The following is a 72089-nucleotide window of genomic DNA, read 5'->3' on the forward strand; positions in this document are numbered from 1 at the left end:
AGTAGGTGTCTAATGGAGGCCTTGGCTGGCGATGAAACTGACACTCTCAAAACCACTGGCACTTAAACATAATACTATTTAATATTATCATTCACAGAGTGGAAGTGTAGAATTACACGAAGAGTGCATTAAGAGCCATTTTGCTTTTCCAGTTCCATGTACAAAATTTTTATCTACCCACTCTATCACAATACATTACCAAGCATGGAACTTAGAAGAAATTATGATAAAGACTGTCAGGGGTGGCAATGTGCCAGAGGAGGTATATAAAATGCACTATATAGACCTATATAATTGTTGCAAAATTCAACCCTTTAAAGTATCCAACAATATATCCAGAAAAATGTAACAATCAGACACCACTGTCTCTAATCTTTCCTGAATATAAGGTGTACTTTAGGCTTTAGCAAAGACACAGAATGCCTGGCAAAGTCTTAGAACAAAAATTACAAAGTATTGGTTACATATTTACTGTATTCATTGATCTGTTTTCATTTCTTTTGAGTGGAACTAAAAAAATTAAAAAATTAAACACTTCTCCTTGATTTACTTCACACACTGCAAGACCTGTCTTACAAAGAACCTTTCATTTAGCATCCATCTACTCGGCACAACCTTTGGAAAGTCCCTAAAGGAAACAATAGATTGCCGCTTTATAGTCCAATTTCATTTTGTCTGATGCCCACTTGGTCTCATTCAACATGGTCTATTCCTGCTTTGTCTACAAGCATTTTATCAGACAACCATTTGGTCCAATTGCCACTTGGCCTACATACCAGTTAGGTGTGATGCCTATTACTTCTTCTTTTATCCAATTCTATCCAATTATCCAAGAATAATGTAGAAGAAATGTTCTTTCAGATAATATGAAAAACTCAAAGATTGCCTAGGGTGACCCATTTCACCTATTTTGAGTCCTCACACATAAAATCAGGGCATGCGACTTTTTGTTGGTTTTGCAATGTATGGTCATACAAATATAAGAATCTCATCAAAAAGACTTTTAATCATAATCCCCCCCCCCCCCCCAAACGGGCATTATCCTCAACATTTTCTGGCTGGTTTTGTGGAAAGTGAATTTCCTATTCATGAGTTTGCAGGGCTCATACTCAAGTCATATTGAAAACAATTATATTTTTAAGTGATGGAAATTTTGTAACAAAAATATTTAAAAGTCTTCCATTTCCTGCTTGGTTTAAGATAAAGTTACAAAACTTGTACACACTTGACAAGCAACAACATACACTAAATCTCTAATTCTGGTTGCATCATTCTTTTTAACCAAAAATGATATTCTTAGAAGAATTTAACCCTACTAAGCAATATGTTTTCTCTCATAGGTTGCAGTGTGCATGGTAAAGTACATATAGCTGAGTGTAGACCCTACATGAATGGTGTTCCACATTTGGTCTTTAAATACACGAATGAATATTCGTGTATTTTCATTCGTGTATTTCATACACGAATGAATATTAACTGAGCTTAAAATTAACCACTTCCAGGCAACAACTAAGTTCTCACACCAAGTCACCGAAGTTATTTGACCACAGCGAGAGGTAATGAGAAATTATCAATTCCAAGACAATTTTAAGATAAACAACAAATCTTAGTCATTGGCAACACTGGCTGTTGATGTGGAGTTTTAATCAAGTGGCAGATCCAGGCAGGGGTGCATTGGGTACTGCGCACCCCCCCCCCCCATCCCTTTATCTTTTGTTAAAACAAAAGAAATAAGAAAAATGGGGGTGGGGTGTGTGCACCCCCTTTAATTTTGTGTAGGCACACTCTCTTCAAGGATATATTCCTGGATCTGCCATGGATGTAATCAATCAGTGGGGGCAAACAATGTGATGAACAAACTACGTTTTCTATAGGCCATAGGCGCCGGAAGTGGGGGGGCAGGGGGGGCGGCCGCCCCCCCAATCCAAAAAGTGGGGGGGCAAAACGCATTTTTGCCCCCCCAAAAAGCCCCCCCCCAAAAAAAAAAAAAATAAATGAATAAACAAAGAAAATAAGATAAACATGTATATATATATGAATAAAAGGGAAAAAATATGGCTACAAACGGCAGCTTTTCGACTGTAAAATGTCAAAATTTTCAAGCTCGCTCGCTTCGCTCGCTTGCATCCAGCAGTTGAGCCCGGTGCGCCTACCCCTTAATTTCTAAAGCGAAAAACATAGCTACGACGGCAGTTGTTGGACTCTAGAATGTCAAAATTTTCAAGCTCACTCGCTTCGCTCGCTCGCATTGAATCGTTATGCCATTCTCCTAATGTTGCTGAAAGTAATTTCCAGTAGTTGCGCCCGATGTCCCCACCCCTTAATTTCCAAAGCGAAAGATAAATATAACTACAAACGGGAGTTTTGGGACTGTAAAATGTCAAAATTTTCAAGCTCGCTCGCTTCGCTCGCTCGCATTGAATCGTTATGCCACTCTCCTAATGTTGCTGCCAGTAATTGCCAGCAGTTGGGCCCGATGCCCCCCCCCCCCTTAATTTCCAAAGCGAAAGGTATAGTTACAAACGGGAGTTTTGGGACTGTAAAATGTCAAAATTTTCAAGCTCGCTCGCTTCGCTCGCTCGCATTGAATCGTTATGCCACTCTCCTAACGTTGCTGCCAGTAATTGCCAGCAGTTGCGCCCGATGCCCCCCCCCCCCTTAATTTCCAAAGCGAAAGATATAGCTACAAACGGGAGTTTTTGGACTGTAAAATGTCAAAATCCTCAAGCTCGCTCGCTTTGCTCGCTCGCATTGAATCGTTATGCCATTCTCCTAATGTTGCTGCTAGTAATTGCCAGCAGTTGCGCCCGATGCCCCCCCCCCCTTAATTTCCAAAGCGAAAGATATAGCTACAAACGGGAGTTTTGGGACTGTAAAATGTCAAAATTCTCAAGCTCGCTCGCTTTGCTCGCTCGCATTGAATCATTATGCCATTCTCCTAATGTTGCTGCTAGTAATTGCCAGCAGTTGCGCCCGATGCGCCGCCCCATTAATTTCCAAAGTGAAAGATATAGCTACAAACCCCAGTTTTGGGACTGTAGAATGTCAAAATTTTCAAGCTTGCTCGCTTCGCTCGCTCGCATTGAATCGTTATGCCATTCTCCTAATGTTGCTGCTAATAATTGCCAGCAGTTGCGCCCGATGCGCCCCCATTTATTTCCACAGCGAAATGTATAGCTACAATTAAAACTCCAGTTTTGGAACTGTAGAATATCAAAATTTTCAAGCTCGCTCGCTTCGCTCGCTCGCATTTTATTGTTATGCCATTCACCTTATGTTGCTGACAGTATATAATTTGTCGATCGTTTCACACCGTCATTCCATATTCCATGTAAGGAAAACTTACAATGTTCCTCAATGACTGCGTTTTAGAATGTATCACATTGTATCGTAGTCCGATTATTGCTCAGCACACACGCACAAGCATACAGATCGTCAAAATTACTTTATGGTTCCCCCCATGTTTCGACCCACCGTACGCCACTTTACATATATATATATATATATATATATGATATATTATAGATGTGTGTGTGTGTGTGTGTGTATGTATGTGTATATTGTGTAACATATGCATGGTCTAATCTTGAGCCCCCTCCAATGTTTGCCCCCCCCCCCCCCCCCCCCATCCAAAACTGCTTCCGGTGCGCCTGCTATAGGCTACATATAAGACTGCCCTGAATTTATTAGCTGCTTCCCCTTAATTTTTCTGTTAAGTTTACTACATGAGTACTAAATTATGTACAGTTTAAATAGCGCTGTGCTGCGATGTTATACAAAATATAGAATAACAAAAGCTTTTTATTGTGTTATTGCTATACACTTAATCTCTAATAATGCTGATAATCACTACTGGTACACATCCATCCATGAAAAGCATGCTGTTTGTATTAATCTACAAATTCAAATTCACACACTCACATACACACACACACACACACACACACATGAACAATAATTTACAAAATTTATGACTGATGACTAATATAAAATAAATTAAGTTTTAGATGCAAAGATTTATCATTTTGCATCACTTTCTATTCTTTACATCACTTTGCACAGTAGGCCTATAGGGCCTACTTCAGTCGACCCTTCAATGGTTTGGATATGATATTTCATTCATTCATTCATCCATTCATCCATCCATTCATTCATTCATTCATTCATTCATTCATTCATTCATTCATTCATTCATTCATTCATTCATTCATTCATTCATTCATTTATTTCACTTACCTGATCTTCCCATACCATGGAATAAAATTAGCTCTCGGGCAACCGTGGACATTCTGTTCAAACCATGGACATTCTGTTCACGAACCCCGGTCGGTGATGCGCCAACTGTGTGGATGAATGTACTGTAGATTACGTCTGCTAGAGTTCAGACCCTACTGAGCTGAGGGGTGCTTTATTGTTATTTTTCATCTTCGTCGCCATATATCTGGTGAACAACACTGCTGGTATATGATTCTCGCCCACATCCAGAAGCCGGATGCCACCAATGTAGACACACACCGAAGGAATCAAGATTTTTTAAGAGGAATCCATGCGCGTTCTCATGCAGCGAAACCAAAGAATATGAACCTCCACAGCCCACTCGCGCAGAGCTACCCATCACAAAATCAGTGGGGATATTTACCGCATCAGGCTCATTTTGTCATGCGCTGAGAAACAGTGCCGAGCCGCGGTGTTCAATACGTGTAGCGCGGCGGTAGCAGCGGGGATATTACCCGCAGAATCACCTGGCTGTCTTGTACATCTTGACCAATCAGTTCAACATCTCGTCTGGATACCACCACATCTCCAAGGAGTTAGGATGTAGGTGTTTGTGTTTGCAGTGTGTATCAGTATCTGTGGACGTGTGTCCTACATCGCATGGATGGTATACGAAGGCTATCACGTTACCAGTATGCTCGATTTTCCTCTTCGCACTGTGAAAATGAACTGCTAAGCCACGGGCCAAAAAGATAGCAGGGTGGGGGATGGGGGGGGGGGGGGGGGGGGGGTGGATGGGGGAGGGGTTGAGATATAATATCTTGCTTTTCTCGTGCAGCTCAGATTAGATTGTCTGCTGCACCTGATGACCTGCAATTTCCATCATTATCTTGAGAAGATGCAGTTATGAATAGTTGATTAAAGTCGGGTTAACCATTGCACAAATCATGGACTTAAACAAAAATTGGTCTTAAATGTGAAACTAAAATGGGATTATAAAATATGGCAAGGAGGCTCTCTCAAAACGCAGGGTGACTGTGCCACTAAACAGTAGCCAATGTCATTTTATACCGCAAAGACGTCAAAAGATGGCAGTCTTCTATATCCGCAGATCAGATGACGAGTCGTGCATGGCACAGCCAGAGCCAGGCTCATCTGTATACTAGTACCTTGGACAATAATGAAACTGAGTTCTGGAACACTAGTAAGTCATGCAGTCTCCCTACAGCACAATTAAAAAGAAATTCAAAAAAATAGTAACACAAGAGCAAATTAAATAAGAGCAGTCGAATCTCGCTCGTTCAATATAATGCTCTTGGAAACCACAATTATAGGCCTACGCCAGATGTAGCCTATAAACGTGAAAATTCAAACGTTTATTTCCTTTGACAATATTTCATGGAAAGAGAGAAAACACGTCATAAACATCGAAAACAATATTTTTTTAAGACTCGTCTATCTTAGCCCAGACACACCCATTAGAATCCTATATCAGTAATTCACTGACGGTGTGTGTAGGGAGGGGGGGGGGGGGGGGGAGAAGAAAAAATATCTTACTTATGCCTATGGCATCCATCAATCATGGAAGAATCTTTCAAGACTATAACACACACACACACACGCGCACACACACACACACACACACACATATTTGTGATTTTGATATAAGCTTCGCGCAATCATACACAAAGCGAGCCATAATTTTATGGCAAGATAGATTTTAATTACATGTATGCATAGGCGTACCTAGGATTTTTTAAAGGGGGGTGTTCAGTGGCGTACCGTGGGTCAAAACATTGGGGGGGGGGCACTTCATGGAAGCAACATCAGAATTGCATAACTGTACAATTAAATGCGAGCGAGCGGAGCGAGCGAGCTTGAAAATTTTGACATTTTACAGTCCCCAAACTGCCGTTTGTAGCTATATATAATAATATATGTATATTTATATATATATATATATATATATATTTGCTTTGGAAATTAAGGGGGTTGCACCGGGTGCAACTGCTGGCAGTTGCTGGCAGTAACATCAGGAGAATTGCATAACGATTGAATGCGAGCGAGCGAAGCGAGCGAGCTTGATAATTTTGACATTATACAGTCCCCAAATTGCCGTTTGTAGCTATATTTTTTCGCTTTGGAAATTAAGGGGAGGGGGCACACCGGGCGCAATTGCTGGCAATTATTGACAGCAACATCAGGAGAATTGCATAACGATTAAATGCGAGCGAGCGAAGCGAGCGAGCTTGAAAATTTTGACATTTTACAGTCCCCAAACTGCCGTTTGTAGCTATATTTTTTCGCATTGGAAATTAAGGGGAGGGGGCGCACCGGGCGCAAGTGCTGGATATTACTGACAGCAACATCAGGAGAATTGCATAACGATTAAATGCGAGCGAGCGAAGCGAGCGAGCTTGAAAATTTTGACATTTTACAGTCCCCAAACTGCCGTTTGTAGCTATATTTTTTCGCTTTGGAAATTAAGGGGAGGGGGCGCACCGGGCGCAACTGCTGGCAATTATTGACAGCAACATCAGAAGAATTGCATAACGATTAAATGCGAGCGAACGAAGCGAGCGAGCTTGAAAATTTTGACATTTTACAGTCCCAAAACTGCCGTTTGTAGCTATATTTTTTCGCTTTGGAAATTAAGGGGAGGGGCGCACCGGGCGTAATTACTGCTGGCAATTACTGACAGCAACATCTGGAGAATTGCATAACGATTAAATGCGAGCGAGCGAAGCGAGCGAGCTTGAAAATTTTGACATTTTACAGTCCCCAAACTGCCGTTTGTAGCTATATTTTTTCGCATTGGAAATTAAGGGGAGGGGGCGCACCGGGCGCAAGTGCTGGATATTACTGACAGCAACATCAGGAGAATTGCATAACGATTAAATGCGAGCGAGCGAAGCGAGCGAGCTTGAAAATTTTGACATTTTACAGTCCCCAAACTGCCGTTTGTAGCTATATTTTTTCGCTTTGGAAATTAAGGGGAGGGGGCGCACCGGGCGCAACTGCTGGCAATTATTGACAGCAACATCAGAAGAATTGCATAACGATTAAATGCGAGCGAACGAAGCGAGCGAGCTTGAAAATTTTGACATTTTACAGTCCCAAAACTGCCGTTTGTAGCTATATTTTTTCGCTTTGGAAATTAAGGGGAGGGGCGCACCGGGCGTAATTACTGCTGGCAATTACTGACAGCAACATCTGGAGAATTGCATAACGATTAAATGCGAGCGAGCGAAGCGAGTGAGCTTGAAAATTTTGATATTTTACAGTCCCCAAACTGCCGTTTGTAGCTATATTTTTTCGCTTTGGAAATTCGGGGGGGGGGGGGCGCACCGGGCGCAACTGCTGGCAATTACTGGCAGTAACATCAGGGGAATGGCATATAACGGTTAAATGCGAGCGAGCGAGGCGAGCGAGCTTAAAAATTTTGACATTTTACCGTACAAAAACTGTCGTTTGTAGTTACATGTATATTTTTTCGCATTGGAGGGAGGGGGCGCCCGGTGCGCCCCTTGGATCCGCCACTGGTAGTCAAGGGTGTCGGTTTATGTTCATGATTGGGGGAGGTATGACCAGCGAGGGGGCGTCGAAGTGACCAAGCGGGAGAAGGATGTCCAAGATCTGTACTTTATATAGAGCATCCCCTAATTTGTTTGTGTTTGTGAGTGTGTGTGTTTCATATAGATGGAAAAGTTAGGAAATAGCCAAGGTCAAGTCTTATTATTGGCAATGCAAGGCATTTTAATATAGACTAGTATGTATAGCAACACTGCATAATCAATGATCAAGCGTTGATAGCAAATGTGTACAACCTATCAAACATCACATTGCGCAACATGCAGCGACTCTTTTTGCCATTCCGATATTCTGAGTCACTGCGCACATCCTGCTTGTATTCAAAATGCCAACCAGGAATCACGCTGAATCACAATCTTTTGTCGACTCCGGGCTTTTTGAACAATGTTATACCTCTTTATTATGGTTAAAAGAAATCTTAGAAAAACATCTTTTTTTCTTGATCATTCTTTCATGTCGATTTCAAAAGCAGTTTACTAACCCTTGAATTACCATTTTCGTAGGTTTTTTTTCTTTTTTCCCCTTGTTTTTTCTTTTTTTTTCTCTTTTTTTTTACCAGCGGATTGGGGGAGGGGGGGGGGGGCACGTGCCCCCCCCCCCCCCCATGCCCCCCGTAGTTACGCCACTGTTCCTAGACCTAGATATCTAGTGAATTTTAGGCGCAATAAAGTCATCCAACTACAATTTGTAGACTCACACTCAGTTATCTTTCAGTTTTAACTTTCAGTCATTGAAAAAATTCATATCTACTATTACTAAAAATTACCAAGTCCATGTGCTATTACTAATTACATTGAGCAGCAAGTAACTTGCTACTCCCAGAGCTTCCAGAGCTTGCTGCTTCCAGTAGGCTACTATACTGACTGTACTTGGTAGTCAGTGGCGTATCTAGGGAAAACGGCGCCCGGGGCAAGCGCGAAAATTGCGCCCCTAATTTCTGAAAAAGTGTTCAACCCCAACCCCATCCCGGTAGGGACTTAAATGCTCATGATATGCTTTTTGAAGCACTTAAGAGGGGTCTTTTGAGGGTGATTTAAATGTAATAGGCAACCCTAAATTTTGTTATATTTTGGCGAGCGAGCGCAGCAAGCTAGCCGAAAATTTTTATATTTCAGGTTTATACATAACATGGAATTCTTGTCATTTTTGGTTATTAAATCTTCGAATTACAATTCTAACTATAGTGACGGCCTTATAGATAACGATTTATACCAACAGTGTCCAACCCCATCCAGGTAGGGACTTAACAAAAGTCCACATGATATGCTTTTTCAAGCACTTAGAAGGGGTCTTTTGAGGGTGATTTAAATGTAATAGATATTGAAGAATTTTGGCGAGCGAGTGCAGCGAGCGAGCCGAAAATTTTTGTATTTCAGCTTACAAAACATGGAATTCTTGTCATTTTTGGTTATTAAATCTTCGAATGACAATTCTAATCAAGATATAGTGACGGTCTTATAGATAACGATTTATACCAGCAGTGTTCAACCCCAATCCCATCCCGGTAGGGACTTAAAAAAAGTCCACTTGATATGCTTTTCGAGCACTTAAAAGGGTTTTTTTGAAGGTGATATAAAATCTGATAAATTTTGATAAATTTTGGCGAGCGAGCACAGCGAGCGAGCCGACAATTTTTGTATTTCACCTTGCAAAACATGGAATTCTTGTCATTTTCTGGTTATTAAATCTTACAATTTTAATCAAGATATAGTGACGGCTTCATAGATAACGATTTATGCCAACAAACTAAGGACTTGGAAAAATACTCTAAATTACTACAAGTGAGTGAGCCGAAATTTTTATATTTCCACGTCATCATTACGTTTTGTTCTTATTTTTTTTTTGACAAATTTTGGCGAGCGGGCGCAGCGAGCGAGCCGAAAATGTTTATATTTCAGCGTTTTTTTGTTTTTGTTTTGTTTTTTTTTTATATTTCAGCGAGGGTTTTTTTTTTCTTCTTCTTCTTCTTTTTCTTCGTCGTTTTTTTTTTCTTCTTCTTTTTCTCGTTTTTTTTTTTTTTCACGTGCCCCCCTTGCCCCCCCCCCCTCCCCCCTAGATACGCCACCATGGCCACTGTTGGTAGTTGATACTACTAACTTAGCATGCAATGTGCCTAAATAGGTTGCAGCGCAGCATGCATTGTACACACATAATATTATGCATCATATACAATTTACGGTACCGCGTACGGTACAATACCGGTAAACGCTGAACATTATGCGCAATGTAATGTACGTGTATCTCCGCGATTCGGTCAGAAAGCAAAGCAGGGATCGGGAATGTCTACTGTTTGCGCGTCAGCTTCGCGCGCGGTGCGGTAACGTAGTATTAACACGTACTGTACACGAGTTCTTTAGTGCGTATATTATGTAACTCCATAATGTGTCATCGTCCACACAAACATTAAGGTAAAACAAGGAAGAGAGAGAGAGAGAGAGAGAGAGAAAATTAACGCAAAAGAAAGGAAAGGCGGAATTCAAAACGGAAATAAAAGCGGTAAAGACAGCTTTTGTTTCATTTGTCAACATCTAAACATTGCTGAAGAGGGGTGTTGAACAGCTCAAACACCTCCCTCTTGTCCAAGGGGGGTGTTTGAACACCTCAAACACCCCCCTTTTGGCAAAGGGGGGTGTTTGAACACCCAAAACACCCCCCCTCGGTACGCCCTTGCATGTATGTTTTCATGAGAACGTTTTTCAAATCCTACATGAAGAGAACAATGTTGAAAAAATTAAAGTGACTCTCCCGTCCAGGTTTCTCTCTTTCTTCTTAAGCGTCCGTTTGTTTGTTTGTTTGTTTGTTTGTTTGTTTTATTTCTTTCTTTGTCTAGTGTCTGCCTCTATTAGCTAGTTTTGCAGTTGTTTTGCAGTTGTTTTGCAGTTGAGGGTTGGTGTGTGTCTGTGGGCATGTGTGTGTGTGTGTGTGCTTACTTTTAACGCGTACAATTCTTTTTTTCTTCAACTTTCTTTTACGGCTTATGCAGGAGATTTGTAATCAAATATTCACAACAGGATATGAATATGGAATTTGGATGATCAGATGTATACTTTATTGAAGTGCAGGATCGGGATGTGAGCGGAACCGAATAGAAAACAGCAAAGGGGCAGGGAAGGGTACGAGGGCAGGTTTTGTAAAGGGAGGGTATTTTTTTCCCGTTCTTTTTGGTAGTTTCGTGAAGTCTGTGTATAAATGTATAGCTGTCTGTTTTTCGGATCACGCACCGACTGACTTTTTTTCCCCCTCGTTGATCAAACATTGCTGATTGTACATGTATATTGTGGGTATAACATTCAAGATGAATGTTTTGTCACGTGAAATTATAGAAATCAAATACAGAAAGATTATTGAAATATGTGTTTGTGTTATTGAACGTACAACTCACACCGGGTCCTGTTTTATGAAGAGTTATATTACTCGATATAGTGTATTTCATCAGTAAGTCTTTCAATTTCAATTTCAATTTTATTTCCATTTCCATTGAATAAACAGAAAAAATATATACAATACATTTACAGAACAAATTTATAACAATTTCAAAGAAAACGTACAAATGGTCACGAGTAACAATAGAATTTCGTTTCTAAGGTATATACCTAATACAAAGATTAGAATGGAAATGGAGGGTCCCACTTAAAAAGCAAAGCTTGTAGGGTATGGGACCCTCAAAAAAATACGTACACAAGGTCAAAGAAACCAATGTCAACTGACATGAAATTAACTTAGGAAGGGGAAAAAAAGAAGAAGAAAAAAAAAGAACAAAAAAAGGGGGAAATAAGACTATGGTACAACACGCGCCATCGTGGACACAAGCATACTGTACTTCATGATTAAAATGCAATAACAAAACAATACAACGCTCCCTGGTTTGAAATTGCGATTGATTGGGTGCATATGCCGGTATGAATGCATAGGAACGGATATAAAAAAGAGAAAGAGAATAGACTCACTGTTACTGGTACAATAAAATAAATATCTGAGGTAAACTTATGTTAGACAGATTGTTTTCCTTAAAAGATGATTTCTGTGTGATATCTTAATACTTGTAAAAACAAACAAACAAACAAACAAACGACTTGATTGAGAGAATGAAACCGAAGCTAATTTGGTTGTATATCATAAGATTTCAACAGAAAGAATTTTAATTTATTCTTAAAAGAATTCAAAGTTTGTGCTGTTATTATGTCGTTGGGAAGTGAGTTCCAATACTTAGGCCCCTCGTAGATGAAGGTTTGCTGAGCCAGCAATGTCCTAAAAAATGGTAAATGAAATTCGTTGGATTGCCTTGTAGGATAATTATGAACAGATTGATTTTTTGAAAACATTGATTCAAATATATATGGAAGATTATTTTTATTGTAATTATACATAAATTGTCCTAAATTAAACAAATACAAATCTTTAATTTTAAATATTTTATTTTCAAAAAATAACGGATCAGTATGAGACAAATATGCAGTGTGACATATAATACGCAGTGACTTCTTTTGTAGCAGAAGTAATTTATCCAAAAGGGTTTGATATGTATTTCCCCATACAAGAATACCGTAATTTAAATAAGGCAATATGAGGGATGAATATAATGTAAGCAGGGACGACAAAGGAAGACAAAATTTAATCTTGTTGATTATACCGATGTTTCGAGAAATAATCTTACATATACTATCAATATGAAATTTCCATGAAAGCTTATTATCAACTGTTATTCCCAGAAATTTGATATAAGAAACATTTTCCAGTGGTGTGCCATCAAAAATAATATCAGCAGGTAGTGCCTCAATGGAGTTGCTGAAAAGCATATATTTTGTTTTTTGGAGATTGAGAGATAATTTATTAGCTTTTATCCATTGAGCAACTTTTTCTAATTCAAAATTTAATGTCTTTACTAGAGTAAAAGGATTATTATGCGAAAAAAAAAACAAATTTGAATCATCCGCAAAGAGAATGAAAGAAAGAATATCTGATGATTTACAGAAATCATTCATATAAATAAGAAACAGAAGCGGACCTAATAAACTTCCCTGTGGGACCCCACATTTAACATTTGTGAATTGCAACCATTTAAAGAGACATATTGCTTCCTGTTCGAGAGGTAGCTCCTGAACCACTCCAAGGCCTTCCCACGGACTCCGTAATGTTGTAGTTTATTAAGTAAAATATCATGATTAATGGTGTCAAAGGCCTTGGAGAAGTCCAGGAACAAACCTATGAGATGTGAAGATTTGTCGATAGCATGTGCTACTTTTTCAACAAAACTCAATAATGCATGTGAGGTGCTATGTTTTTCTCTAAAACCAAACTGAGTATTTGAGAGTATATTATTGAATTTCAAAAAAGTAAGAGTTCTTTTGTAAACAATTTTTTCAAGAATGTTGGACAATGTACATAACAAAGAAATTGGTCTATAATTATTAACATCTAATTTGTCACCTTTTTTAAACAAAGGGATGACTTTTGCTATTTTCATACTTTCAGGAACAATACCATAAAAAAGAGATAAATTGAATATATGAGATAAAGGATCCGCAATTGAAGATATTACCCCCTTCAGCAAAAAATTACTGATGTCATCGTGCCCAGCACTTTTTTTGGAACGAAAATCAGAAACAATATTGATTATCTCCTGACTATATGTTGGACTAAAAAATATTGAGTTTAAATTTGGTGGACCTAAAAATTCAGAAAAATGTTTATTTGAAGATGGAATTTTGCTTGCAAGATTTTCCCCAATGGAAGAAAAATGATTATTTAGAATATTACAAATATAATGAGGATCTTCATGAATTTTATCATCAGATCTAATTTTGGTAATATTCGACTTGTTATTTGATATATTCATTGCTTGCTTTAAAACTTTCCATGTATTTTGCATATCATGCTTATAAAATTGTAACTGCTTAGTATAATATTTTTTCTTTTCAATACGTATAATTTTCGTCAAAGTATTTTTATAACTAGTATATTTCAGTTTTGATTGCTCAGTAGGTTTCATTTTAAATTTGTAATATAAATTATTCTTTCTATTTATTGAACGCAAAAGTGACTTAGAAATCCAAGGTAACCTGGGTACCTTTTTATAGTTGGATGACTTTTCTCTTCGTTTTGGAATATGAATGTCCAAGAGTTGAGTAAAAATATGCATAAAATATTCAAATGACAAATTCACATCATTTGAGTCAAAAATAGACGACCAGTCTGTCCTGTCTGTGGCAGCCTGTGTGGTATTTAAAAGAATTTACCATTGATTTTATCTTTTGATAAAACCTGGCCCAGATACACATTGACTTGAACATAAAAAAAGAATTAAAGTAAAGAAAACAATGACAGGTTCTATCAAAATTGGACAAGAAATAAGAAAATAAATGAATTGTAAAAGTTCTAGATATTTCACGGTAATATTTCACTACAATTAGACTCAATTAATGTCAATTATTAAAAGTTGAAATAATCTAATCTATATTAATTTAACAAAGCAACACAATTTGCATTGGATTTGCACACAATATCACAAATTTTAGCTCTTTTTTTGCTGACATGCATAATTACAGTATGCAATATATTACGAAACTTCAGAATGGTGTACCCGGATTTCGCGAATTTGGTCTTTCAACGAATACTATACTAGTACTGTATGCGAGAGATTTCAAAGGAAAAAAAGTCTGAAAATGTAGCGGCAAAATCTTTGCGCGTTGCGGAATCATCGCGCGAAAAGAAATGACGTGAAATAATTTGGAATGATGATAGAATAAAAATGAACGTGAGGGCAGCGCGTTGATGAAAATCACTTGAACATGAACGCCTTCTCGTTAATCTGATGAAAATGGGTGGGAAATAATGTTATTCATGTATTTTCCTTGTTCAATATTTTCACGAACAAGTTGAAGAAACCAATAAATGAAATGAAATGAAATGAAACGAAATGAAATGAAATGAAATGAAATGAAATGAAATGAAATGAAATGAAATGAAATGAAATGGAATGAAATTCATCAATTTGATGCATTTGAAATTCATCAGTTTATCCAAAGAGCAAGACGGGTCTTGTGACTTTGAAGATGGGACGTGTGGCTATACCGAAAGGGTTAATGGATCCGGCACAGCGGAGAAGCACCCTCCAAGGAAACCGGACATCACGCCGATCACACTTTTGGGAACGCAACAGGTAAGATCCTGTGTGTAAGACTGTATACATTATGAGTTGGAAGGTATAACACTCTATCAATGTGAAAAGAGTAATGTTTCAAAAGAAGATGGAAACCTGCTTTATCTTTTGTCATTAGGCAAGGAAATTGATTATATTCGTATATTTTAAGAAATGCCAAATTCAAATCCCTTGTTTTCGAAATGAGAAACGCATTTAGTGCATGTTTCACAATATCAGACAGTTACTAGTATTTTAGACAAATTATGTACGCCGGGCTTATACACTGCGCCACCAGTCAGTGGCAGAATGTAAACCCAAATATATTTATGTTAAAGGTATTAGCCCACATTTGTAAACCTGCAGCAATTGGTCTCATAGTTAGCATGGACTCATTTTGGGTATGATTGCAGTAACACCTGTGCAAAATTTCGTTCCAATTAGTCCATTACTTTCATAAAAATAAATGAAAATGCACCGTATGCATGCGTATAACGCTCGCTAGCTAGCTCCGGTCCACGTACGTACTACATGCATGCGATACATGTGTACGTTACATGTACGTAGCTAGCCCGCGCTCGTAATTCGATTTTGGGTCGGGTTGACCCGGTTTGAAAATTTATTTTAAAACGATGATTTTCTCTCTTTTATCGAATGGTATAGACAAAGAGCAACAGGTGAGGTATGTTACTGTTATAACTTGTACTTGAAGTCATATTGGACCTGTTTTATGCAGTTTTGATTTTCGTGGGTTTGCAAATGTGGGCTAATACCTTTAAAGAAGAAATCCACCCCAAAGGCTTCAAAAGAAAGAGAAAAATATTTCCTGCAGAATGATAAAAAATGACTAAAATCGGATAAAAAATAAGGAAGTTATGACATTTTGAAATTTCACATCCATTATTCTGGATCCATCTTCGACGATGCAATTAAAATTCGGTTTGATATATCAGCCTTACACATACAATTCCACATTGGAAATTCACAAAATTACAATAAAGACACTAACAAATTTCAATTAAATGGTCACAACATCATCAGTTGTTGGTGTTCAAACTTTTCAATCCTCCTGGTGCATGAGTGATTCCCTTCGGGACGATTAAGCTGTCCAAGCGAAAATGCATCAATTCCCTGCATCACAACACTCCGCTACACTGAAATTCCCAATTTGAAGTGACGTATAGCCTGCTCCTGATCGCGTGTTCAGCAATAATTTGTGTATGGCATCTAAATACTGAGCCTAGATATTACATACCTAGGCAACTGTTTTCTAGACCATACATACGCATCCATGTAGTAAGCCAGAGGAGGTTACTTCTTCGAAAATTATTGCACAAGTCTTGCCCAATTTTCCTCATCTTTATTGCCTGTCAAAATGTTTTTGACCATTTTGTTTTGCACTGGTCAATCCTCTGCTTGACGTCATTAAAGGTATAACCCACTGTCTAGTATTTGCATTGTGCATCACGAAATCTACTTATTCGGTCTATGCTGATGCAGGCTCAAGCCTTTGAAGTCGCACAAAATTGATACTTTTCTAACAATAAAAAGCGACATATATATATATATATATATATATACATATATAGATATTAACGTGGTAAACATATCTAGAATGAGACAATAAATCACATGATAAGCACAAAATATATCATATCATGTCAACTACATTATGAAAGCAGATAAACATGCACGTATGCGTTTTCTGATTTCTTAACAAAAGATAAACTAGAGAAGCACTCTGAGAGCGCAGACCTCCGCCAAGCATGCAGCTCATTTCCACCACCGATCTCATGTTCTTCCATCTAGAGATACAGCTGTATCAGTGATTTCCACCCATACGATAGCATTGTGTGCTGAAAGTCGCCCGATTTCGCAATATAGAAGCCTTTGTTACGTCATAAACCCTCAGCTGCACGGCGCGCCTCGCCCCAGCATAAACTAGAGCACGCACTATAGTGCGCGCATGCAAACCTCAAATACGTGCAGCCTGAACTCCCAAGTTTATTGACCCCTACCTGCCAAAATATCAAAAATCCTTCATAAATTCCCCCAAAATTGTCGGATCACTACCAAAATGTAATCATCTGTTACTTGTATCATTTTAAACCTTTCCTGCAAGTTTCATCCAAATCCGTTAACTGAGTTATTTTGCACACGGACAAACTAACACACAAACCGACGGTAACGAAAACATAACCTCCTCCCTTGCCTTGGCGGAGGTACAGCATTGTTACTTGTGTCATTCTCAATCTTTCCTGCAAGTTTCATCCCAATCCGTTGACTACTTTTTGAGTTATCTTGCACACGGACAAACTAACTAGCTATAAAACTAACTAACTATAACTAACGAACAAACCAACGGTAACGAAAACATAACCTCCCCCCTTGGCGGAGGTAATAATTATTTGTATAACCGTCATTGGGAGATTTGAGATGTGGTAATATCATCGTCATCTCTGCCAATATACGTTTGTGAACTGAAGTTGTGATTTGTATCCTATAGCTGCGTCGTGAAGGCATGTTTTCATGATTTTGCATGCTTTTACAATAATCATGCAGTCACATACTAGGAGTATAGCGATAAGCAAATAAGATATAATGTCCTTCCCTCCATACCCAGTCTCTTCCTGACCTCTTAAATAAAATTGATTTTGAAGCACTTTCATGGTTTTTTTTTTTCTATTTCAGTTTCATTGTTTTTTCTCGATGGAAAATACACAAAGTATGACAAAATATGATAATACACAATATCCAGCTTGGATGCACACGAAAAAATACAAACATAGAACATAGCGATCGATGTGTTAGTTTCAACCAAATCAAAATAGTGCTATTATACAGAAAAATACGAGGGAACCTAATAAAAGCAAGCGTGTTGAGTATAAGTCCCACTAGAAGTGATAGTGTGAAGAACAGGATGAGGAGCAAATTACCGGTCAAATGGTATCAGTATTGACAGTTAAGTGTGATGATGTGAATGCGACATGACTCTCTCTTTTTTTTTTTTTTTTTTAAATATAGTAGGCCTATAATTACCAGGTATATCTGTGTGTTCTTTCAAGAGGCATCACGAATAAAACTGGTAGTATATATTCAAAATGGCATCGTCTCGTGTTATGTTAATGTCCTTGTGTATGTTTCAGAATATTGTTTGTGCATGTAATGTGATGCGCCGGGTGTGCCGAATTTTTTTTGTTAGTTATAGTTTCTAGAAATATGAGACAAAACACTGCATTATTTTCCCGGGATTAATTTTAATAGGGCTGATTGCCTTCTCATTAACCCCTCAACTTGATAACTTTAAATGGTGGTTTGCAAGGCCGGGGCCACGTTTTCAAAAGACTAGGGGGGGGGGCATATATCACTCACTTCAGACTATTGGAGGCCATTTCCGGGTTTCATCAGCTAACAAGAAAAAAAAAAATGGTGTGGGTGGGGGTCTTTGACATCGCAACTTCTGCAATTCTGTATTGGTGCCTCTTCCGGGTTTCTAAAGAAAGAAAGGGGAAAAAAAGGTCTTCAGCACAAAAACAAAACCTTACCGTGCTCACACTTCAAGGTTTCTATCTCCTCAGTATTTCTTTCTAGCACTTCCGGGGTCAAAAACAGTAAAAAGTGGGGCCAAAGTGGTGACACCTTATCTACAGTAATTCCTCTGATGGTGGAAAAAAAAAAGAAGAAAAAGTGGGGCAGATACCTAGTATTGCAGCATGTCGCGTTCCATTATACAAATGATGCACAGGATTATTTCGTGGCGTTAGTGTAGGCGTAGTGCACTCTCGGGTATTTACAATGTAGTGCAACATGCACTCGGCTTCGCCTCGTGCATGTTTCACAATTGTAAATACCCTCGAGTGCACTACGCCTACACTATTGTCGCGTTCCATTATACAAATGATGCACAGGATTATTTCGTGGCGTTAGTGTAGGCGTAGTGCACTCTCGGGTATTTACAATGTAGTGCAACATGCACTCGGCTTCGCCTCGTGCATGTTTCACAATTGTAAATACCCTCGAGTGCACTACGCCTACACTAACGCCACGAAATAATCCTGTGCATCATTTGTTTTATAAAATGGGTCGAAAATTCGAAAACTAACATATCATTTTTCAGCGTTTTTCACGTACCTTTGTGGGTCAAGACGTCCGAAGATGTTCGTCCCAAACTTTTACGCACGTCGCACTCGCGGAAGTCCCGCACATACAGTATAAGTATAATGGGGGGTTGGGTTTCCGGACACCCGCATGAAAACTTACTTATTTTACATAGAATATGCACCCTTTACCTTAAAGACTTGATATAGACTCCTCATATAGGCCTACTAGACAACATACTCTGAAAACGGCGTGAGAATTAACCTGCTAAATCGTTGGATTTGCTCTTCAAAGTGACTCCATGTACGCGTCCGGTCCCATAACGCTTGGTCTACTGTACTGTACAAAGTGTACGTATAGTACAGTATACGTACGTACGCCACATAATGTTATGCACAAGGGAAGACAGGCCGGCCGGCCGGCAGCCCGAACTAGAAGTTGTTTACAGGATTGACAGCGCGTACGCGTATGCATGCAATTCATCAAAGGAGCCGCCGCGCGCACAAACGATCGGCAATCTACCATAGGATTACAGGCAGTGCAGTTGTACTGAAGTAAAGGAAGGAGGTGTGTCTCATTTCAGCGCTTCCTATTGGCTACATTCTTGAACCCATTTTATAAAATATCATAATCGGCTGTGTTATCGATCGCGCGCATGCCTATATATTTATCACTGAATCGAAGCGCGATCGATCAAATTCGCGAACATCAAACTGATAAAAGTTGTCTGCTGTCTGGCTTGGCTGGCGCTGGTGCTGGAATGATGTCCTATTCAGAGAAATTCATAAGAATGGCTTGTAGTTGTGAAACATTTGACTTGGAAAACTGTTCTACGTTGAAGGTGCGTAGACCCTTCTAATTGCTAATTTAAACACTTACACTTAGGCCTAGATGCCCGCCCTTGCTGGAGATAGAAAACGGTCACACGCACAGTGTCCGAGCTGTGCAGAAGTCGGGTTTGACACCGAGCTCGACGGCGCGGCGCGGCGCGGCGGCTGGTCGGGCTAAAGTATTTCAAAGGCGAACCCTCTAACGTTACGTTGGGGTTGATGGGGTAACGTTGTTAGAGTTATCAACACAGGCTGATTCTATCTAGAATGTTATGTCTAAGTTGTCTTTTTCTAGATTCTCTAACGTTTGTACCATGTCCATGTAGTTCTAACACTAGTATGAGAGTCGATCAAACGAGCCCATTTAGTACAGCGCCATGATTGGTACAGCCTAGTAACGTTAGCATTCTTTGAGTTTGTCATACTGAAGGCAGTCCCAGTGAAGCTAATAAATAATTCTTAGCCTTGTAAAAATTGTATCACTATGTATATCATGTTTGAAAGATGTACCCGTTAAATTACCACTTAAAATAAACAGTAAACAGGGTAGCAAAGACCAGTAAAGCTTCACAAAAAGTTAGCTGGAAATTAGCAGGTGAGCTAAGACGCGGTCCTCATTTTGGACCGCTACTGACTAACATTAACAAGTTACTGTATTATTTACCAGTTGTTGTGCACTGAATCAGTGAATGGTGAAAAGTCATCTTTTGTGCAAGTGAAGTTGGTCATGATGTTCAGTCAACAGCAGCCAGATTACAAATGACTAGTGAGCTCATAGAGATAATTTACATCAGAAACTGTCGGCCTTGTCTCCAGACAGCGCAGCGCTGTGCTGTGCCATGATTCATTATTGGTACAGCTATACCGTATACGTATGATTTTTATGGGTGACAGTATTAATAGACATGATAGAGCCTAGACTCTTTTAGAGTCTACTAATGATTTAGTTTTAAGGCAGAATTTATCCAAAAAAAATCTCAATCATTCTGGTCTTTAATTTTTTCAAACTTGAAAGTTGTAAAACTGTGAGTAGTCTAGTGAGTAGTGACTCGCGTGACAATCCTATACAACGTTAGTAAGAAATCCTTGCGTGGCTCACGTGACATAATTGTTCTGGTGTTTTTCACAATGAAGGGGTTATTACAAATATTGAAATGGAAACCTTATTTTCTGGTATGATTGAGGACTCTAAGATCCTCATTATTTATCAGCTACAATTCATACAGTCTAACGTTACCCGGTACCGTAGTTATGGGTAAACTCGGCCTAGTGGGTAAAGTCGGCCGCCAGCGCGCACAGTACATAAAATTGTACTGTGCATGCTGGCGGCCGACTTTACCCGCTAGGCCGAGTTTACCCATAACTACGGTACTACTTAACTCGTAAAGCAATCTAAAAATAGTATAAAATATAGACGTATTTTTGTGACTCGCGTGACACTTTTCGAGGGTGTTTTCAATCAAAATATTGCCAAGCTCATTTCATTTAATGAAAAAAACAGCTTGATACGGTAAAATGGGTATAAGATGAGACCTTATGTGAAAAAATTATGAATCTAGGCCCTATAACATTTAGACTTCTAGATAGTAGAACATGCCTTAAATAGTGAAATTTAAAAAAAGGTACCGAAGAGGCATAATTTTTGTAGTAAATGTGATCTTTGTTCTGGGAGGCGTAACTCGACTGTTAAAAAGTGAAAAGCAGTGAAAAATTAGATTTACACCCTTTCAACATTATATACCTGGTACCAGGTACCCCCCCAAATATTCTTTCTTAATTGCTTGGACTTGAAATTTTAAGGTCTTGGTGTCTATCTTGAGTTACCGGTACATGGAATGGCCGTTATGGTACAATGTACAAAAGTAGGATGTTTTATAAAATCGCTGACCTACACACATAATGGTACATCAGACGTGATAAGTCAAACATTTTTAAAATCACTGCTGCCAATGGTAAATAGCTGTATGGTACCTTTGAGTTGTGCTGCACACTGCGAATGCCATGCTTTGCATGCTGTGCTCGGCATCTGGTCACTAGTGGTCAGGCTATTAATGATGGTCCTTGAGCAAACAAACCGATAGATCTACTCTGAAAAAAAAAGAAGGCAGTACCAGAGTTTAGAGGCAGTTACGACCTAAAAGCATACGATACACTTTGATCTTTCAAATTACTTTTTTTTAAAAACAGTATTCTGACATGTTTCAGCTCTAAGTGCAGTCATAACAGTTCAATTTGAGCAGTTGAAAATGAATTTACAGCCATAGATATTGCTGGATGCACTCAGAAATACTGTATTACCAAGACTTATTTTTATCACCACTCACCACCAGTTTATAGATCTTTACATTAATTTGCAATTTCATATCTCATATACTGTATCAATCTCATATACTGGCCTAATAGTAATGAATTAATGGTTTATCCAAAATCATGCATTTTCATGTTGGTATGGTCGTAATAGCACTCCTCTCTCTTTGCATTTTCCTGTTGGTATGGTAGTAATAGCACTTCTCTCTCTTTGAACTTGTAGAATTTTCTACCAGAGGGCTACAGCTACAGAGTGTGTGCCTTTGAAGAGTGTGCTGGCCAGGTAGGAAATTTCTCAGCCACCATACGTCTTCCCCTCACCACTGAGAAGGAAACAGCAAAGTGGTTTAAGCTGCTGCAGGCCAAGTCTTCAACAATATGGAGGGTGTCTCATTCTTACACTGGCAGCAAGAAAGACAGTGGCAAGAGCAACATCTACAGGGTATGAGTCAGTGATATTACATTGTTTCAAGATTTATTTTTTCAGTTCGTGTTATGTTATTCACTTTTTTCTTTACATAGATATGACATTAAGAATGGGTTCTGTATGTTTGCAAACCATCTGAGTTCAGGAAAACAATTTCATATTCTGAAGATTCTGTACCGGTAGGCCTATGTATTTATCATTAAGCTCCTTTACACAACCATAATAGTCTGAGACTAGATTCAGGTATCGGCCAGTAGTCTTCTATTCAGTTGTAGTCTTGCTTTGCAATCCCTCTGCATTTCCATTTTTCTCTAGAAGCCATTTTGCTTTACTAGCATACATGTCAGGTTTTTGGCTGTAACTTTGTGGTGACATGAACAGTGAAGTTTTCCTTGAATTTTCTTGTAGTACAGTGGACATTCCAAGCACCTTTTATAACCAATTATAGACAAATGCAATTTTCAGAATATATACAGTATTATTATATATATTTTTTCTTTTTTTTTCACACCAGGATGTACTGAGCTACTTCAGGATTCATATATTGCAGCACCCCCTCCCCCCCCCCCCCCCCCCCCAGAAAAAAGGATATGACGAAAATGAAGCCTAGCAAGAGGTCTACAGCAAAAATGGGCTACCGTTGCCTATACCATATGTCCCCCAAAAAATTACAGTGGGAACCCTCCTCAATGATAACTTTAAAAATAGTAAATCAATCCTTACGAAATATGATTTCAGGGTATGAAACTATAACTCATTGGCCACATCTTACAGAAAACCCATCCCAATGTGCTTCAGTGGTCAAAGAGAAATGAGGAGTATTGTAGAGCATGTCAGGAATCCCCTCCCTCCAAGTTCTGTCCATTGTTTTCATACATTGATATGTGTATACAGTGCCAAGAGCATCCAAGTGCTACACTGGGAAGAATCAGACCCATGACATGCATTACCAACAATCCACATAATTTCTCTGTGACCGCTGAACCAAACTGAATGGGATATTCTGCAAAATGGAGCTGAGATGTTATATCTGAAGACCCTGAAGTAGCATTTAGACACTTTAATTATATTGGGAGTTGTGAATACGAAAATCTGAATGTAATTTTTCTTTTCTTTTTTCCTTTTGTACATACTGTATATCAATATGGCATTTTCCTGCCATCTTGAGGATGTGATTTTTTCCATATTCCTCTTACCTGATGATATGTGCCTTAGTAGCAAAGCACCAAGTTTTTGTTTTCTTAAACATTGCAAAATGCGTACCATAGTAAGTGATAATTCATATTACAGAAAGAAAAAGAAGAAAAGATGGATCTCACAAGCACTCAGCAGTCATATTTTTTTTTTATTTGCACAGAGACGCTTCTTCTGTAAACTGGGCTCACGGCAGGAAACATTAAAGGAGACGAAATACTCAAGAAACAAGAGGGAGAGAAACTGTAAAGCTCACATGTGTCACGTCCTCAAACATGCCAAGAACAAAAAAGGTACCACAAGGTAGGATCAGTCTAACATTTTCCCCATGTCATAAAAAGGATATTATATCAGTACTGTGGAATATAAAATGTGATATGATCTGTATCTAATGCAGCCCATGCAGGGAATAGCTTTTATTGAAAGTTGGTCTATCCGCTGAATGCCTTAACTTGGTCTATCCGCAGAATGCCTTAAAACTTCGTATATCACTCTTGGAACCCTCACTGGTGTCAGCACCATCACAGAACAAGCAGAAATTTGATGAGTCTTGTTTTCATGCACTTGGTAGTTCTCACCAGTTTACATTGTTAGGGCTTTGTATCATTTGTTTTGCTTTATGTGAAGAAACATTATGTACCAAGTAAGTGGTTGTATGTGATGATACTTACAATGTTCATATGCAAGGCAGACCTTCCCTAATGCGGATTCATAGCTTATGACCTTATCTCTACTTTACTTCATTTTGCTTGTTTAATCTTTTGTAAAGGGGGACCCCCTCCTCCTCCCCCTGTGCTTTTAAGGGTTGAACTGCTATTGCAAAGTTCCATAATCTGTTACACACAGTACTCACTGATTGAGACAAGTCTGTACATCACGTGTATGATAAGTACACTAAGCTGGCTACACAAATAAAATAAACTTGTATTTTTTATTGATTCCATATAGGATTAATTTCTGCAGAGAAACTGTAATGTGCTGTATTTGGGTCTTCTGCTGCAGGTCTACAGACCCACACAGAAAGAGTGGCTATCCATTTAAGTGTGTCATCACAAACATCCACAACCATGAGCCGAATGGAGCCGAAGTGCTTAGACAGCGCGATGTGTCGAAGGAGACAAGGGACAAGCTGGTTGGGCTGTTCCGCTCCGGCTTCTGTCCAACTAAAGCCCTAGACGTACTTCAGTACGACCTGCAGGAGGAACATGGAAATGCCTTCCACAAGGTCTCCTTGGACCGTTCCCTCTCCCCTGACAACAGCTACTGTTTCAGGTAAGCCCTTGCCGTTATATAGGGCACATCCATCTAATTCACACTCTAAAATGGACTCATTGGACTAAAGATGAGTTGGTGACCTTGTGGCAACTTGAGTTTCACGAGTCGTGGAGATGCCTCTGTTGGTAATGTCTTCATGACATCTCCTGGAATGAAGATGGGTCTCCAGGGAGTCATGGCATAACATTATGTTTTTCAGAGACACTTTCCTGTCTCCAGCCGGTCACAGAGATTTTCCGCAAGGTTTCCTTAGTTCTGGCCAAGTGGTGACCTCTCTGTGACTTTCAGACTAATGAATTAACATCGTATGTGGCTCTTGTGGGGATGTTTCTGAAGTCAGTATGGAATTCCTTTGTCGGTGAGAGCATGAGCCATTTTTTTTATGCCTCCGCCAACGAAGTGGCCGGAGGCATTATGTTTTCGGGTCGTCCGTCCGTCCGCCCGTATGTCCGTCCCGTTTTGTTTTTGTCGATATCTCAAGAACCGTGAGGTGGTTTTGCATCAAACTTGGTATTAGGGTATATCCTGGGGGGATGATACTTTGTTTGGATTTTAGGGTCATGGGGTCAAAGGTCAAAAGTCACAGGTTATTTTGTGAAAAAAAGGTTGAAATTTCATGTTTTTCTCCATATCTCGCAAATGGTTCAAGGTATCTTCATGGAACTTAGTATATATGCGTGATTATCTAGGGAAGTTGGGGGTCATGGGTCAAAGGTCAGGGGGTCAAAGGTCAAGGTCAACTCCTCAAAATATCACTACTTTCCTTATATTTATGCAATGCCTGAAGGATTTTTTTTTAAACTTGATGTATGCATGTATAACCCAATATATATTCTGTGGGAAGTTTCTTGCCAAAAGGTCAAAGGTCAAGTGAAAGTGCTAAATTGCACTTCCTCCATATCTCAAAAGTAACTCAAGGTATTATCATGAAATTTACATATTTATGCATGTTCTACCTAACAGTGATTCTCTTTGGAACTGTGAGGTCAAAGGTCCAAGGCCAGGTTTAGATCATACTATTCTACCATTTGATACTGAAATTATGCTTTTTCTCAATACCTTGAAAATTACTCAATGCATAAACTTAAAAAAGGGTCAAAAGTCAAGTAAAAATCATCAGTTCCCCCAAATACCTGCACTCTGACGTTTTAATCATTCATCCAATTGAACTTAGTTCTAGGAAAGTGAACATTCAGAACATTTGTGGCAAACCTGTCATTTTAATATTTTGCCAATTGTGTGAAACTGTCATCACACATTGTCAACACATTGTAATATAGACCTATTAGGAGAACCATGCATTATGGCGGAGGCATACACCAGTCGCCGTAGCGACATTTCTAGTTTTTTCAGACTTTCAAGTCGCATGATTCATGGCCACTGATCAGACGTGGCAGTTGTGGTGAAGTGTCCTCCAATGAGATACGCCCTTAGATTGTTGAGTAGAAGAGAGGTCATGTTGGCAGCCAGCCTACATTTTTGTTATTATGCAATTCTTTAGATATGGTTTGATTGAAATAGAGCTTGAAGTGTTCTGTTGGAATGAAGGTAGTAATACTTTCACATTTTTTTTTCTGATGCTTTTAGTTTGTAAAACATTTCTTTTCTTGTCATTTTTCTTTAGTTTTTTACAAAGGTGATCAATTTTAATTTGATCCAAGTGTTTTTTCTTTAGACCAAGTTTTGATTTTTTTTTTTTTTTTCTGTCTCTCCTCATCCTCTTGTATCATAAGAATAAAAAGCCTGGCTGCAAAAATCATTATCATTCATATCACCCATCCTGATAGTGCAGAACGTTATAAGTCACCTTGCTTCCCCCCTTTTTTTTTTCAAGATCGACTTCTGCACTCGGAGAATGAGAGTAGTTGTTATGTCTAAGTATTGCCCGGAAATGAAAGGCAAAGAAGTGGTACTGTAAAGCATTTGATTCATATTGTGTGTAGGTTCATGATTAGAATGTCTTTAAAGCTTATTTCTGCTGGTACAATTCTTCGAGGGTGGGCAGTGATGTTAGGACAAGGAAACAATGAGGAAAATGTGTGTCTGATTAATTTTTTTCGCTTTGATCATCACTGTTCATAAATGTGTGATATACAGACCAGAGCAGCAACCAATCAATTGTAGAATTCATGTCTACATGTACATATCCATATTGTTACAGCTTTTGCACATCAAGTGCCATCTCATCATGCTACACATACACGTAAGAACCAGAATAGTGCTCAGATCAAATAGTTTATTTGAATACCATCCTGTTGTCATGTTTGCTGGATATCCCACTGAAACTCAGTTCTTTTCAAAAGTGGCCTTCATCCTTTCGGCCAGTGGAAAAGTCATTCGGAAATCTTCCATAAACATATATAGGTGTTTGAAGTCCTGTTTTCTTTGCTTGTGATTATAACCTTTTTCTGACTCTTTGAAGTTCTGCCTCTTGAGAGAGTTGTAGGAATAATGATAAAATGTGACTCTGCACCACAGAACAAACAAAAAGTCGCCTGACATGAAATTTAAGTTAAGAGCATATTCTGAAAGACCAGAATTAAAGCTTGAAAATGATGTATTACTCAAATCAAATGGACTCTTCTAACCTATCTAAATATTGGAAAGAAAGCACACACAAAGGAAAAGTGTGAACTGAGAAAAGAGGCTCTGAAGTACAGTGTCTATTCAAGCGCTTAATCTTTACCAAGCCGTGCTGGTTGTGCGATGAATGGGACAAGAAACAGGATGTAAACCACTGGAGTAACAACAATGAAGGGATTATCAAATTAAACTGAAATTAAGCATGCCTTATTAAAACATTCTGTCCTTAATCAATGCCAACTTTCAAAGTAGTAGCATCATCCTTTCAAAAGTTATAGGAGTTGAAAGTGAAGAGTGTGTACAAGGTTTTTAAGAAATGAATAGGAGACTCTAAAGACACACTTAATCACACTGTTCTGCCAAAAAACATGTTCGAGATGAACTGCTAAAAAAAACCACTTTCCTGTCCGTTTTATGATCCCAAATTTTAGCATGATGTAGAAGAAGACTTGCGCTTTCAGAAAATATGAAAAAGTCAAGATCGGCTCGGTTGACCCATTTCACCTATTTTCAATCCTCACACAAAATCAGTGTGTGCGACTTTTTGGTCGTTTTGTGATGCTCGGTCCCAAATGAAACCCCTGGCCTTTGCTCATTCAGCCAGTAATCTTATGAGGGTAGAATCCATAATTGAAAGTATTTGTGTTATTATCATTACTGTTGTTGTTCATGTTATTACTACTGCTGCAACTATGATTGTTATGATAATCATTAGTTGTAATGCACTCAGTTTGGATAAAAATCTGATATTGTCTGTTTTTAGGCTCTACTATGGGTTGTACCGTGTGGGATACAGTCATCCAAGCCATGAGGAGATGATAATCAATTTGGGCATGATTATAGACCAATACAACACCCAGCATGGAGAGTGCATACGAATGGGCACTTCCTCAGATGACAAGGTTGCCATCGCAATCTGCACTCCACTCATGAAGAGAGTGCACAAGAAATGGGCCCAGAGTGCTAATGTTTGCTATGTGGATACCTGGGGCTGCCCAGGCAAGCACAATTGTCGTACTCTGCTAATTGTTACCCCAAGCCCAATTGGGGCCCTGCCTCTTGGGATGCTTGTCCTCTCCTCGGAATCTGAAATCGCAATTACTCATGGACTTGAGCTACTGAAGTGTCTCCTCTTGGAAGGAGCGTTTTATGGCAGGCGGATCCAGGGCCCTCTCTTATTTGTTGTGGACGACATTGTCGCTGTGAAGACTGCCTTTGAGACATCTTTTCCTTCATCTCGAACGCTGCTCAATTCTCGCCAGATTGTCCATTCGGCATGGCGATGGATGATGGACCCCAAGCGAATGATTGCACCAGATGATCGCGCAGCCTTGCTAGGTAGAGTCAAAAGCATGGTGTACGCTGGGAACTCACAATCTCTAGGATTGTGCTACAGCCAGGCAGTGGCCAATGCAACCTGCCAACGCTACCCATGCTTCCTTCAGTACCTAGCAACCCTGTATGGATCCAGAGACCAGTGGGCCATCTTGAACTGCTCACAGGCAGTCAGTTGCATTCAGGACATGGACTATCAAACAGAAGCTTCCCTGCGTGTGCTGCAGAACAAACTGCCATGGAGAAAAAAGTCTTTCAACATGTGCCAGATGGTAGACTTTGCCACATCTAGGCTCAATGTCAGCTTTGAGAATGCTCTCATTAGTACATCAAACAGCCACTGTGAGACACTTACCTTGAACTCTCGCTTCTACCCCAAAGAGATGGATATTCCGTCAGAATGCATTATTCAGGTAGGGACTGCCACCAGCTGATTTAAGTGGATGACATTCTCGACAATATTTCATGCTCAATGTTAAATTCATACAGATATTTGTTACAGATCAAAGTGATTCAGCTTACACTACTTGCTCTTCAGACAACTTCTTTAGACAGTGTGGCACAAGACTCATAGTATTTAGCTACCTAACCTAACATTATGTTTTGCACATCAACCAATCACAAAGAATTTCTTGTATACTCTTTTCATGTTATATATGCAACTAAATCTTAATTATGGTTCCCCTATTGTAGTCAATGATTTAAACAAGCACAGTGAGCATCTGCATGCAGAATCACGGTCATATGTACTGTAAAAGTGAACATTTTCGCGGTGTTGAAATTTTCACGCATTTCGTGCAACCAGAAACTAGCGTGAAAATAAAAGCATGCGAATATTTTTGCTTGCCATATGTTCCTGTGCGTGATGTCTTGATTCCGCAGAATTGAAAACACGCAAAACTCTTCCTGCCCGGCCAAGCGCGAAATATTTGTCGCACGCAAATATCCACTTTTACAGTAATCTATTCTGTGCTTATGCCAAGCTTTGCCTGAAAAAGAAGTTTCAAATTGCAGTGAATTGACAGCAGCTCTGCATGTGTAAACTGAATTCCAAGTATTGAAATGCATCAACGATGTGCAGGTTGATGGTATAACTTACTTGATCTTTAGAAACAAAACTATTCACATCACTTTTAGATGCAGCAGCAAACCCACATTGTAGCCACAGCTGCAGTAGCAAATAAGGGACACACTGAATTGATTCTGTCCCCCCCCCCCCTTTTTTTTTTCGGGGGGGGGGGGGGGGCATATGTGTAGGTGCACAAGAATACACTTTGTATAAAAGATTCTTTTGAGATATTAGAATGTACATTGACTTCAAAGAATACTTAAAATGAAATAATAATTGCACCAAAATTCAAGGACTATGTCTTACGGAATGAGAAAGCATTGCAGTCACATTTATAATACACTGTTTTGTTTTTTGTTTTGTTTTGTTTTGTTTTGGTTTTTTTTTTTTTGGGGGGGGGGGGTCAGGAAAGTAGAATTCATCTATTTCATATTTCTGGCACAGAAGATGACCTAACTGTTGCCTAATACTGGTTTGCATCATTTCATACAGGAATTTGGATGTATGCAAAGTAATCATATCTGTGGTAAGTTTTTTCCTTTCTTTTTTCTTGTGCTTTATACCCAAGATGAGTGCGACTGTGTATGAAGTCTTGACACCATCTTCAGACAAGAAACCAGTTGAAGGCAAGGAAGATGTGGCTCAGAATCAGCTGGTCAACATGGAGTTGGGCATCTGCACTTGCTCTCTTGGCTGCTCCGGAAACCCATGCCGTCACCAAGCAGCTATCCATCAGATCTATGGCCAGAGCATCCACAGAGAAGTACCAGCATTGGCATCTGCCATGCGTTCATTGTTCTACGCCATTGCCACAGGTCAGTGGTCACTTATGTTTGTAGGTAATGATTATCCCTTAAATGGCCAGATTTGGACCTACTTTCAATTGATTTGCCTGCTTTCCATCTAATATTGTTTAAAAGTGGCTTTATGGAATCAGTATTAAACTGCAGCACATGTGAAGTCTCGTTATGAATGTTATGAATGGGTAGCAAGTGTTGGCTCCTCTGGTTTTATAAATTGAGTAATATATTTTTTCTGTTTTTCTGTGCATATGAAGTTTCATTTACAATTGTAGATACATGTATATGGCGTTTGGCATGAGAGTGATATTTCAGAATTTTGGACAGGTTACACCGTTAATTTCGCAACAAGAATTTGAAATGCACCATGAAAATGTTGTCTGTTCTGACTTTTTCTTTTCCTGAGAACTGTGTTTAATAGGGGAGAATACAAATTTCTGATTTTACTTATTATGAATATGCCCTTACAGTGATACTTGTTTCAAGAACTGCTCAGCAAAATGATTGTATTACAATGCAGTCTAGATATTTTCTTTACTCAATACATTTGCATTATTCAATTACCTTTTATATACAAATTCTTAACTATAAAGTGTTATGCAAAGAGGTAGCCCTGAATACTGTTTATAATGTGCACTTAAATCTGCAGAAGAGATATTCCCATAGGCTTTCTGTTTTTAGTACTGTTTTTTTTTCTTCTTTTTTTTTTGCGCATATATCACAGTAATTTTATGCATATTGCGTTGATGATGTATGCTCATATTGTCTTTCACATAAAAAACCCTTCACATTTTGTCACCAACTACAGTTTGTGTGTTCATGAAATTTATTAATATGTTCATTTTTAGCTCACCTGAGCCAAAGGCTCAAGTGAGCTATTGCGATCGCCCTTCGTCCGGCGTCCGTCGTGCGTCGTCCGTCGTCCGGCGTCCGTCGTGCGTCGTGCGTCGTGCGTCGTGCGTAAACTTTTTACATTTTCATCTTCTTCTTGAAAACCCCAAGACCGATTTTCATCAAACTTGGCAGGTAGCATCCCTAGGGGGTTAGGAACTCAATTTGCTAAAATGGGCACCATGTCCCATCCAGGGGGCCCCCAGGGGGGCCCAAACCCCCCAAAATTAAGGAATCTTTAAAAATCTTCTTCTCTAAAACCAGAAATGATAGAGCTAAGTTAATACTATGAGTTAGTACATTGATGACTGTAGTTTCAAGTTTGTTCATGGCAGAATCAGGGGTGCCCCCCTTGGGACCCAGGGGAGGGGGGTGGGGAGGGGTACTAATGGGGCCTAAATTGTACATTTTTAGCTCACCTGAGCCAAAGGCTCAAGTGAGCTATTGCGATCGCCCTTCGTCCGGCGTCCGTCGTGCGTCGTGCGTCGTGCGTCGTCCGTCGTCCGTCGTCCGTCGTCCGTCGTCCGTCGTGCGTCGTCCGTCGTGCGTCGTGCGTAAACTTTTTACATTTTCATCTTCTTCTTGAAAACCCCATGACCGATTTTCATCAAACTTGGCAGGTAGCATCCCTAGGGGGTTAGGAACTCAATTTGTTAAAATGGGCACCATGCCCCACCCAGGGGGCCCCCAGGGGGGCCCAAACCCCCCAAAATTAAGGAATCTGTAAAAATCTTCTTCTCTAGAACCAGAAGTGATAGAGCTAAGTTAATACTATGAGTTAGTACATTGATGACTGTAGTTTCAAGTTTGTTCATGGCAGAATCAGGGGTGCCCCCCTTGGGACCCAGGGGAGGGGGGTGGGGAAGGGTTCTAATGGGGCCTAAATTGTACATTTTCATCTTCTTCTTGAGAACTCCATGACCCATTTTCACCAAACTTGGCAGGTAGCATCCCTAGGGGGTTAGGAACTCCATTTGTTAAAATGGGCACCATGACCAACCCAGGGGGCCCCCAGGGGGCCCAAACCCCCAAAATTAAGGAATCCGCAAAAATCTTCTTCTCTAGAACCAGAAGTGATAGAGCTAGGTTAATACTATGAGTTAGCACATTGATGACTGTAGTTTCAAGTTTGTTCATGGCAGAATCAGGGGTGCCACCCTTGGGACCCAGGGGGGGGGGGGGGGGGGGGGTGAGGAGGGGTCCTAATGGGGCCTAAATTGTACATTTTTATCTTCTTCTTGAGAACCCCATGACCCATTTTCACCAAACTTGGCAGGTAGCATCCCTAGGGGGTTAGGATCTCAATTTGTTAATATGGGCACCATGCCCCACCCAGGGGGCCCCCAGGGGGCCCAAACCCCCCAAATGAAGGAATCTTTAAAAAATCTTCTCTAGAATCAGAAGTTATAGAGCTGAGATAATACTATGAGTGAGTACATTAATGACTGTAGTTTCAAGTTTGTTCATAGGAGATCCAGGGGTGCCCCTCTTGGGGGTAGGGGGGGGGGGGTGGTTGGAAGGGTCCAAATGGGGGCCTGAATTGTACATTTTCATCTTCTTCCTGAAAACCTCATGATGGATTTTTGTCAAACTTGGCAGGTAGCATCCCTAGGTGGTCAGGATCTCAATTTATCAAACTGGGCACCATGCCCCACCCAGAGGGCCCCAGGGGGCCCCAATTCCCCCAAATTAAGGAATCTTGAAAAAATTGGGCCCTTATTGTACATTTTCATCTTCCACTTGAGAATGCCTCGTCAAATTTTGGTAGAGCTGTGAATAATTTAGATTAGTGACTGCGTGAAAGGTGAACTTGCGATACTCAGGTGAGCGCTAGACCCGCGGGTCTCTTGTCATCATCTTCTTGAGAACCCCATGACCCATTTTCACCAAACTTGGCAGGTAGCATCCCTAGGGGGTTAGGAACTCAATTTGTTAAAATGGGCACCATGCCCCACCCAGGGGGCCCCCAGGGGGCCCAAATACCCCAAAAGTATGGAATCTGTAAAAAATCTTCTCTAGAACCAGAAGTGATAGAGCTAAGTTAATACTATGAGTTTGTACATTGATGACTGTAGTTTCAAGTTTGTTCATGGCAGAATCAGGGGTGCCCCCCCCCCCCCCCCTTGGGACCCAGGGGAGGGGGGGGTGAGGAGGGGTCCTAATAGGGCCTAAATTGTACATTTTTATCTTCTTCTTGAGAACCTCATGACCCATTTTCACCAAACTTGGTAGGTAGCATCCCTGGGGGGTTATGAACTCAATTTGTTATAATGGGCACCATGCCCCACCCAGGGGGCCCCCAGGGGGCCCAAACCCCCAAAATGAAGGAATCTTTAAAAATCTTCTCTAGAATCAGAAGTTATAGAGCTACATTGTAAGATAATACTATGAGTGAGTACATTAATGACTGTAGTTTCAAGTTTGTTCATAGGAGATCCAGGGGTGCCCCTCTTGGGGGCAGGGGGGGGGGGGGTTGGTTGGGAAGGTCCAAATGGGGGCCTGAATTGTACATTTTCATCTTCTTCCTGAAAACCTCATGTATTTTCGTCAAACTTGGCAGGTAGCATCCCTAGGGGGTCAGGATCTCAATTTATAAAAATGGGCACCATGCCCCACCCAGGGGGCCCCAATCCCCCCAAATTAAGGAATCTTAAAAAAGATTGGGCCCTTATTGTACATTTTCATCTTCTACTTGAGAATGCCTGGTCAAATTTTGGTAGAGCTGTGAATAATTTAGATTAGTGACTGCGTGAAAGGTGAACTTGCGATACTCAGGTGAGCGCTAGACCCGCGGGTCTCTTGTTAATCAAGGAGTGATTTTTTCCCTGTTTGTGCAGGTAAAGAACAGTTTGATCTTAGGCAGATGGAGGAAAACCCACCTTCCAGGCAAACTGTTTCATATGGAATGGACGTACTGAGTCATGTAAACCCTGTTGGGAATGAGAGCTCTGATGACAGTGACTATGATGCTGGTGATTATGATGAAGATGATCACAGTGATGGAAATACTTATCAGGGTGACAGGGATGCAGACTGCCATGATCTGCAACAGCAGCTGTTTAATGTCTATAGTAGACTCAAAACCAAACTGGAGGAGAACCCCTTGGTTTTCCAGTCTGCCATCAAATCCTTCACATCAAGCCTTCTCAACATCTCTGACCAGAGTGAGCTGGTGGCAGCTCTGGAAGGCTTTGGGCAAGGTGCCCACCAGAGGCAGTTCACTGGTGTGAAGAGGCCATTTTCTGCCCTTGCCTCAAGAGAAAAGGTGCAGCCAGACAAGTGCACCAAGACCAGCTGAGTGTTTGTATTCAGAGGATGAAATATACAGCAGCCACAATTTTGGAGATGACAGTGTCGCTTGGATAGAATGCTGGTTTGGTCCTGGTTGATGCTGGTTTGTATTCAGTGGGTGAAATATACAGCAGCCACAATTTTTGAGATGGCAGCATCGCTTGGATAGAATGCTGATTTGATATTCCTGTTAATCAGTATTTGTACTAACCTCCTTGATACATGAGCTATTCATCTCTGTGCAGGGTGTGGCAACAGAAAAGTGTATGGTGAAGAAGAATTTATGTCATAAGGGTTCTTTTATTTATTTTTTTTTCTTTACAGTTTAGAGGTAATTCAATAGTTTAAGAAGAATATAATTTTAACCCATGCTATGAACTAGGTGAAATATGCAAACATGATGGAGGTATGGTGACTGGAGCAGTCAGCATATCTCTTGAGCGAAATTTTGGTCATAATTGTGTTCTTTGCTGCATATTATACTTTATAAGCAGATGCAAAAAAAAAATGGTACAGTTTATCATATTCCATGACCAAAATTGTTACTCTCCCTCCTCCTCTACACTTTCACAAAAAAGAAAAAGAAGAAATAACAGGAAAATGATGATGGAAGGGATGAGAGAAGTCTGTCATCTACTTAACAGATTGTTAGATGTTATTATGATTTCCCAATTACCCCGACTTTTGCAAAAGCCTCCTCATTGCTTGCATTCCTAAATGTTGCATCATAAGCTAGCTCGAGTAGACTGGATATCTGCATGATGAAACAACACTAAACTTTTCTACTACAGCATAAATTGTACTAGATGTAAATGTTTGATTGGTATTAAAGATGAGCATCTAAATGGGAAAGTTCAATATGAACTACAATGTACACTTGTAGATTCTACCAGTACAGGAGTTTTCCAGGTGTTGAAATCATTTCTGCCCAAAATATTTGATGAAGCTATATTATGCAATAATGCAACAGTGCCTGTAGAAAAACCTTGTTGTTTAACCCTAACTTACCTGGGCTATTTTGTGAGCTTAGAGTCCTGGGGGGGCCATGATGGCCCCCTTATGATCTCAGCTGCGATTCGCGCGTTTGTTACAAAAATTGGCGCACACGTCACTCATGACGCAATCTATAGGGCTGTGTTGTTAAATTTCAATAAATCGCTTTATTTTATTTTATATGAATTAATAATATTAATTTATGCATGAAATTAGAATTTGGCTGGAAATCATTAAACAAAGCCCCCGAACTTCAAAATTTTTTACTTGAGGACTCTTTGGTGAATTCTGATTTAATTTCGGTCAAAAAAAAAATTGGTATCAATTTTAATTTCTTATGTATTTTATTGTTTTTATAATTTCTTATGTATTTCTTTGTTTTTTTACTTTTTGTTCATTATTGTTTTTTCAATGGGAATCATTGGCAACACTATTTCAATCATAAGAAACGTAAAATTAATTGTTTTTAAATCACTAAAAGTAAAAATAATGATACAATTACGAATTTCAGATAGAAACCTGATTTGCATTGGTTTTGTACACAAAATCATGTTTTTGAGCAATTTTCACTCTGACATGCACTTACATAATGTTGCGTAACTTCGAAACCGCATACCGGGACGTGGCAAATCTGATCTTAAAAGCTGTGCAAGGCTTCAAGGTAAATTGTCATGAATCGCCATGTGGATGCGTTCTCGCGTTGTGGAGATGTCGCGCGAAGTGTCGAGGGGGGCCATTATGCCCCCCCTCCCCCCAGGTAAGTTAGGGTTAAAGAGAATATTGTAATATTTATTGACCTTCTTAAAACAAGGTCTGTGTGTATTACCAAAGTTGAATTACAGAATACTTGTGTGGGTTGTTGAGCTAAATTTCCAAATTTCAAGAAAAGGAAAAAAAAAGAAAGACTGACAAGAAGACCATATTGACCCTTCTCTTCCAAGTGCAAAATGCTTTCAGTTGAAGATTTTGTTAATGTTTTGTTTTCAATGTGTAGATTTCATTGGGAATAATTACCACTATTGATAGAGGGCTTCATGAAGTAATCCAGTACCGGTACATGCCTGCTATACAAGGCAAAGAATTTGTACCACGTCTCCAAATGAAATGACATATGAATGCACTGCAAAATACAAAAATTGTAGTCTTATTTTTATATAAATCATCCATTGATTTCTCTGCGTCACAGTTTAAACATTTAGAAGTAAAATTTAGATATTTTCAGTCTGTGAATGAAAGATGGTAATATTTTTGTGATTCTTTGTTCACTGCAAGCATTAAAGGGTGTGTACAGTTCTGGTTGAGGTGAAGATTTAGCTTTTAGCGTTTAACGAGATATTCAGAAACCACTCTATGAGATGTCAAAGAGCATGCAATTCTAAGGGGTATCAAAAGTTTATTTGATGAAAATCAGTTTTGAAATGGCTGAGATATCCAAAAACGAGGTGAAACAAAGAGAGCCTAATAAAAGGCATGGCCTGTCGCCTTTTATTGTTATCACTTTTTGGGATATCTCAGCCATTTGAAAACCAATTTTCATCAAATAAATGTTGAATCCTTAAAATTACATAGTTACTCTTTCATATTTCATTTAGAGGTTTCTCATTATCTCACTTAGGAATGTCGTAAACCTGAATCCCTACCTCAACCACTACTGCACAGTACCTTTGATATCAAATACATTCACTAAATTGCATAAAATCAAGTCAAATTATTAATCCCTTTCACACATTAGAGTGTATCTGTACCCAGAAATTTATTTTTCTGACATTGCAGGTTCTTGTACTGGTAATATCCCTATCAAATATAAGAGTGCAACGTTACTCACATACAGAGATATAGCAATATATAACGAGAAATAGAGCAATCTTTAAAATGCCAAAAATTACATGTGCCTTGATCTAAGAGTAGTCGCCTGGCATTATCGACTGCATTCGATTGCGTAGTTCGATAATTTTTTGTACGATCAGTGTACTACGATACTACTAGTGCTCTCAAAACACTCAAACGCACGCAAATGTTCACGTACGTAGCTAGGTTGGTGCTGCCACGCTGTGCCACTGGCCACCAGGCAGCCAGCCTCGGCAGCCTCTAACTCATGCGGATACATATGGCTCGAGAGAGAGCGAGCGCGTGAGGCTGGTGCGTATATGCAGCATGCATGCAGTGAACTGGCCCAGCGTCATGCACAGACTCCCGAAGCCGTAGTCCCGTAGTACAATGTAGTACCTATCGTAGTAACTGTGCACTCCAGAAATAAAATTGCAAGAGGCTCCGGCGATGGAAAATCTGATACTGAACACAGTCCCGAGCATAAATTTTGATTCAGTGCGCTTGTAACAATTTTTAATAGGGTGGCGGCCTATTCGAGCCCCTGGCGGGGTGCGGGAACCTCACTAACAAGTTAAATTTTAGATGTCTGACGTAATAGAGGTCTAACGTTAGACACCCAGATCTAATCATTGATAGGTCTTTACTGTACCTGATAGGCCTAACCCTGTTACTTAATTAAGTACCAGGTACTAGATCTACTAGACCTACTAGACTTCTAGACCACACAACAGATTATACATCTAATGTTAGAGTTACAATAATGTAGACCTAACGTTCGATCTTCACGGGTTAGTGACAGTGAGTGTTTCTGACTGGACTCTACTCTAGTGACTATTCTAGTGACTATCACTTTTCAGTGTCAATTTCAAATTTTCCTCCTTCATCACGAGTTACGGCTGTCTACCTCAGTAACTTACTGTTGAGTCTACTCACAAGACAAACGGGCTTGATGAAAACATGCAAATTCATCCTGATTCTGGTGTTCTGATAATGATGTTCAGTACAGTCCAATAAATGTTGACGATGTGTGAAGGCGGAATGGCTGTTGAAAGTCAGCTAGCTTGAAATGTTCTTCACACAACCTTGCGTTCGAGTTTACAAGCCGGTCCCGGTCCACTGTCATACCAGCAGAACGATATGCCGTTTCAAGTTTGTCATACCATTTTTGGAACAGCTCAGGGTATTTCCTCTGATCCAGAAATTTGAATGTCGCAAAGTTCGGAATGGTGTTCCGGCAAAGTGGTGCAACACAGATGATAGCAGAGCTGCCAACCTTCAGAAGTGGAAATCAGTACTCACAAGGCTCAAAATCAGTAATTTTGGGAAGAAATCAGTAATTTCCTACGCGGCGCTATGAATTAACAAAAAACACAAAAAAAAAAAAAAAAAAAAAAATGCCACAACACTGTGGGATGTGGTGCACACATGATGTAATCATCTTTGTCACATACACACTTGTACTGCATGTCATGTAAACTGTACTGGTATATCAAACAGAGGTGGAAATTTTTATATCTTACCCTCTTCACACAGTCATGCTGCACAAAGTCAATGATCCAGCTATACAAAGTCTCTCTCTGTCCATAGAAGATTTCTGCTCTTTTGAGTTCATAATGTTCATGTAAAGCACTACGTAGGCATAGAAAAAGAAAACAGTCAACAAGGCGGATGTCTGATGAAACGGTTATGTTCAGTTTGTGTGTCACTTCAATTGTCCTATGTGTGCTTAACAAATGACATGGTTGCTCCTTTGCACTTCTCCAACACCTTGTCACTAAACTTTGCTTGAAAGCAGGCCTCTCCCTTTGCTTGGCTGGCCACCTTCTGGGCTAGAAGGTCAGAAAGAGTTGGAGTTCCTAGACTGGGTCTGAATTCAGTCATGTTCTTCCTGACCATACTGAAGAGTCGCTCATCAGAAGCATTACTGTGTGTGATGGACAGAATTAGATGCATAACTTTGGCCAGATTGCCATATTTCAGTTCACCAGAGGATTTGTCCTGCATCTGTGACAGTGTTGACCAGGTCAAGTCTACTCTTTCTTCAGGAAGGCTGTCTACCATACAATCACTCTGGTAGCTGGCAAACTCCAACTCAAGCTGGTCCAAGGCATCTTCCATGAAGTGGAAACGTTGAACGAAGTACTTTACTGAAAAGAACGACATATCACACCTTTTCGTTGGATTGGCAACTCTTGCATGCATGAGCAATTCATCCTTAAGGGGAAACTTGGAGACAACATAATTTGAAACTGCAACGAAGTAGTTTCTAACAGAGGAAAAGAATTCTGACCTCTGTTCATCTGTGATCTGACCTGTGGACAGGATGTCTCTCACTTTACTACCCAGGATCAAATCGTCATCTGCCCTCTGATTTTCTTTGCACTTGTAATCACACTCTTGGGGCAATGCTGTTTTCATGAGGACTGCCGGCTTTACAAACCTCATCAGCAGTTGCCTCAAAAAGAAATGTAATCTATCCAACAGCACATGGATCTTGGGGGCCTCCTCTTGCAACTCAACATTCAACTTGTTGAAAATGGGAATTGTATTTGGAGAAACAGACAATACAGCTTGTATTTATCTTGAGTCAGGTTGGCATGGATAGCTGCTGCTTTGGCTTCAGCTGAAGTCACTGATGGTGATGTAGATGTTGAACTCTGACATTTTGGACTGTTTTTTGTTCCTGCACAGATTTTTCCTTTCTTCTTTGATGGTGCTGTCTCAGTTTTACTTGATGGTCTTGATGCTCCAGAAGAACAGCTTTGTACAGAAGTGACTCCATTGGTTGACACAGATGATGTAGTTGCAGTCTTCTTGCTGCTTGATGATGGTGAGTGTCTCCTGGCAGGAATAACATTTGCTCCGAGAACAGTACTCCCTCCTTTCACAACAGATGATGTAGCAGAAGTCTTTTTGTGACTTGATGATGGTGTGTGTCTCATGGCAGGAACAATACTCCCTCCTTTCATTACAGATGATGTAGAAGAAGATTTTTTGCTGCTTGCAAAAGAGATGCTGGACTTACTAGAAGCTGACAACCCTGAAGCCACAGCCCCTTTGGCTGGACAACTCACTGTGCTTGCTGGTACTGTTTTTTGTGCCAGTGTGCTGGATGATTGACAGGAAGCTTGTGAGATGCTCTTTGAAGCCTGGACAGATTTCTTCTTTGGTTGTACTTCACCTGTTGGAGCAGTCTTCATTTTCTTTTGTTCTGTCTGCTCCTGATCATCATCCTTTCGCTTTCTTCCTCCTGACAGAACTTTAGACTCCTTCTGAAAATATTCCACAAGGGGTTCCCACTGCTCTAACAGTCGATCCAAAGCACGCTCGAGAGAAAGCCATCTTGTGCAGACATGCTTCAGTATACTATGTTGCTCCGCACCACAGCAAGCCTGAACCGCTTTGAATTCTTTGTGTCGCTTGCTGGACTTCTCTAAGAAGTAAAACACAGGAATCAACAAGTCTGCAGGCGAGCAAGGAAGTTCCTGAGCTCCTTTCTCAGCAGCCAAGTGTAGAAGGTGGCGAGGACAGCCATGTACAAACACCTGAGAGTTCTCCTTCCTTACAAAGGCTGCAACTCCGTTGTGGACGCCCATCATCACTGCGGCGTTATCTGCAGAGAAGCAAATGACATTGCTCCATGGAATGTTGTTTTCTTTCAGAACATGGTCAAGGAGTTGAAAAATGTTCCTCCCAGTTGATTGTTCAGTTGTTGTTGCTATCTCCAATAGTACACTGACGACATGTCGAGTATCACAATCGAAGTACCGGACGATTATGGGGTAAAGCTTTATTAGTTTCGCCGTCCCAGTTTCGTTTTCTGTTTACTCGCCTGAGTATGTATGTCTGTTTGATACTCTATCTTCCTAGAGGGCTTCCAGACTTTTTTCTTTTTTACTTTATTCCCAGTCTTTCTTCCCCTTTTTGCATCAGTTCAATTTCTATTGACATTCTGTACTTGAGGGGCCCACATTCTACAAGCATTGTCTTTTTAGTGGGTCCCTCCATTTTTCGATGTCTTACGCATTATGTCGTCTTTATCACTTCAGTCAAGTTTCATTACAACGTATTTCTTATTCCAAGGTTCTTCGATTTTATTTTTCTCAATTTACTTTGTCTTGACTATGCAACCTTATTCTCTGTTACCAAAGAAAGTGAAATGTTTATGTTCTTTTCGAAAAATGAAATAAAGCATGAATTGAATTGAATTGAATTGAAAAAGCTGCTGCTCAGCTCCTCGATCAGAACTTCCATCTGTTGAAATGGAAAATGGCCTCTCTCTGATCTTGCACAGGATATCTCCTAAAAATGAGAGAGAGAGAAAAAAATCTCTTAATTCTAAACATTAAAAAAAAAATCTTAAATGCACGCAATACTCTTGTAACCATCTGTTGATACCCGTAGTTACTATTTTCTGTTTCAACATTTTCATCATCATTACAGTACAAGAACACTGGTATAACAATCCTGTTGTTATCATAATCTGGAATTTTTTTTATAACTAGATTGATCTCATACAATAGTTATTTTTTATTTGACAAATAACAGCCTGTATCATTTCACCTTATTGAATACTATATAATAATTGTTAGGGCAAGTGTGCAAATTTGTGAGGAAATATTACTTTGATTTGTTAATTGGCAAATTATTCTAAACTGAAGATGCCTCACTGGGCTCACATTGTGTAGCTAAACTTGAGTACACATGTCATTGGATCAAAGCTGAAAGAAGCTGAGGAAAAGTTTATTTCTATTTCCTGTTGCTGCTCAAGTCTGAAACTCACTGTACAGACTCTAGTTCTTTGCTTGTTATTTTTTACTTAACCCTTTTCAATTTGATTTTCTAGAATTTGATCTTGAGTGTCAAGACTCTAGACAGAGTAAAAGAATACTAGAAAGTAGTTATTAATAGTGCCTAATAGGCAGTGTATACAACCACACGCATGTGTCATGTCTGTACCATCCAGCCACACGAGTGTGGTTGTAGCCATATGGTCCTAGTTGCTTGATACAGCCACACTCGTGTGTAATGTACATGTACATAATAATCCACACGGGGAACCATCCACACACATATGTACACGAAGCACCACCGCAAAGCGACGAACATACTGTCGTTACAATACATGCCTCGAAGATTTGGGGAAAAGTAATAAATATATGGTGGCAAGTGCATATACTGTAACAATAATTTTAACGATAATATTGCTATTGTGACCGTTACAACTACTAATTGTCCCCGCCGAACGAGTTCGAGCAGGGGACTATGAAACGGGCTCCGTACGTGTGTGTGTCCGTCCGTGTGTCCGTGCGTCCGTGTGTCCGTGTGTGCGTCCGTGTGTGATCAAAATGTTCAATTTGCTACTTCTCTGTCATTTATGAGCCGATTTTGATTCTGTTTGCTTTATATGAGAGCACTACATGGGAGCTTTGAAACTTGTACACAGAATTTCAGTTGTGACCTTTGACCTTGACCTTTGACCTATATTGTACATTTTGCTACAAAATGCTACTCCTTCGCCATTTCTAACCCGATTTCGATTCCGTTTGCTTTATGTGATGGCACTAGTTGAGGGCTTCAAAACTTGTACACAGAATTTTGACCTTTGACCTTGATTTTTTGACCTGTATTGTACATTTTGCTACAAAATGCTACTCCTTCGCCATTTCTAACCCGATTTCGATTCCGTTTGCTTTATGTGATGGCACTAGGTGAGGGCTTCAAAACTTCTACACAGAATTTTGACCGTTGACTTCTTTGACATTTGACCTTGATTTTTTACCTATATTGTACATTAGCTACAAAATGCTACTCCTTCGCCATTTCTAACCCGATTTCGATTCTGTTTGCTTTATGTGATGGCACTAGGTGAGGGCTTCAAAACTTCTTCACAGAATTTTGACCTTTGACTTCTTTGACCTTTGACCTTGATTTTTGACCTATATTGTACATTGCATGGCTACAAAATGCTACTCCTTCGCCATTTCTAACCCGATTTCGATTCCGTTTGCTTTATGTGATGGCACTAGGTGAGGGCTTCAAAACTTCTACACAGAATTTTGACCTTTGACTTCTTTGACCTTTGACCTTGATTTTTTACCTGTATTGTACATTTTGCTACAAAATGCTACTCCTTCGCCATTTCAAACCCGATATCGATTCCGTTTGCTTTATATGATGGCACTAGATGAGGGCTTCAAAACTTCTACACAGAATTTTGACCTTTGACTTCTTTCACCTTTGACCTTGATTTTTAACCTATATTGTACATTGCATGGCTACAAAATGCTACTCCTTCGCCATTTCTAACCCGATTTCGATTCCGTTTGTTTTATGTGATGGCACTAGGTGATGGCTTCAAAACTTCTACACAGAATTTTGACCTTTGACTTCTTTGACCTTTGACCTTGATTTTTGACCTGTATTGTAGATTTTGCTACAAAATGCTATTTCTGGCGGGGACATATATTATGCACCGCGTAATTTCTACTTTTCCTTGTTCTTTTTATCATGTGTTATTGTATCAGCATGGAGCTTGCATATAAATTTGAGGATCTAAGAGTCTGGAGAATAAAGTACTCCAGCATTTGATTACCAAGAAGAAATATAGACCTAGTCTAGTATCATCATGATCAGGGTTGGGAAGATTTTTTTATTGTATTTTTTTTTTTGTTTCAAAACGTTTTAAAACGTGTTCTAAAACACTTTGTTTTAAACCACGCCAACCCTGATCAAGATCACTCAGGTCTACTAGATCAAGATCTCTTATCTTCACTCTCTAGACTATACGTAATACATGCATAGTTTATATAGATGCTAGGCCTAACTTGTCTTTAGATTTTTGCACATGTACTTGTATTCTATTTATTTTTACTCGCCTCTAGCTTCTTGGCCCAATGTCCGAGCAATAGCAGTGGTCTTGGTTCGACGACAGGCAGACTTTGCCGCAACTTTACTGTCAGGAAACATTTCCTTCATCAAGCTTGATAAATGATCCGATGCCGCGAAAGGTACATTATGTTCGATCAAGAACTGTGTCATGAGAACCTCTGCTCTAATAACTGCATTGTCTTTGGGGACAAGGTATTTTGCGATGTTGCCACCCCGGTTACTTTCGCTGGCTTCCGCAGCGGATCGATGCTTCATTGACTTAATGTGCGCTTGAATGTCATTTGCTCCTCCGTGTCCTATTGAGAAGTCAGATGAACACAGTGTACATCGCGCATAGTTGTTGCTCCTTTTTGATGGTATGATGAACTGCCATTTTCTGTGGTAGTCCTCCCTAAAAGTCTGTTGCTTTTTCACTCGTTTTGATGTAGAATCAGAAGAGGTAGTCATGTTTCCAAGTTCCAACTTCAAGACAGTAATACACCAAGGGCAAAGACAAAGTCCAAACACAAATCCACGGCATGTATCCACGGCACGCTGTACGAATGTTCAATCAGGCCTCAGCTTCATGTGCAACGTGCGCTGTTTACATTCTAAATTGTCCACATGTTCGACTCGCCCTAAATTGATTCGCCCCTACTCGATTCGCCCCCAATTCGACTCGCCCCACTCAATATCATTGAGGGCGGAGGTTGGAAAGGTTTAATTTACAATACGGAGCTCACGGTGGTAAATTAGAAAAACTGACAACCTGTCAGATTCGATTGTAGCCACATAGAAAATGGAAATGTATGAAATTCTATCAATAAAATAAAAATAGATAATGATTAATAGTCAAAAGGGCATCTACATGTACATTGAATCACTGACATAAAATCAACAGACAGCTTCACAACATGAAATAATATGAAGAAGACATTATATATCGATTTTATTAGAAATACACACGATATCAGTTCTTTGAAAGTAAAACATAACGATAATTTCTCATTTGACGATAAACTATAAACGTATAATAATGTGGGAAAATGTGGTCAGAGCTCTGCAACTGTTACGAATTGGACTGACGGCGAATTCGCTTTGGCCGACCTTGTCTCAAATCCGTAACATGTGCAGTTGCTTGAATACCGAGCTGCAACGTGTATCGAATCCACTGCACGCAGCGTAGCCATCTACAGCTGTACACACTTCACCGTACACAAGGCAGGGAAGCTACATACGCACACACGTCGTGTCCACACACACACGCAATGCGGGCTGGAGAATGAAACTGTGTGTGTGCCATTCATCGCAGGGAGCGCAGGCGGCGGGCGCGCCGGGAAGAAGCAGGGAAGCCAGCCGCATGCATGTACATTATGTAGTGCTTGCTGCATAGGCGATAGTGCATTATCGGAATTCCCGAAATCCGTAATTTATGGGCGACATTCCGTACTTCCGTAATGGTGGTTATTTTCCGTACCAATTACGGAAAATCCGTACTAGTTGGCAGCTCCGTAATAGGCATCTTTAACGTAAATCAAGAGTCGATCGAGTCGTGATCGCCAAACGCTAAGCTCCTATACCGGGTGCATCATCCGGCGGGCGGGCGGGCCAGGCCGGGCTGCTACGATGCTGTCTAGTAGTTGGGTACATAACTAGTCATGTCATGCTATATGGGCATTGGAAAGGCACACGATACCGATAGGCAGTATTCGATATAGCTGTGTGCAGACGGAGGCAAACGAAGGAAACGTGCACACACAAATGGTCTACGTGAGGCTACTATTTTCAGATTTGGCTACTATTGCAGCGCGCACTAGTGCGTGCTTATTTATTAAAGTTAATATTTCACAGTTTTTGGCCATTTTTGTGATGGGATATAATTTTCTCTAGAGCTCTTAAGACATGCCCTCACACCTCTCAAAAATAAATTTCTGGGTGCAGATACACTTTAATGTCTCTCTGTTGTTGATTTTTTGTAGCCGTTACTTCATTTCATGATTTATCGTAATAAATGATTGACTTTATAACAATCAAGATCTATGTGTTACATATGTATAATTTCCCCTCATGTAATAGCTTTCATAATTTCCATGACATGTTTGTCAAATTGTGAAGAAGTTGAATATACCAGTGAGCATAATTATACATTTTCATGTATGCATGCACAGCACTGTTTGTTTCTAGTGTCAGGTTTTACTAAGTAACAAAATTGATAAACATAAGATTAGTACGATAGAATGATATTGCAAAATCAGACTCAGAACTGTAACCTCTAAAATTCAATGTTATTATAATCAGTGTCCATTTAACATTAATCATCAAAGCATATTGTACATACTCAATTTTGGGTGCTCCTCCTTCAAACCCGGCACTGTATTTTACAGATGTTCTCATATGTTTGGAAGAGTAGTGCCGCAAACGGAGCCAATTTCGGTTTTTCTCCGCCGGTTACATGGTTTTTCGCCTGCTGAACAGCGGCCGGAAATTTTTCCGCAACCACTGGTCTTCCCTGGTGTTTCCTCTTCTTTTGCTCGTTCTTGGTGTTTTCCTCCATTGGAAGGTTTGCGCAAGTTGGTTTCATGTGCGCCATATATACGATGGCTAAACATTTTTTCCCCCTACCGCTAGTGATAATAAATATCCCTTCCCTATTAAAGTGGTTCTTACTTGACACTATGTAAAATTATGAAAATTCAGCAAACATGACATTTAACAAACTTGTTGATTACAAAAGTTTCTCATGCTTTTAACAAGCATCTGCTGTAGAACTTCATAAATATCCGGGAGTTGTCACATTTTCTTTTGACCCCAAGCAGTAGCCTGTATTGTCATATGCTGTCAGGTGAATACCCATTGTCAGCCTCACACAACGTCTTACAACGTGATTATTGCTATGCAGCTATCAGTAAGAGGACTAATACGATTATCATTCTTACACTGAATAGTCCCAGCCATGGTAGTCCATTTTTGTTAATCACCTGAAGTCCACATGCCAGATCCAGGGAGATCTGCAGCCAATCGGCGTGACGAACTGATGGCACGTGACCCGCAATGGCCTTCCCAACAAACCAAGTTTTTGCCGGTCTTGGGAACTCTTGTAATAAAGGTCAATGTAAATAACTAAACACTTCCGGTTGGCAGTGAGCGGTGTTATGCTTAATCATATTTCAGTAGGGAAAAAAAATAATTACGTCACAATGTTAGAGAGAATGAAGTGACTGGCTTAGAGACTAGTTTAATGCAGGAGCTCATGTTGCTAGGAAGGAATTAAATGATGAATAATGGTAGAGATTCAAAATAAATAAATGAATAAATAAAATCCATGGCCAGACCCACACATCCCACTCTGACCTCGAGATAGCCAAGAAGGGGGAAGAATTCTCTAGCAAACAAGTCCAGTAGTATGGTTTCCCACTCGTGAAGTGATTTCATTAATCATATTTCAGTAGGAAAGAAAAAATAATAATTACCTCACAGTGTTAGAGAGGATGAAGTGACGGGCCTAGGTTTAGAGACTAGTTGAATGCAAGAGTTCATGTTGCTAGGAAGAAATGAAAGGATGAATAATGGTAGAGATTTAAAATGAATAAATCAATCAATCAATAAAATCCACGGCCAGACCCACGCATCCCACTCTGACCTCGAGATAGCCAAAAAGGGGAAAGAATTCTCGAGCAAACAAGTCCAGTATTGCGGTTTCCCACTCGTGAAGTGATTTCATATTTCAGTAGGAAAAAGAAAATAATTATCTCCCAATATTAGAATAAAGTGGCTGGCTTAGAGACTAGTTGAATGCAAGAGTTCATGTTGCTAGGAAGGAATGAAAGGATGAGTAATAGTAGAGATTCAAAATAGATTAGTGAATAAAGAAAATCCATAGCCGGACCCACGCATCCAACTCTGACCTTGAGATAGCCAAGAAGGGGGAAGAATTGTCTAGCAAACAAGTCCAGTAGTGCGGTTTCCCACTCATGAAGTGATTTCATTAAGCTGTAGTATTACAAATTCCTCAACCAGCAAAACTATTAGATACCGAGTTGGAAGTGTTGGTGTTCAAGAGGGTGCTGGATCTAGATATGTCCAAGTTGCTCAGCGATTTACTTGTAAGAGCCAGAATGTGTGGGGGCTGCAGGCCCCTAGCCCCCAACCCCACTTTCCCAGCCTCATCTAGTCCCTTCTTCAAGGCCTGCAGTTTGTGTTACCTGTTCTTGAACTTGCTCCTCATGCAGGGACCATATCTGGCCTCCTTTCCCTTCTTTAAAACTATTAATTTGACTGGGCTGGCCTTGAACTCAGTAAGTCTCGTTCTCTTCTTCACCCGACTTGTTTCTGCAATCCCAAACCTCTGCTGGGCTCGTTCCACTCTTCCCAAAGAGCCACAAGCCATTTTGACAAGATTGCTCAAATGATCTGCCCCATTTTCGTGTATGAAAAGTCTCCTTTTAACCAGATGGAGATTACCGCTCAGACCTTATGGTGTCAGAATGAAAGACAATAAAGCTACTTCTATTCCTTGTGAAGGGTAACTGTTTATACACAGATCTATAAACTGCTTGGATCTACTATCCTATTCATAATCATGCATGCGACAGGTAATTATCCGCTTTTAATTTTCCTGTAGTTCTAAACTAAACTGACTAAACATCGGCTGCAGTGTCACGTTTATAACATACACTGCAGAGTACTTTTGCTCAATTTCATTCCAAAATGAATACCGTAACTTATATTTCATTGCTACAGTATATAGAAAGTTGGGTGGTCAGGTAGCTCTCTGAAGTCATTTGCTCTCTGTGAGATTGAATGAGTCCTATTAATTAAATTTACTCTTGTATCTCCTCTCATTTTGCAAGTGTTTTTTAGATCAAATACCAGTAGATGAATTAAGATGTCCACAAGGTGTAGTTCTATGTTTTGTGCCCAACCGGGGATGGGGAGGTTCCTACATAAAGCTGCATTTAATTACCTTTGGGAGACTGCATACTTGCGAAGGTGATTACGATGATGATTTTTATGTTCATTATTATACACCAAGCTTATCTGTGCATATCGCAGTTGTATGAAGGCCAGTGAATTCCTCATAAATTCATCGATCCGAAAGTGACAAATAAAAATAAGAGGTGGTATCCTGTAAGGATCCAAGGACAGCTCTCGCTCCTAAATACGCGATTGGTATTCTGTAACACCGCGCGTAGGAGGAGAAATAGGATAGTGACGTCAGGGATCCTTATTTCTCTCCCAGCTTAGGATAGGGGCGTAACTTGATATGTTAATTAGATGTAATTAGATGTAAATGAGATCTTAAGATAAGTGGTATTCTGTAAGGACAAGTAAGATCAACTTTAGGAGCAAAATTAAGGATAGCCTCTAGGCAGTCTTTCTCGGGCGTTTTATGCCGGGCTATTGCGTATATAGGCCTACTGACGACCTACTGTCTCTTATTTTGTATGTTCAAGAACAAGAAAATAAACACATGAATCATATAACAGAGTTACTGTATACGCTATAATTTTCGCGTACATAAATTTTCGCGAATTGCCGCTGTCACACATTTTCGCGAGTGGTTAAATTCGCGATTGGGGGACCAGAGAAAATATGAAGTGGCAAAGAAAGTGTGAATTTTCAACTTACTAGCAAATAAGAATGATACTAGTTATACACTGCATGAAAAAAACTTACCAAACTCTGCGAACTAGTAAGTTAGAATTCAACATTTTTGAAGTGGTTAAGTCCATCGCGCTAGATTTCTGACGAGTGGTCCCCTTGCGATAATGGATTGGCTCTCTGCAGTATTCGTACGTAGACGAGGACGTGCGTAAACAAGCTTAGCCAGTATGGTCTGTTCGGTAAGCCGTGACATGGTATAGTAGTACTGAAATGTTCGTATCATCAAGGCAAGGGATTCATTTTGGAAGGTAACATTTTCGCGTGTTGTTAATTTCGCGAATAGCTCCCGACTCGCGAAATCGCGAAAATAAAACCCCCGCGAAATATATAGCGTATACAGTATCTGTTCCTCTCATACTGAGGATTCTATGTACATGTAGAACTGCAGTCTATAATGTTCGAAACAATTGTATTCTTTATGTGGTAAGATGTGTTTATTTGTTTGTTCACCTTCGACATTTTCAATTCATTTCAATTCAATTCAATTTATTCGGCACAAAATAAATCAAAAGTACATTATGTACACAATAACACCCAAAGCTATCATTATTGTTATAATTATTGATATGATAATAATAATAATGATAAAAATAATAATAATAATAATTCTTATTATTTTTTTTTTGATTGAATCATTTCTTTATTCAAGAAAATGTTTATACATAACCAGGTCAATTATCTCTTTAGATAATTGCAGGTACACATTGAACATACAACACAAATAACATTCATGAAATTAATGTGCCAGTATAAACAATGATATTTAAAACTAACAATCATTATAACATTTATATCAATTCTTTCATATATATGTATCGGACGTTTATAGAAACTTCACACTCCGGGCGGACCAATAATCAGTCGATGTTCTGCTTTTTTGTTTTCTGATTTCGTTTTGTACATAATCAAAAACTCCATTTACTTTCCTATTGAAAAAAAAAAAATATCTGTGGTCCTAAAAACTGTAATAAACCTTCTTTCGGTGTATCTAATTCAATATTACATATACAAATATAAAATATTACACATATACTATACTAATCAACAGACTTCAACATTTTGCATACTATAAAGATAAACCCATGAACTGAGAGTGAGAGTTGAATTCTGATAAAATGTGTATCTATATATACTTTTTGTTTACTTTGATAATGACGTTTATTCGTCTGCATAAAGGGTATTAATGATATTTTGTCCGTTGAGGTCATAACCATGTTTACATTGAAAAAAAAAAAGAAATTATTATTGTCATTATTATTATCATTATTGATATGCTCAACGTCAGCCCGAACGTCATGCGGACGCAGTGCAAGTACCCTGTTCGCCGCCGACATTACGTGACCCTCGAAGTCGTTGCTATGTAGATCTAGTAACCAAAGAAATAGAAACGTACGCAGTGCGCTACTAGGTCGCGTGAAGAATAAAGTAATGCTACGATCCATATGCGCACATTATTGTTAAGATGTACGTAGTGTGTGACGCAATGCGGTGACCTTAAAGTCCATGTGCATGCTTTAACATTTTTTTTTTCAAAATGTAGTGAACTTACGTGTTTATACAAGGATATCATGGACCTATAGTAACTCCATGTTTATATCTTTGTTTAATCTATCATATATCTCCTTTTATAACATCTATTATTTATTCGGTTATCATTGCCCTGTATATAAGTCTATAATTAAAGATAGGGGAGAGCTAGCAGGGTGAAGTGGGACAAAAATAGTGGTTTGATGAATTTTCTTGAATACCTTTCCGATATTTAGAATGGGGCACACATGTATGGGACCCAGAGACTTTTGATGCTAGCCACATAATGGGTTGCTACGCTATATTCCTATAAGTCTCATATTTGTGTTATCATTGTTGTTTTTTTTCCTGGGAGAAGTGGAATATTGGTTTGGTTTAAGTGGGACAAACTGTAACTATAAGCAAGACATTATTATTACAAGCATATCGATCATAGAATAATGTGAGCGTGTGTGTGTGTGTGTGTGTGTGCATCCATTATTATTATTATTCATACTTATTTAAGAAAATCTTATATATTTTATCATAACTTTGAATTAAGGGCGAAGTTTGGCAGTGATGATATCCCAATTTACCCCAACATCCTCCAAAAGTTCAAAATTTGAGCTAATTTCTGCAAAAACTTTAAATGCAAATTAGTGGAACTCGTAATGCCTACATTTATTATGGTGTGCTAAGTGCGTGCTAAAGCTTTGATAATTAAAATTGTATTTTTAACTGTAAAATTAGGCTGACAATACGTTTTTAACTCCTCGCACAGTAGAGCTGCGTGAAGCGCATGCTTGAGCAATGTAGATCTTGTGCGCGCATTGCGTAAAATTAGCCAGATGATTGGCTTATAGATACTGCGTCGGGCGTGTCCTGTCTTTTCTCATTAATATTCATTATTCATAAAGGACTGTCCTAGGATAGGCTTAACTGTAAAATAAGGCCGACAATACATTTTTAACTCCTCGCACAGTAGAGCTGCGTGAAGCGCATGCTTGAGCAATGTAGATCTTGTGCGCGCATTGCGTAAAATTAGCCAGATGATTGGCTTATAGATACTGCGTCGGGCGTGTCCTGTCTTTTCTCATTAATATTCATTATTCATAAATGACTGTCCTAGGATAGGCTTAACTGTAAAATAAGGCTGACAATACATTTTTAACTCCTCGCACAGTAGAGCTGCTTGAAGCGCATGCTTGAGCAATGTAGATCTTGTGCGCGCATTGCGTAAAATTAGCCAGATGATTGGCTTATAGATACTGCGTCAGGCGTGTCCTGTCTTTTCTCATTAATATTCATTATTCATAAATGACTGTCCTAGGATAGGCTTAGGACAGGCTAACAGAATACCGATTTTGCCTGTCCTAAGGGTATCCTATTTTCTGTCCTACTCGCGCTCCTAGGATCGAAATAAGGATCGCCCTTACAGAATACCACCAAAGGTTCCTTATTACAAATTTCTTAATCCGGAAATGGTAGGAATGTCCATTATTTCAAAGATGATAGTGAAAATGGTGTGTTTATTAACAAACCTTTGATTTTGGATAAACAAACCTTTAGAACATAGGACACATTTCAGAATAGCTAATCTTGTATTATCGACTAATAAACTTTCAGAATAATGGACCTTCATCATTTCATTAATAACTTCTTTTCTTCCATTTGCAAAATAATAAGCCTAAGGAATAACAAAGCTAGGGAATTGTGGACCTTGAGAATAACTAGTCTTTGGAATCTCTCAGAATAGTGAACCTTGGAGTTACAATCTGTAGCCTATTTGTAAACCGTTACTTTTAAATCGTATTTTCAAAATGAGCTCGAAAGCATAAACAACTCTTTGCTCTCTCTCTCTCTTGGTTGTAAAGTTTAAACAAAATTTTGCTCTCTCTCTCTCGTGGTTGTAAAATTTAAACAAAATTTATGACATAGCCTCACAAATTCCTTATCAGCAAATGAGGAGTGCACTTGTACTTCGCTGCTCTTGTGCTTTTGAGCTCCCTTCTCTATTCTTTCTCATTCCCATTAAACTGTTTCCATATTCTCTCTAGATATTTCCTGACATGTCACAGTCTCATTCTGTATTTGTACTCATCTACTTTGTACGTCTTGGAATTGCATACATTTTAGGACTACTCTGTATCCATTGAGCCTGTACTGCGTGCACAGGGATGGTGAGATCATTGCTGAATCTGTGCAGGTCTCGCATGATGTTGTTCAACTGCAGATGGATGGGTTCCCCTCCTTGTTCCCCCATCACGCCAAGCCCGTCATGCTACCTCTTTAGCTGAGTCCTTAGATTAGTCCTCAGCTTTAGTACTGTTGCTATGGAAGTCTGTTCTGAATCGTGCAAAAAAAGGCCTTTTATGTTGTCCTTTGTAGAAAGCTTTTCAACTCCATGAGGTCTGCTGTTGGGATTTTGAGAAGTACTCCCCAACTTTGAAGCAATTCTGTTATCTCTGCATTGGAGCGAAGATGTTTCACTTCATCCAGCTGCTGATTTGTGGATGTAGAGCAGGACACCCTCTGCCGGAAGGCGGCAATCTGTATGGATCTCTTCCTGAGGGTTCATGGAGAACACTCTTCACTTGGCATTGTAGTGTTCAAAGTCTTGGTTGTTATAAATGGCTTATGTCATAAGAGAAAAAACAAAACAAAAATCAGTTACATTAACATGTTGTTTAGGTTCATCCTATTTCTAAGTAAACCTTAAAGGGACTGTACAGTAATGGTTGAGGTGGGGATTCATGTTTTGTACATTCCTAAGTGAGATAATGAAAAGCCTCTTATGAAATATGAAAGAGCATGTAATTTTAAGAAGGATTCAACGTTTATTTGATGAAAATTGGTTTTCAAATTGCTGAGATATCCCAAAAAGTGCTAATAATAAAAGGCGACATGCCACAACTTTATTAGGATCTCTTTGTTTCACCTTGTTTTTGGATATCTCAGCCATTTCAAAACCGATTTTCATCAAATAAACTTTTGATACCCCTTAGAATTGCATGCTCTTTGACATCTTATAGAGTGGTTTCTGAATATCTCACAAAGCTAAATCCTCACGTCGACCAGAACTGTACACACCCTTTAAGAGTATGAAGGCCATAATGGCAGAATGATTTCGTATCAGGCAGACTCTGCAAATTTTCGTTTCAGGACTTCGCCCCTGATTTTCTCCTCTTTGTCTGGAGTTATAGGCAAGTTTTAGTGTTTTGTTTTGAGTACACTGTAGGTGTGTTCTGCGAGTGGTGCATCTGTACAAATGTGTGTGCTCATGTTTGCACAGTGAGTTTTCATTTTGCAAGTTGTGCATGTCACCGTTACATTGTTGAGGATCGATGAAATGTACATTGGTGCTGGTGTGATTTGGGTGTAGTGAATGTTGCAACTGCAAGTTGGGCAATATGAATTTACCTTGAAAAGCAGAGAGCAAACAATCAACACGAAAGAGGCGTTGACGAAGTTTGCACAGTTTGAGAAACAACACAAATTGTGTACAGAAGAAATGAATTGGACAGTTGCGCAAAGCCCTCTCTCCTACATTTTGAAGCCTTTCTCACTTCAGCACTACTCTCTGCCAAATTGTCAAAGAATTATGACAAACTTGTCCCTGGATTTTTGGCGTACCCCCACATTTACCTTTCTTTGGTCGCCCCTTTTTTTGTGATTCTTTGAATATCTCACAAGTTGCACAGGGTGACCCTGCAGTCCTCTTGTGCTGTGGCAATCCTGTCACTGTAGGTTGCCACTGGCAGTTCTTTGTTTCTGCTGCCTTGATGAGGGAATACACTGTGTAGCATGAGTGACAAAATTATGGAGGCTGTGTCTCTGGCTCATCCTGGCTAACATCTATGCTTAACACAGAATGGAGTAATTTATTATACTGATCAACAGTATGAGACACCCCTTTTGTTCCCCCTGCCTTGGAAATCCTCCTCCCACAAAACCTGCAGAGCTGTGACAGGCAAAATAAATGGTGATCAAGCACCTTCCTGTCTATATGGGACTAGAGTGTATATTGCTAAATAACTCTCTTTAACTTTACTAAAAAACTTTAACGAACACACGATTCCTGCAAGTCTTACAAGAACTAAACACCACAAAATCACATAAAGCACACAGACAAGCACAGAAAAATTAAGAAATGTATTAAATTTGACAATGAAAAATATGGATTTCTGCTGTGTAATTACTATGGAAGTGCATTATTAGCCTTTGCCCTGTCCGATCACGAGTACTGGAGACGGTGCCAGTCGTGTCGGTACATGGGCATTATGTGACGTAATACTTTCTCTTATATGTACCTTTAATAACGTTAATTGATTTGCACATTATCATGAAATCTTGTATGACATATGATAAAAATGTAAAATTTCCAGCAATTTCAGTGACATACTACGTATGCATTTTTAAACTTTCTCAGTGACTTGGCGATTTAAATAGGGGTGCAACCTCAATGTCTGCGGTGCACACACAACCAAGAATATAGCAGCATACACAAAGGGAACACATACTGTACATTGTATGTGCACTGACTAGATACGTCGTACGTGAAATAAAAGTGTGTTTGTGTATTGTTTGTTGTTTTGTCTTTCTAATTTGTAGTATCAAGCTTTTTTGGCTCAACCTCTTAGCCATCGAGGAGCCTTAGAATTGTTTGAACAACTTATTTATCCTATCACTGAGAACAATGCCTGCCTGCCAATTTTCACGGTACAGTGATATAGGTGGTTGTCTTTTTTTCAGTTACAATCAACAGTGCTATATAACTTGAGCAAAAAACTGACAAAGAGTATTGAGTGAAAAACAATATAAAGTAAAACGCTAAAATGGGGCATACATAATTTACTGCAATTATATCTTCCCTATACAGTAAATCAAAATTGATGGTCACATATTAAAAAGTTAAACTCAATTGCAGCTCTACGTGACCTAAATGTATATGTTAAACAAAGATCACACAACACTATAACATGGAATGAGTAGAACAAATGAACACCATATAAATACAAAAGTGATTACTGTTTAATGATAAATGGGGTTTTTAATACACATATATGTAGTTCATAGACAAACACAATTTTGTGAGAGACCCATGTGACTGGAAGAAATTCTACAACATTTTACATTGTTGATATTGGAAATGTCAAAGGCAAATGCATGATTGTACAGTTGTAGCTGGTACTGATCTATGAAGTGTAGAGTCGGAAACATATAGGCCTACCTAGTACCAAGATTTTGCTGATGGTCTGTGAAGTGCCATAATTCACAGCTGATTATCCATACCGCCAGTTGTGTACCTCATACAGTGTAACTTGTGTCTTAATGAACAGGCTTCCAACCCCAGTTATCATAGCCAATATACACAGGTATATGCAATTCCGATGAATTAAGGTATACCAAATATTATAACCTGGAAATAAAATTTATCGTGTGCAGCTAGAATACACAAAAAACAGCCAAAATTCACCTGTGATAACTCCTGAAAGTACACATTTTTTGATAAATAAGATCATATATCTATCACCGTTTGGCATGTGTGCTCTGCGTGTTTTAAGTTCTGCTTCATAAGCACTGGTACTGATGTGTGCAAGTTCTAGCTAAGATATGCGTACGTTGTTACAAATAATTTCAAGATTTCGTTTCGATCAGTTTGCGAAGTATCGATCGAAGTATATGCACGTATATGCACGCATCGTTCAAGACCTCTTTTGAAAAAAATAGTGATGGCGCAATCATTCAATTGAAAGAATCTGTGATCGACTTGTCTACTTCAAGTCATTTTTGTATACTCTTTAAAATTTACACTAAAACCCCAATGAATAAAAATCAGAGAGACAAAAAATTATAATTTCTTCCAGCTTGAGGGCATGCCTCAGGTATTTAATACACATTGTAGCAAACATTATTCTGAGGGTATTGTTACACACTTAACTTTGTAGATTCAGATTGATCGTCAGAGTAGTAACCAAAAACAAGTGGTAATAACACAAGCCTGACTGCATTTATTGCAAAACATTTCTAAAACTCAAGATACAATTACAAAGTGCTTCCAAATGTAAATAAAGACATAAATTTGATTGTCCAATTATGAATAACAATCATGCACTCAACAGCATACCCCAGCTTGTATGCATTATACATCTTATGGCAAGACAACCTCCTTGGCATACACAGTATGTCCCTTTTCTCTGGAATTCACCATCTACAGCAGTGCTACACACGGGCACTGGTCCAATCGACGGTCCAGACCAGTAAAAATCAGTCAGACCAGTAACTTTTCAGGAATGGACCAGTACAAAAATGGAAAAACTGGGTACCTGCTGGGTACCGACAGGGACAGGTCGGATCAGTTGAATTGCAGCCCTGTCTACAGTAATTAGGAGAATGCCTTCATTTGCATTATATTAGGTTGTTCTCAAGACCACGTTGTGTTTCACAAATGTAGAATGCTGGTAAGATTTTCCATAATTTGTAGAAAGAATACAATTTGTAAGCCATATTATATTTTTCATGATTTGGTTACCTAACTTCTTATAAGAGTAATTTGTGCATGCTGTTATGTGTGTCTAGGCCTATTGTATGACTTCTATCACTTGTATGTAAAGCACATTGGAGAATTGATAAATATGTACTTTGTAAAGCACAATTATTGTTGTAATGTTATGCATTTACTTGGACAAAATTTAAAAGTAGTACATACATGTGTAATTATATCAATGGAATACCAAGGAGATACACTGTAGCTCCTTGGGAATACCAAACACAGCTGCACGCAACTCATTCCATTGGTTAAGAGGCCTTAATATCTAGAAGAGAACAACAAAAATAATTTGTACATGTGTATTTAAGATGTAAAAAGAAAATAGGAAGTTCACTACAGATTTGCCTTGGTACACCTGTTTAATATGCATTTTACTCATACATTCTACTTTCTTTTTTTTTTTTTTTTTTTAATCACAGATTCCATATGTATTGACTTATTGGGACAGAAATGCAGTGAAACAAATTTTGGAAGAAGATACAATGTAATATATCAATGTCATGTCCTGGAGGCTCTATACCAATAAATATCTTGAGCAAAATCAAGTTAAAAGATAGCTGTCTAGAAAGTGTATTCGAGTCTGTATTGTCATGTGGATCCAAACTGAAATGCAACAGCATCACTGCATTTGTTAGGAAGGACAAATGTAGCTCTTGCATTACATACTACAGTTGTAGTGTATGGAGAAAAAGACCATCACCATCAAAAAAGAAAAGAAGATTACAACAACAACAAATAAAATGCACACCATCCACCCAATAAAAAAATCACAAAAGGAAATTTATGCATTTATTTTGCAATTATCACCAAATGTGTATTTTACAGTTACTGACTATTACAGCAGAAAACCAAAGCACCTTTGAAAAACACAGAAAATGCAAACAATGAAGTAAACAAGCTGGAATATGAAAACAAAAATTTCTCTCATGGCAGATTTCACTATCAACCTACTGTATGCTACAGTATGTGATTCCAAACCATTAGTAAAATTCCCTTTTAAAAATGAATATGATTGTCAAACTTTGTGTCTATTATAATACTGGACCCACGAACGCTATATAGAGGTGACTTCAAAATTTTGTATCAGTGCACACAACCTCAAATACAGTACATACCTGTGCCTATTGGACACAAAGAAATAAAGACTTGCAAAATTTAACATATGTGCAAGCTTGTTTATGGCTTTGTTATGCATGGTAAGGAAAGATTAAGACTGTTTTTGAACTGAAAATTGACTTGGGCAAGGCCTAATTGTAAGCAAAGATAACTACATGCAGTATGAATGGATGTGGCAAGATCTTGCTGAATACAGTGTTCATACAATGTAACAAGATTTTCTTGACAACTTAACCCTAAAAAGACTGGGGAGCTTTTTGGGCCCACCTCTCAACATTTTTCGCGATAAATCTGGAATGTACAAATCTCGCGCCTCGACGTTTTATGACTTTTTTTAAGTCTAGCGCAACTTTTGAGACCAAATTCGCGATGCCCGGGTATGCGGTTCTGAAGTTACGCAATATTTTGTAAGTGCATGTCAGACCCGAAATTGCTCAAAAACGTGATTTCATGTACAAATCCAATGCAAATTCTGTTTCTGACCAAAATTCATAAATGTATCATTATTTTTACTTTTACTGATGAAAATCAACTAATTTCAAGTTCTTTGTGATCGAAATAGTGTCATGATGATTTCCATTAAAAAATTTAAGAAAAAGTCGAAAAAAAAGTCAAAAACAATGAAATACATAAGAAATTTCAAAAAAAATAAAATACATAAGAAAAAAAAAATTGAAATCGTCATTTTTTTTAATGTACATTCAATAAGAATCCTACACACAGTACCTAAACCAAAAATGAGCAGTTTTGGACCTTTAATTACAGATTTACAGCCATTTTTTAAAATTCATGCATAAATTAGCATAATTAATTTATTAAACATAAATTTGAACATTTGTGAAATAACTAACTATTCAGTTTTGTAGATTACCTTGTGGGTGACGCGCGTGCCAATTTTCCTTGCGATCACACGGTCAACGGCCAAGATCTTGGGGGGGGGCCTAATGAGGCCCCCCCCCCCCCCCCCCCCCCCCAGTCCTACGAGGCATCAAAAGAGCCCAGTCTTTTTAGGGTTAAGTGTATGTGACCAGATAGATGATTACAACCAATGATAATACATGCCATAATAATAGATAAATATTATAAATACATAAATAAATACCTTCAGCTTGATAAAAATTCGGGGCATGTATTTTACAATGGACCTGGCCCTGACAGAATCTAGTCCGAAGTGCATGTTGCTGACCATATGTGAATTACATGTACCAAACATTATTACATATTACAAGCCTGGATGGTGATTTTGTTACTGTGTGCCTTGGGTCGGCAATGCAATGGACCAACCAACTCTTTCATCATTTTCTTTCTTCTTACTCCTGTGCCATTGTCATATTCTTGTCAATATTCGTTCTCTTGGAAACAAAACCAATTACCATTATAAAATCAAACATGACATTTAATAGAGAATTTGATAGTCAAGTCTCATCTTATACCCAGTGTGACCAGAGAGATACCTTACACTGTACATAGCAATCATTACATTCATCCCAACAGAAAAAAAGGAGAAAAGATATACCAGTGTACACCATGTAGAGAAGAAAGCAGAATCTCATTTCTACTGATCTGCTGCAATACTACAAATGTCAAAACTTGTATGAAGTGCCACCTAAAGTAACTTAGGCTTTTGACTTTACACATAAGGCTGAGAATGATGACAATGAGGAAATAAAGAAATCTCGGCATCAAAGTATAACAAATTACTTTCTGCTGAAATTGATGAAGGCTTGAAGCTATTGGCTATATTTCTCACAAGGGTAAATGCTACTTTTAAGAGATACAACTTTGGAGTGGCTTTAGAGTCTACTAGGACAGGTTTTTCAAAAACATAATTAAGGATAGATACACAAAACATATAGTGCACTCCTGTTGCAACGAACATGGTTATAGCGAAACTTTGGATACAACAAAGTAAAATTCAAGGCTCAAAATCATCACCTAGATACGCTTATACACTTTATTTGTTTGGATGCAACAAAATTTCAGTATAACAAAAGAAAACTGCCGGTCATGAGGACTTCATTATAATGGGAGTCGCCTTTAGTCATGTGTTTTGCAGCTTTTTACACTTTAACCAAACCTCCATATTGAATGACAAAATAAAAGTTAATTGCATTGTACATACAACATGAAACTGCATAGTCCAGTATAAATTTTGTGACCAAAAACAACAAATTGAATAAAAACCTTCAGATATACGTAACACACAGTTAGATAAGCCAATTACACTTAAAAGCACATTTAGTAGCAATTTCGAGTTCCAAAATTTCACAGTAAGAAAGATTATACTAGGTATTACAAAAAACATTTCCCACTTTACATCCTTAATAGTTCAAAAACTATACACCAGATAACACTGTCATTGATATGAGTGATAGTTGAATAGTGTACAATTTAGTTGGAGGTGATTTGAATGTGAGAGCATGTATACATCAGTTTTGTTAAATTCATGACTAATTTTAAAGTTAAGTTCCAAATTTTGGTCAAATTTGAACCCTCTGTACAATTTTGAACTTTGCACAAGAACCAAAGATGTGTATGTGAGTGTGTGCTTACAATGACCCTGAACAAGAGACAATGTCTCTGACATGAATATCACGAATACCACCTTTTCAGAGCTCTGCTGACTAGGCTTATGGTGTTTTGCTCCAAGGCATGTGAATGCTTTATTAATAATTTATGATGGATTGCCCTGGGCACTGCTAGTCTGAATTCATGGTAAAGGGTAAAATGCATACACATACAATATATACAAAAATAAACACGTTTTCATTTGCTTGCAAACACTACATATTAGGATGAATAAAGACTATAGCTGTGACAGTGGTATTTCATGAATATGCAATAGAGCATTCCAATCCTGGCCATTGTTCTGGACCATTGTCAGGGTGTTAACGACACACTGCCATACACACCAATTGACCCCTGTGCAAAATCAAAATTTTGTACAGAAGGTTGAAAACAGAGCAAAATCTGAAACCTAACTTCAAAATAAATCTTGAATTCAATGAAACTGATTTATGCTATCATTTTTAAATTACCTCCAACAAAATTGTACACTATTCAGCTATTGCTCATATCAATATCACTGTTATCTGATGTATAGTTTTCGAACTATTAAGAATCAAAAGTGGGAAATGTTTTTTGTAACACCTTGTACATGATAAACCAAGAGTTTCCATTAGGACTAAATAATTAAGCACTCAAACCTTGGTGCACACAACACACTTTGAATTACACACACATACTCAACACACACACACACACACACACATACAAAACATAGTTGAGCTGATCAAGAGCTATATGAGTTTTTTGTAGAATCCAGAGCGGAACACAGTTAGAATTCTCAATATAGAACATTTACAGTGCTCTCCCGTTATAACAAACATGGTTTATGACAAAATTCTGGCTACAACGAAGTTAGAATTCTGGCCCTAGCATCATCTGTTTTTTGTTTTTTACTGCTTATTTGATTGGCTATGACAAAACTTTGCTGTAACAAGAAAACAGCCGGTCCTGAGGACTTCGTTATAATTGGAGTCTACTGTATCACGACATTCTGAATAAATTCACATATACGCAATACCAAACCCTTACTCAGTGTATGCCTAGAAACTGATATCCCATTATTATTTCTACAGTTTAAAACCTGTGGACCTTCTGTGTAATGCTATTCTTGTATATTCATGTCCACGAGCTTAAGTAGAAAACATAAATGTGCAATGGCAAAATTGATACACATGATCACATTTGTCTTTGTCGCATCATGTGAATAAGCAGCAGCCAAAACTGTAAAGAAAAAAAGAAGGTGATTTCAGAAAACAAACCTAATAGATAAAAGTCAGCCTTTGAAAATTTCATCTCCGAAAAAATGCCTCTGTCTCATATACATTGTACATGTATAATGTATATAGTTTTTAAAATCATGATCATAACGATTACACAAACTTATGCCAGTAGTATATCAAGTTTTTAGTCTCACGAAGCTAAATCAAGTTGCAAATGTTTTTATGACCAATTAAAATAAAACAATATATACAAGTATACAATACAATATATCTATTGCAAGTATTGTAGCATTGCAGTCAGACTAGCTGTCCCCTCACCCCCCCCCCCCAAAAAAAACCAAAAACATAAAAGTACAAAATTTATAAGATTAAGGCAAAGCTGAAAGAGAATAAAATATGTAGAAAATCAATGACAGAACTAAGAATTCAATTTCAGTTTTGGCAATGGATATGAGTATAAACTGAAGATTCCATTCACAACCAATTCATGTACTAAATTATGAAAGGGAGTAAACAAGGTACTAGGCAACATAATGACAGCACTCTGATTTTCATTTTTGTCAGGAGATGAATACGAAGTCTATAGAAATATAAACACGGCATGTTACATCTGAAGATAATATACAACGGTGCCATTAAACTGCATTCATATGGGCATACTGTCAATTCAGGTCGACTGTCTCCAAAAAACTAAACAGGTCCTGCAGTCAAGTTCCCTTGCCTACGTCAAATCTGTTAGGACCAAAGAAGTAGCTTCGACTTTATGAGGTATTAAAATCAACAGAACATTATAGAGAAGAGGACGTGAAAAGACCTTCGACTTAGCTGATTATTTGACTTATGTGAGGTCGATTTGAGCAAGGTTGACTGTACTGTCAACTCCTTGCATCTCACTGAAAGCAACGAAATGTGTTTTGATTTGAGCATATCATTCACTTGGCACATGATTTTTTTTTTCTTCTACATGATCTCATGCACCAGACAATAAAGTCAAGCTGACAATGCAATATATTGTTGCTTCAAACCTTCAGAGTTTATAGCCACTCCTTAAATGCTTAACTGACACACTGAAGATTGCAGATTACAATTCTGTAAGATGGTACGTGTTGCATCAGAACCCATTTGGCAAATTAAAGAGCGATGAGGTCATAACTTTAATACTGAGATATGTTTCATGAGCCAAGTATATCGCACTACCCCGTTTTGATGCAATTCAAATGGGCTCTTTCAGATTCTAGCTGATTGTGGGCAATATTTAGCATTCAATGCCAATGAAGAGGAACATGAAAGGTTTACTTTCAATCGCACACAACCAGATTCAACACAAGAGTAGTTTGCACCACAACTCAACCACATGGTAGTCCAGCAAAGTGGGTCTAGAGTATTCACAAAATATGAGTTTACAACTGAGGCAGGACTACCTCAAGAGGAGGACTTCTTACACTGGCCAATATCACAGTAATATTGCAAGATATACAAATATGACATGAAGACAGAATATGGTCAAACATTCTTTGGGCATGAGAACCTCCCTGAAGTACAGTAGAATCATGTCATGAAATTTACAAAAATATATGTCTCTTCTTTGCATGGTGAACAGTTGACCATATACACAGTACCTTCATCATTGTGCCCTTTTGGAGTGATACATCATTCTGTACAATATACATGTAGTGCACATTACTGTTTGATCTATGTTATGCAGTAGATCTACACTGCAAATGAGGAAGAACTTTGGCACCTTTTGGTGGAAAACAAAAAAGGATTCACTCATTTTGCATGATGCGAAATAAGTGCTACATTGGAACTATGCAGATATTTCGTTCACCACATTTTGTCCCTGTGAACATGTCCCTTTTACTACTGTCCACAACATGCAAAATACAATTATAAGACACATACAAAATTTATCTTACTTGACCAACTGAGCGAGAAGGGAAAAAATGGCACTTGAATATCTATGTCCTCCTTATCTACACCATTATTTACATATTTGCACTGCATACACGATACAGTATACCAGTAATGTTTAATGATACCTGTCTAGATCAGGGTACATGCTATGTTTTTGTACAGAACGTTCTCCACTCTCTTACCCCCCATACTCCAATGATCAAGTGCTAATCCAAAGACCAGCCTTGGCTACAATGCTCTGGTGATGTTGTACCCTTCCTTCCTCATTCCTTGTCAAGGAGTTGACTGAGAACCATTTTGATGCACCAGTTTAAGTTCAGTGCCAATTCTCACCCTGCATGATTACTCCAGGCACTGAGCACAGAGACTGTATTCAATGTGTCATACAACTGGAAATATGGCCAAGACTTTTTAAATGCTGAACTTAAGAGAAACACCAGTCATGTAATAATGCTTAGTCCTGAAGTCCTCTGTCTAGCGTACAATAAGTACCGCAAAACCAGCAACATTCCCAGCATGAAACTTGCAAATTGCAAACTGGCATTCAATACACTGTACAGAACAAAACTTTTGCTTGCATTTTACTTCAGGGAATCTTGCCTCCTCACGAAATTTTCCAAAATTCCATGTACTCAAAAGTTTCTGGTTTTACAGTAATCATACATCATTGACCTTGATTAGTGAAAAATCTGGAGTTCAGTACAATGAAGTATCCTTGAATACTGAAGAAAAGCTGTACAATCAAACATAGTTCATAAAGGGGGAATCAAACAATGCAAAAATAGAGAACAGTGTGACAAAGGCCATTCACAAGTACATTGCATGTGCCTGGTTTATACTGTTTCCTGGCTATTGCTAGTCAGCTGGGGCAAACCACGGGGGTTGGTATCTTTCGCCAGTTTTCCTGCGTTGGTAGGTCTGTGGACCACTTCACCAGTTTAGCACCCCACTCTTTGCAATGAATGAATGAAGTGGGATCATTTCAGTACATGAGTCGTGGCTAACTCACACATGGGACATCCACTTATAATGTCCCATCCGAGGGACAGGGTGTTTAAACTCTGCAGGGGAAGGCATGCTTACAAATAACATTGCTCAGTGAGACTCGGGGAATCCAACACTGGTCCTTTGGACCTGGAGGTAGATGTGCTCCCGATTAAGCCAAATCACCGCCCTAGTATGACAAATAATGTAGCCAATGCTAAGGAGCAGAAACATTCACAGGGGCCCAGTGAACACCAAATTGAATGTCCTACTTAAGCACTCAAATGTGAACCTTCAATATTTGCTTGACCTCACTCATATTGTTTCACTGCATTTACAGGATGTGACTTTTTTCCCCCCTTTGGTGACACTTGCTCTTGACATAATCATGTTTACATATCTTATATAACCAGTGGCAGCAAGCAATGGTATTAATCTATCTCATCCTCCAAACATGAAAAAAAAAGCAAAAAAAGAGCAAACTTTAGGGGTTAAAAATAAAATGACCATGACACCAAAGTGAACATGCATGGAAAAGATTTCTGCATGGTGAACCTTTAAAATGATGTGAATTGTAAAGCAATAAAGCATACATTATAAACAGTGCTGCAAATTAGTTGTGGCTCAACAAAAGTGGGCATTAGGTAACCCACTCATGAAATTTCAATTTTGAGCATACAATTTCACTGCGGAGATGTGATAAGTATACAACACAAACCGTTTTCTTTCATTTTGTTTTTCAATCTTTTTGATATATTTCTTCCTTCAGCAAGAATTTCACCATCACTTACCCTTTAGGCTACCCAATATGTGCATGATTAGCTCTCCATCTGGTTTAAACTCTGCTCATGCTCATACATACACGTATACAGTACACACCTTTCACATATAGCTGTCTGATAAGCAAATGTTTAATTCTATAGGCCCAGTATCTACAACGTACATGTACCTGCCTGTCAATATAATGAATTTCACTAGGTGTCAAAAACAGTGCATTAGTTACTTAATGATGGCAAGTGCCTACATTGCTATCTAGAAGTTTGCAGTGAATTTAATGTGCTGCTAACCTTGATGATGCAACTAGTGGATGTCTATGTTTCGACAATTTATGAAAGAAAAAAAAAATGCATAGAATCTGGAATACTTTGACCAAAGGAATGACACAGGAAATATTCATTTCTTTAATATTTGGGTCACAGCTGATCTTATAAGCTCCTAGGGATCACACAGCCATGTGAGTCACGCTTCCATACCGTCATTTTTACATTGGTGACATATTCAGATCTCTGATGGGTTCCAAACATTCCTTGCATAAAATAGTACTTGGCACAAAGTAAATGCTCTACATAAAAATCTGCTGAAGTGATACTGCAGTGACTTCTCCAATCTCAAATTTTGAAAACAAACACACAAATCAATTTACAGCACTACTTCTTCCCTGGAGTGCAGCTGTCTAAACACTACATTCCCACCCAGCTCTGCCTCTTGGGTTAAATCTCAGAAACAGGGCTGACTTGCCTAGTTCTGTGTGGTCGTGAAGGGATTCAACAGCCCAGCATGGCAAGTCTGATTCACCTTTCTCAGCCACATGGAACTTGGAGAGTTCAATCCATTTCATAAAATTATATTTGGATAGCAAATCTTGCCAGAATGGCAATTTGCAATAGAAACAGCTGATAAGGATGCTGGAATTTTGTTGTTACCATGACACTTGCATTCCAGCGAGAGTTGCTATCACAACATTTTTTTTTTTTTAATCGAGCCTGCAAATTGCGTTCAAGCTTCACTGTGTTCTGCTCCATGAGAATGTGTATCCACAGGAGTGAGGCTGTGTACAAAGACACAAGGAGTACTGAATGGTGAGTCTGCCCCACAAGTGGAATCAGCCCCAGACGTGGAACTGCATGTTGATTGTCTCCCCCTTTGATTCTCCTTTTGCATTCCATATGAAACTACAGAAGCACTCTGATAGCGCAGACCTCCGCCAAGCAGCTCATTTCCACCACTGATCTTGTTTTTCCATAGAGCTCAGTGATTTCCAACCATACATATGCATGCTGGAAATCGTCCATTTTCCCCAAAATAGAAGCCTTTTGTTAGGTCATCAACTTCCAGCTGCGTGGTGCGCCTTGCCATAGCAGAAACTAGAGCAAGCACTCAGTGCGAGTATGAAAACCTCAAAAACTGTGTAGCTTGTACTCTCAAGTTCATTGACCCTGCCTGCCAAAATATCGAAAATCCTTCATAAACTCCATAAAAATTCCTGATCACTACTAAAATTTAATCATCTGTTCCTTGTCATTCTCAACCTTTCCTGTAAGTTTCATCCAAATTTGTTCACAACATCTGGAGTTATTATGCACACAGACAAATAAGCAAACCAACAAACGCAGGTGAAAGCATAACCTCCACCCTTGGGGGAGGTAATAATTGACCCTGCTTGATCATTACATGATTTAAACACAAGAAAATTCTTCTCACCCCCCATTGCACAGTCACCAATACATAAGTTTTCATTCAGCAACAGTGGCAGCATCCAAAAGGGTTGAATACTTAATTCTCCCTTAAAATACTTTGTGCTTCGCATGAAGAGCACCATCACAGAGCTATGGTGTCAGCTGTTGGAGCACAGAGTTTTGGAATCCTCTGTATTTCATTACCACAGCTGGCGACTTCTCACAGTTCCCTTATTAGCTTCTCAGCCCCCACTCCGACACCTTCTTCTGGGCGTTGGCCATGACGATCATGCTGGTGCCATTGGAGATGAAGCTGCGAATGGTGCCGGGTCCAATGCCACGGTAGAGACCAAAGAAGCCCCCTCGTTCTCGGATCACAAGACGCATCCTCTGAAGGGTAGACATTTTCCTAGGATGGCAAGGAGAAACAGAAAAGAGTTTTGGTGATGCAATCTGCACCATCTCTGGGCTGTACGTCACGACACTGTGTCATCTTCCAACTATTAATTATCATTTACAGGGTGTCACTCCCAGTGTGATAGAATTTTGAATTTTGACTTTCAGTATAAAAAGAGTATCATTACTGCTTTGCAAGGTAGCAAAGTACTTTCATGTGTTCTTGCTACATCCATCTTTAGGGTAGTGTGAAATAACCTTTACTTTAATTCATCTCTACATTAGGAAAGTACATTGCTGTCAAAGTAACTAACATATTGGTCAGCCATTACAAGGACAAAGTTCCTTGCCATTGCAAATTAAACTCCATCAGAATTTGACAGGCTAATACTCCAGAGGCACAGGAAGTACAGTTGTACTACTGAAACTGGTGTTGATCAAAAATGCACACACACACACACAACCAATACATAACATCAGATTATTTCCCAATACCTGTGCATTTCATTGCTTCCAAATTCATTTACTAGATACAAGCAGAATGGAAATGTCAGCACTGGCTGCATTTAATGTGACAGTATCATGACTTGGATATGAAGTGTGAATATTGCAGCCAGTATTTCTTTATTACGAGTATACAATTTACTTTCACCAGTAATCATTCACAGTTGGTATTGTGGTCCTGATTTAACCCTTTATGTGCATTAAGTCCTAAATGACCCAGCTCTTTGGCTGGCATTTGATTAGGGCACTGATTTGAGTTGCAGGAACTGGTTGCATAGTGTATGAAGCCCCATGGAAACTTGAACCATCTCACAGGCAGTGGATCAATTCTCTTTGAGATAGGTCTTCATTTTATAGGACAGTGGGGCAAACCCACTCAGGTGTAGAGTAACGATAGGACAGGGAACCACAAGTCCACTGCGATTGTACTTCCGTCAAAGGATATGGTAATCCCTATTCAAACAGATATAGCAAAGACATCTCCATGGATTACCTATTACAGCAGAGCAGGGTCAAAGCACTTACTTGCCATAGTTTCCCTGCACTTGTGACTTCATGTACTCAAGAGGCCACACCAGCCACCATGACAGAGTGAGCTACACAGTCAAGGAATAATTACACCTCACAGAAGTTTTGAAACCCATGATATTAACATTTATTCATGGCTGCATGCAACTCCTACACTTGATGAATGTGCCTTACTAAAATTCTCAGGAAACACTAATATCAATATCAATATTTTGATTTTTAAAGATGACATGATTTCATGTCTGTTGGACGAAAAGTACTGCATGGATGAAACAGTCTATTGCACCGTGATAATTCATATTATAAAATGGGTTCAAGAATGTAGCCAATTGGAAGCGCTGAAATGAGTCATGTGTGCGTGCATCAATTTCTCACTAACATGCTCGGCCTGACATCACAATATTTACACTAGCAGTGCGCACTCAATCAGTTGTTACAAGTGCGTCGCGCGCTACTATACGCGCTGTCAATCCTGTAAACAACTTCTAGTTCGGGCTGGCTGCCGGCCGGCCTTTCTTGTGTGCATAACATGTGTGGCGTACGTATAACGGTTACTCTTAGACGTACAGTACTTATATGTGCGGGATTTCCGAGTGCGACGTGCGTAAATGTTTGGGACGAACATCGACGAGTGCTGCATGTAGCTGACTGGTATTGACCCACAAAGGTACGTGAAAAATGCTGTTAGTTTTCGACCCATTTTATAAAACAAATGATGCACAGGATTATTTCGTGGCGTTGGTGGAGATGCAGCTCACTCTCGGGTATTTACAATGTAGTGCATGTTTCACAATTGTAAATACCCTCGAATGCGCTACATCTCCACTAACGCACTCTATCCTGTGCATCATTTGTATATTGACCAATTCCTCCTCTTCCATGTCCTGTCAACTGGAAACTGACTGACACACATGGTTTATAAAGCATCTGTACCTACACATAGCTTTAGTCACAGTGAACTCCTCTGCCACTTTGCACGATTCACGTGTTTCTTTAAAATGAAAAAAAAAGCGTAAAGATCTTTATTTGATATTCATTTCATATTCATAACAGAGTGACAGTCAGTTATGATATGATTTTTAAGCATAACTGTAATCCTGATAAGGAGCATATTTTAATTCTTAATTCACAGAAAGCTTCATTTCATCCATGTCTATGGCTTTTGCTAAGACACATTGCATGCTATGTAAACTACGGTGGTATATACAATGAATTAGGTACTATTTCATAAAGAGTACAGGTTCACTTGGACATGACTACAATTTCTGTTAGTACACAGATTGCACTCAGTCAAAGGATATGTGGCAGCTGTCCCCGAAACAAGGAAAGGACCAAGGACACTCTGGTTGAAGACTTCTGGGAAGTGTCTTCTCTGGGTGTCTATCAGGATGAAGTAGGTTGTCATCAACCCCAGCGTTCTGCACCACGTCACCCCAAAGCCCTAGGGTATGATGAATTTCACCAATTCAGCTGATATATTCTCAATGCTAGGTTGTGTATGGGTGTGGGTGTGTTCTTCCCCAGCAGATTAAAACTGACAATAAACACTACTCAGAAAGGATTGCATTGTTTAATCAAACAAATCTTAATGGAAAAGCAACAATGATACACTGTATCCTTCTCTTTTTTTTATGGGGGGGGGGGAAGGGTTCAATTTGTATAAGGTCATAAATTTTTGGAAATACTACATACGGATTGTATTTTGGGCATAGCCTTAAACAAAATATTTCAGTCAAATGTTACGAGTGCATAAAAATTGTGAACATCCATTGATGATTGTAAAATTTATTGAACTGACTGTTAGACTAGAATATCCTTGATATTCTTGACATTTACCTATCCTCCCAGTAAAATAAGCAAACAACCCTGCAATCACAAGGAAACAAAGTTCAATGAGGGAGAGAACACCAAACCTTACTCACCTGGTACAGACCTCTAAAGGTCCA

General features: G+C 39.0%; 2 protein-coding genes and 1 pseudogene across 2 annotated transcripts in view; 1 reads left to right on the plus strand and 2 right to left on the minus strand.

Moving 5' to 3' along the window:
• The first annotated feature begins 19832 nt into the window (after positions 1–19832).
• LOC139729803 (uncharacterized) lies at positions 19833–24975 on the plus strand. Its single transcript, XM_071640734.1, has 5 exons — positions 19833–19883; positions 22403–22621; positions 23964–24103; positions 24803–24932; positions 24970–24975. Exons 1-5 carry the CDS (start codon positions 19833–19835, stop codon positions 24973–24975), a joined length of 546 nt encoding a protein of 181 aa, XP_071496835.1.
• A 14608-nt stretch (positions 24976–39583) lies between these two features.
• On the minus strand, positions 39584–49124 carry LOC139729804 (uncharacterized; annotated as a pseudogene).
• A 19793-nt stretch (positions 49125–68917) lies between these two features.
• The window catches only part of LOC139729816 (uncharacterized), a 9870-nt gene continuing 6698 nt past the window's right edge, over positions 68918–72089 (minus strand). Inside the window, exons 6-9 of the mRNA XM_071640743.1 lie at positions 72066–72089; positions 71450–71584; positions 70141–70211; positions 68918–69124 (exon numbers count right to left, since the gene is read on the minus strand). The exon at positions 72066–72089 is cut by the window's right edge and continues 24 nt beyond it. Of these exons, the coding sequence (XP_071496844.1) occupies positions 68950–69124; positions 70141–70211; positions 71450–71584; positions 72066–72089 (405 nt within the window). The 3' untranslated portion in view covers positions 68918–68949. The remainder of the gene's footprint in view (positions 69125–70140; positions 70212–71449; positions 71585–72065) is intronic.

Source organism: Diadema antillarum, unplaced genomic scaffold (assembly GCF_040938485.1).
Source record: "Diadema antillarum isolate AM-2024a unplaced genomic scaffold, OU_Dant_1.0 seq00000264_RagTag, whole genome shotgun sequence".
Taxonomy (NCBI): Eukaryota; Metazoa; Echinodermata; class Echinoidea; order Diadematoida; family Diadematidae; genus Diadema; species Diadema antillarum.

What these genes read in the sequence shown, in the direction of transcription:
- LOC139729803 (XM_071640734.1), top strand. Translation starts at nt 19,833, where the DNA reads ATGGCTTGTAGTTGTGAAACATTTGACTTGGAAAACTGTTCTACGTTG. An exon ending in GCAAGAGCAACATCTACAGG is followed by an intron (nt 22,622 to 23,963) that starts GTATGAGTCAGT and finishes TTATTTGCACAG; the next exon opens with AGACGCTTCTTCTGTAAACT. An exon ending in AACAAAAAAGGTACCACAAG is followed by an intron (nt 24,104 to 24,802) that starts GTAGGATCAGTC and finishes CTTCTGCTGCAG; the next exon opens with GTCTACAGACCCACACAGAA.